At 37.6% G+C, this 72,089-nt stretch overlaps 2 protein-coding genes across 3 annotated transcripts; both read left to right on the forward strand.

The window, feature by feature from the left end:
• The first annotated feature begins 24,361 nt into the window (after nt 1–24,361).
• On the forward strand, nt 24,362–29,914 carry LOC110914275 (uroporphyrinogen-III synthase, chloroplastic). 2 transcript variants are annotated; one of them, XM_022159076.2, is made up of 10 exons: nt 24,362–24,653; nt 26,158–26,245; nt 26,430–26,496; nt 27,625–27,743; nt 27,841–27,936; nt 28,762–28,817; nt 28,953–29,038; nt 29,119–29,253; nt 29,443–29,525; nt 29,624–29,914. In XM_022159076.2, exons 1-9 carry the CDS (start codon nt 24,441–24,443, stop codon nt 29,498–29,500), a joined length of 918 nt encoding a protein of 305 aa, XP_022014768.1. In that variant the 5' UTR covers nt 24,362–24,440; the 3' UTR covers nt 29,501–29,525; nt 29,624–29,914. The 2 variants fall into 2 exon arrangements, with proteins under 2 accessions (XP_022014768.1, XP_022014773.1); XM_022159081.2 differs by having other exon boundaries at nt 24,364–24,653; nt 27,625–27,704.
• A 9,597-nt stretch (nt 29,915–39,511) lies between these two features.
• On the forward strand, nt 39,512–40,093 carry LOC110888757 (uncharacterized mitochondrial protein AtMg01250-like). Its single transcript, XM_022136266.1, has one exon. It carries the CDS (start codon nt 39,512–39,514, stop codon nt 40,091–40,093), a length of 582 nt encoding a protein of 193 aa, XP_021991958.1.
• Nucleotides 40,094–72,089: the final 31,996 nt, after the last annotated feature.

Consider the following 72,089-nt stretch of genomic DNA (forward strand, 5'->3'; position numbering starts at 1 on the left):
ATCAATTTTCTATTTCTTGCTTTTTAAAGACCCTGTACATGTTATTGAAAACCAATTGAAAGCGACTTTGAAAAATTATCCGATAATATCAATGTAACTCCAACACTTAAAAATAAATTAGAAAATAAGTACAACTAGTAATTTGCCCAAGCGTTGCGGCGGGAGTCGGGACGACGAGATAAGACTATAAGCAACAGGAAGCATACACAATTCATAGTTGTTTATCCTAACGCAGGAACATAAATTTTCATTTTAACATACAAAACATTTTATACACTGTAGCATCAGTGTCAATCCTACAGGAACATAAGTTACCATTTTAACATACATAAAAGTTTCATACGGTGTAACATCCGTGTTAACCCTAGTTATCTATCATCTTCATAACTAGATCTTCCTCTGTAAAGAAAAACATAATAAAGAATCGATAACATAGTATTTATACTGTATACATAACATATTTGATTCAGTTTGTCTAGTTTTCCACTCTACTTGCATATTAGCACAAAAGATCCCTTTTTGGCTGCAATCCTTATATAACCAACGTAACATAAAATGTAAAAGTCCATACACATAAATTGAGTAAAAACCAGTCTTTGTAATTCAATTTACATTCCAAGCATTCAAGTCGTATCCTACTACAACAAAGTAAATCATTTTTTCTTAACACTTGAAGATAAATTCCAAAACTCTTTGTAAGCAAAAATAAAAATCAAAGCTAAAATGGGTCAAACGTTAACAACATTTTCAATTGTAGTTTGTTGGGTTTATGTAGTCTGACCCATTATTCAATTTAAAATGCAACTTGTTATTATTATTTGATTTCAAGTCAATTAAACCAATAAACAGAACCAAAACTATGTAAAACTGAACCAAGTTGCACTTAAATTAACCTAATTAGAATCTCATCCGAAACACTCAACACGTACCATACTTGGAAAAGAAAGCATAAAAGATGAATGCAATTACAATTTAGACAAGCATTTATTCAAACACTTGGTGTGTATCTAGTTATAATAATCACAAAACCGAACTAATTGCGAAGAAACTGAGGCGTGTGTTTACCATTTTAACGAAAGACATCGAATAGCTGCCAAATGGGTATACCCGTCAGCTGTCATCAACTCTCCCATTAGAGTTAGGCAGGTGGAGAAGTCAGAAGACGACTGCTAGATCGATGACAATGAGGCAACGATGTGATGAAGCGTTGACGGGGAAGATAGAAATAGAAATGCCGATTAGCTTCCAATTTCCCACAACCTAAATTACCAAGAATGGGCCATGAAACACTCATAATAACCAATTAATTACGAATATGGGTTAAAATCTTACCGATTTGATAATCATGGAGTAATCATAAGTAGCAAAGACTTCTAATATGTTTAGAAACCCATGATCAGCATGCAAATTAGAGCTTTAGAAAACCATGATCATTACGCAAATTGGAGCATGCATCAGGAAATATTGCTTATTCTCTGATAGAGATAGAAAGAGACTTAAGAAGGAAAGTAAAAAAGGGGATATCTGGCAACCCATCCTACTGACATGTGGCAATAAGTAAAATTGTTGACATGATACTATGAGAGGGACTGAAACTACAAATAGTAAAATGATTGGGGGCTTCCGATGGAAAATCACCGACAATTAGTTTTAAGATATAAAACTAGTAATATGACCTGCGGGCGATACGCTGCGGGTCATTGCAACATCAAATAGATTATCCAAGCGTTATGTCATGTGTTAACCATATGAAAACATATGTTTCAACGTACTCGGTTTAACCCTGTGTAACCTATATAAGTATTGCGGTTGAATCAAAACGTAATGTAAATCGAATTTATGTCGTACAGTTATAATGTAACGCACCAAAGAAACATAAAGCGTGAATAGAAACCACAAAAGGAAAAAAGAAAACACATTCACATTAAGGGTAACCATAAGTGTTTTGTAAAGTGAAAGGACCAAAGTTGGGAGGTTTGTGACAAATGAGATCAAATGGAAAGTATGAGGGGCTGAAATTGCAAGTTTAAATTAATGTTTTATTAAAAAAAGGGATTCTCTCAAACTACTCTAAATCCTAAAATTGTTGATGGAATTCAGCCCCCAAAATACTTGCATGATCAAGGTTTTATAATGGTCTATTTATTTGAAACATGAGGTAAGTGATGGAATTTCATTTGTTGATGGATTTTGGTTAGAGACTCAATGCATGATGTATGAATGAAATTGGTCGGTGATTATGGATGAATCCAAGCATTCTATGCGAATCTTAGTAGGAATTGTGCTTACAATTGATTATTGAGTTAGAATTTATGTTAATTTCATGAAATTAGCAAGTTGAATGAGATTCTTGGAGGGTGGGATCATGGGGGTCAAATCTTGGGTAAGCGCATAATCATATTTTTCCAAATTGATAAATAGATTGAAAGGACTAGAAATTATGTTATGTTTAAAAGTGTTCATGAGTGATTCATATTTGGTTTTTGGAAAGAAACATGGTGATTGATACCATGAACTAGGAAGTTAAACATGAAGTGCATATACATTGTGCCTTAAATATGGTACGCATGCCAAGTGTTTGATGAAATATCTAGGTGGCAACAATAGGTGAAGTTGTTTGCATGTAATTGATGAACATGAATGGAATGTGATAATGTGATTTGAAATGTGGAATTATGTAAAATTTGAATACTATTAAAAATATGTGTATGAATTCCAAGATATGATGTTAACGCAAGTATAATTCATAATTCGATGATGGACGAAGAAGATAATATACAAGGTGTCTCAGTGCAACTTGTATTTATAAGCTTGAGTATGCCATGCCACTAACAGAGCTTTTATGGTAAACAAAATTGAGGATTTGACAAGATGGAATAAATGTCGGACACTAAGAAAGCGAAAAGACTTGGAATGTATGCTTATGGAATACGATGGGTCGTTTCAAGAAAGATATATAGGCATGTGTTGTATTTTAGCCCTTAGGAAGAAATGTTAGTTGGAAGGTAATAGTAAACTTAATTTTGAAAGGAAGAGGTTTCGGGGACGAAACCAACTTTAAGGGGGTAGACTTGTAACATCCCGTTTCGAGTGAAGTTGTAAAATAATATTTTATTATTTGTTTGGAATTATTAACGGAGGAAAATAACTTTGGGTAGCAATATATTTTAACGGATTGTATTTTAGGAATATAAGTCGAGAAATATGACGGGTTCGCTTCGGGGAAATACCGTTACCTCATCTTGTGGCTTACCCAAACTTAAAGGGGCCTTGTTGTAAAAAAAATAAAATAAACTTGAGAGTGTATATTGCAATTATCAAAAAGTTGAATGTATAAAAAGCCAACTTTAGGCTCATTTGTGAGAAAAAAATGGCTGGAGTTAGAGAGAGAACTGCATGGAACTAGATAGGGGTGAGCAAGTTTAGGTCCGGACCGAAAATAACCGAGAACCGAACCGAAAATATACCTAACCCGACCCGAACCCAAGTACCTAGGTATTTAGTTTGGTTCCAAATTTTCATATAAAATAGGGTCGGGTTGGGTCGGTTCTCGGTTCTTTTCATGGTGAAACCCGACTTGGACCTATGGACCGGAACCGACCCTATATTTAGGGTAGTGAATCGGTTCTGTATTTTATGTTTGATCGGTTCTCCGGTCGGGTCGGGTAATGGTCGGGTCGGGTTTTTCCTTTTGCTCACCCCTAGAACTAGAGAGAGAAAGGAAGTGGTGGTCCAATGGCGGTTTGCAGCGGCCGGTGTTGCGGGTTTCAACCCGAAACCATCTCTTGACAATAAGAATGCAATGGTAAGCTTTGTTTTCTCAAAAATATTAAGTTAAAGTTGTTTTTAGATGTCAAAAGTTAGATTCGTTTATGTAATTTTCATTTTATTTTGTGTGGTCTAAAAGAAGTTGTTGTTACCGGAAAACCAACCATTGGATCGAGCCCAAATTTTTACAATAGCTTTTTGACTCACTAATGTTAACATCCAACATTGGAAATGTGAAATGTGTTCTGGACGTAGGTGGTTTACATCTCAAATTGCAGCTGTTTGGATTTTTCAGAACAGAAAATGCAGTTGTAAAGGTTGAGTTGTTCCATAAGATCCAACCGTTGGATTGAGCCCAAATTTCGAAAGTAGATTTTGAAGACATGGATCTTCAATCATACTTAAGGAAATTCCGATCAGGTTTTGGTAAGTATGGTTTTGACATTGATCAGTTTGTAATAGTTCGTTTGTGCGAAAATCAAGAACTTGATTGTGATGCATGGATGGTTTATGGAGTTGTGTATGAAATCCGAGACCGTGGAAACATTTTTGATGCAAAAATAAATACAACTATATAAGTGGATCTCGTTGCATGTCGGCTACAAGAAAATCCGTGTACACGATCAATCATGTTTTCCTACGTGCAAAGGTGAGTGGTTTATATTTGTTTTGGTATGAGTTGTTACTTTTGATTTTATTAAGATTATAAACACCTAACATATGCTTATTTTATTTTACTTTTTTTGAAAGCCCATGATGAATGATAAAATTAAGATCATGTAGGTTAATTATTTTGGGATTTCTTTTGTGACTAAATTTTTCCTTGAATTTCTTGAGTATTACAAAATCCACATCTCTCAGTTGCACCCTATCGGTATGGTTAGGGTTCGCCACTTTGAATTTGTTTGCCGAACGATGAATATCGAGCCGACGGTTACCCGATTCCGTGTTTTCCACCAAATGCATTGTTCTCAAGGATTCTATTCCTTCGTGCAAAGAGCCTCGACGAAGAAGATTTTGCTGAATCCCCCCAAATCTTTTCATGATTGGAAGCAAAAGTTCTTCTTTATCAAGGTGGGAGTTATTCCGATGAGAATGTCTTTTTGGGGAAAAGAGGTTGTTCCTACTGAGACCATTCAAACCCCTGTTGACGAAAATTGGTACCAAGATCTGAAAGATGTTCCATCGATTGCTTTGCCGGAGAAGGCCCTTGTTGGTGCTAGCATGAGTTTGAATTGGAGGATGGACCGGGAATACAAACCAGTGTATACAGAGGATGGTAAAGGTAAGATTTGGGGGTTTGCCTTGTTTTACCCTTTCTTCCTTTCTGTTGCTGTGTTGGGGGGTTTTTTTTTTTTTTGAACTTGCTCCTCTTCCCCTGCAGTTGTTTCGTTGTATGTCGTTGCATTTGAGAAGGAAGGCGGGAAGATGGCTACTATTGCTATAAAGCCTGATGAAGAGCTTTGGTATTATCGTATTGTGAAGAACTGTGTTCTTCCGCGAGATGCTGATTTATCCGCGCAACCTACTGCTGGTTCTTGTAAGCTTTCGTCTTTTTAATTTTTGTCTGCTACTTTTGCGTGTTTGAATAAGTTGTGTTCTGCGCTTTGTTAGTAGGCGAATTGTCTAGCTTGGGCATAGGCCCTGAGAAGAAAAAGCGTGCGCCAACCGCTACTGCTGTGCCAAAGAAGAATGATGCTGAAAAAGCTCAGTCTTCTAAGGCAAAAAATATTGGGGGAGAGAAGAAAGGTATGCGCCGCCCCTCTGACTCCTGGTGTGATTATGTGGTGGTTTCTGATTCTTTGGAGGGTCTTGCGCCTGCAGTTATTATTAGAAGGCCGAAACCAGAACCAAAAGATACTGCTGATATCCCTCCGTCTAATCCTGAAGATCCCATTGACTTGGATTCAAGTCCAGAGCATTTAGTGAGGAAGAAAGCAGGGAAAAGGAAACAGACTGATGCTGAGGCTGAAGGTCAACCATCGAAGAAGATTCAGAGGAAGAAAATTACCAGGAAAGGCAATCTTGACGCCTTTATTTCAGAGTCTGCTCCTATAAGTGTCATCTTTTGCCTTCTTCTTTTTAAGCGCATTGAATATTTTGTGACTCGTAGACTTGCTTTTCAGAAAAGCCAACTTCTCCTGTTCTCACAGAACCGCTGCCTGTGGTTAATGAAGAACTCCCACCCTCTCCTCCGCGTGCTTCTGTTGCTGATCAATTAAAGAATATTGAGGTTCCCGATGGTGGCGTGGAGAAAGTTGTTAGGGTTGAGGATCTCGCAGCTGTTAAGCCTGTTGATGTTTCTGTGGAAGCAGAAAAGGTTATTAGCCCAGAGATTGTGGACAGCGCTGCCGTCCCACAAGCCCCTGAAGTTGCTGCTCAAGATTCTGAAAAAGAGAAAACTGCTGAAGAAATCCCTGTTACAGCGTCTTCTTTAAAAGCTTCTGGTTCTATGCCTGAGAATATCGAGAAGGTTTCTGTTGAAAACCAAGGCTCATTCTCTGATGCTGACAAGAATTCCCCAATCCGCCCAGATGAGACTCTGGGGGATTATTACTATAGGACCTATTCGGAAAAGGATGCTTCCGACATTCATGTCCCTGTTTGGAATCTGAAGAAGGGTGATACTTACTCAGATTGGCGCGTGTGTCGGGACTTGTTGCAGTGGGTATTTCCACTAGGGGAGATTAAGTTTCAAGAGAGCCGTCTCCATGAGCAGACTTACTATGCGTACCTTGAGGAAGCTGCCTCTCATGCATCTACTACACACTGCATAGTGCGTGAGTGGCACAGTATGCACAAGGATTGGGCTGCTTTTAAGGTATCCAAGAAGAAAGTTGCGGATGATGAGAACCATGTTGGACAGTTAAAGGCTAAGCTGGAAGCTGATCAGGCCAAGTTTGAAGCTGATCGGAAAACTGAAGAATGGTCCGTTGCGGGCTGGAAGAGGAAAGCGGAAGCGGAAGCTGCCCTCCTTTCCAAAGAACGCAAGAACTGGAAGAAGATTTGTGAAAAAGACAATGCTGAAAAGGTGAATCTCCGCAATGTTATTAATAATCTCAAGGCTGAGATTGAGAAATTGAAGAAGCAGGAGGCGGAGGTTGAAAAGTTGAAGAAGGAAAAAGCTGATGTGGAAGCTACGCTAGATAAGGCACGTTCTCATAGGGAGCGCAGTGAACAACGAGAGGTACATGCCTGCGTCACTCTTGCTCTTAAAGAAAAAGAGATAGAGGAACTTACCTCTTTGCTTTCTGACCAGGAACAACTTAAAAAAGATTTGGAGCTTGCGCTTTCCGAAAAAGCTGAAACCTCCCGCCGTTTAACTGAAACTGAAGAGAAATTAGAGAATTCTGAAACAGCGCGGGCCACAGTAGAGAGCGAGCTTGAACCTTTGAAAAGTGACATGGCATGGCTGAAGTAGCGCGGGATTGCCTGTGTAAGTTGTCTTTTTTTGTTGTTTTTCTTGTGAAAACGTTTTGCGCTTTTCCCTTGTTTTGCCTTTTTGTAGGTTGCTGAGTCAGTGTTGAATTCTGAAGAGCTAGATAAGACTGTTGCACGCTTGGTAGTTGCTGCGCGGAATGACGGGTATGCCCAAGGTTATACTGAATGTTCGCAGCATGTGAATAATGCTCTGCAGGTTGATTGGGATACTAGCAGATCCGCTACTTATGGCGTAAATACCAGCGCTGCGCTCGTATCCTTAAAATCAGAATTCAATAATTTGCAGCTTCCTGTCATGGATCTTATAAACGTCGCATTGCAGTCCAAAGATCACGTGGCGCAGCTAAAGGAAATCTTTCCAGATGAAAGCGAAGATCTAGCATAGATTTCTTTTTTGTAATTGTATTGAACAATTTCTGTAATCTTTAGGGGAGTGTATCCCCTTTCTGTTAACCGCTGCTGCGTAAGTAACGTACATTAAAACACTGCCGTGTTTGATAGTTTTTGAAGACGTGTTGGTGCACCTGGGATAGTATTATTTGTGCTTTTTTTAGTTTACAATATTTTGCATGTGCATAATTACTTTGATTAGGTAAGGCGAATAAAGGTGGTATGAAGCTCATGTGTGAACGTATGGTCTTGTGTGATGTAATCACTGGCCGTTCATGAGACTTGTATTGTATTTACCATAATGTTTTTGCGCTTACCAAAAGAAATTGCATGCATTTTGTAAGAAAAAACACAAGAATAATAGAACTTCGTTGTTTATTTCAAGATAGGCGCAGAGGCCGTTACAAAGTCTATTAAAAATAATTACACGGATCTTAACTTACACTCTATCTCCTGCTTAGATTTGGTAAACTGTAGAGTCTTCTTCGTTCCGCAGGGAGAGCATAGAGTTGCTTCTCAGTTTTTTGCTTTTTTACTCGGGCCTTCTTCGCCTCGAGTGATTTGTTTGATTTCTTTGCGCACATTCTATAGGAGGTGAGTAAGCTCACCACTCTTAAGCGCCTTTTCTATCTCGGTGCGTAAGGAGATGCAATTGTTAGTGGTATGCCCATTGTCCTTGTGGTATTCATAATACTGACTCGGGTCTTGTCCACGTTTGTTCTTCATGGGTGGCGGAGGTTTAAACTGGTAATCCTCCGTGTGTTAGGACCGGTTTGACTCCGAAACGATTGCGTATGAACTCGTACGACGTGCGGAATCCGTGTATGAGCAAAACCGAAACACACGAGACGTACTATTAACGTGATTCTTTGATATATCTGAAAAGATACAAGAACCGTGAATCACCTTTTGCCTTTCTCTCTCTACTTTCTCTCTCTAGCTTCTCTCTCTAACCTCTAAGCTCCAAGATGTAAAATGGCAAAAGTCTCTAACTAAAAGCCTAAGGCTTCTATTTATAGGCCAAAGGTGATAAGGAATCTTTCCTAGGACCGGTTTGACTCCGAAACGATTGCGTATGAACTCGTACGACGTGCGGAATCCGTGTATGAGCAAAACCGAAACACACGAGACGTACTATTAACGTGATTCTTTGATATATCTGAAAAGATACAAGAACCGTGAATCACCTTTTGCCTTTCTCTCTCTACTTTCTCTCTCTAGCTTCTCTCTCTAACCTCTAAGCTCCAAGATGTAAAATGGCAAAAGTCTCTAACTAAAAGCCTAAGGCTTCTATTTATAGGCCAAAGGTGATAAGGAATCTTTCCTTATTTACAATAATGCCACCTTGCCTTTAGTAACAAGATATTACATTGTAAACACTATAGTTCTTCTGTTTCAGCTACGAACTGAGATGACGGAGGCGATAGACATTAATGTACCAACAGACTCCCCCTTGGATATTGCCGTAGTCAATCTCAAATCTTCAGACTTGTAGCTTCTTTTCTTTTCTTTCTCTCTCTTTAGTTTGAATATAATCCCGATGGATCTTTCTTCAGCTTCAGCTCCCCCTTTCGGTGAACTCTTCAGGCTCCCCCTTTCGTCAAGCTTCCGTGCTTTGGGATCGACACCTGGCTTTCCAGATACAAGCTCTTTCAGGAACGATACCTGGCTCCTTACACGCTTCCGTTAGTATTGAGCTCGTCTTCAGACTCCCCCTCAGACTCGGCTGCCGGGATCATAGTCTGGAATAACATCTGCAACACTCATACGTCTATAAGTAACAGTGTTTTGAAATTGTCCAGAAATCGTAATCTGGTTCTTTAAACTTTCTAAATCAAGATTCTGGCTTTAAGATATAATAATATGAATATTTCCAGGATTATCTTGACTCTCTCCCCCTATCAAAATGCTTTATAGATTTGACAGCGTTAAAGAATTCAAATCGAAAAACTGACTCTTTTAAGATTTTAACAATATGAGCATCCAAATCCTTCACGGTTGATCATCCAAGTCCAAATTAATGACCTTGGAAATATTACAAACTGTTTTGAATTTTGATTTTAATTTTAAAAACTTCAAGTTTCAAATTAATGAACTTGATTTATTTCCAGAAACACGATTAGCATACTTAGATTTTGAAACACAACATTCAGACATCGGTTGTCGAAAATAAAACGGAAATCAAAATCTTTTTGTATTTTTCTGAAAATATAAAGCAGTAAAGAAATATGTACAAACATATTTACAGACAATATTTTTGTTTGAGTTCGTGTAAGAGGATCATATCAGTTTATGACGAATCACTAGCACCGTTAAGCTTTAATCATTTTAAGTTCTAAACGATTCACCTCGATTGACGATATAGTTGTCCTCTTAAATTTTCACACAATTTTCAATCTATTCAGGATACGTTTTAGATATTTTAGGAACTTAGCTCGATTTATGTGTCCCACCTCTTGAATATACTCCCGTATCCAGAATCTCAATATTCAGTCTTACAGGCAAGAGTACTACAATGATGTCTGTACATAAATTAGGGGTTTAATGCGAGAATTGAGGGATCTCAGGTCAGAACTTCCGTTCAGCAGAGAGATATCAATTTCGACTTTGCGGTGTGTCCCCTTTAGAGAATCTTTTAGCTACAACAGATGATTATCAATTTTATTGTCTAATCACTGAGGGCTAGAATGCTATGTTTCAAGCATTTACTGCAAAGCATTATCCAAGGACTAGGTCAGAACTACCGTTCAGCAGAAGTCCCGGAATAATACCCCAGACATCATAGAGTATTAACACCTAGTATATCAGAATACGAGACCTTTCAAACGAGATTTCAGGGGTTACCTATATATCCAAGTAGTGTTCCCCACAAATTTCGCAAGTTTGAAATTTTAGGTTTATATCCCGAATAAATCTACTAAATGTACGAAAACCTATCGTCACATCATCAGTGAGACCATTTATCACATTTGACATTACATTTCTTTAGCATGCTGTGATAGTCCACTGATGTACTATCATTTCCTCTTTTATCAACAAAAACTCAAATTTTTTAATTTTATCATGTTTTTGGCTTTTTCAAATTTTCTAATGTTTTTGGATTTTCTGACAATAATATCTCTTACTCCCCCTAAAATTCAAAACCATTTAAAAAAAAATTTGACAACCTGATACTGATAGCTTTGTCTCGCCATCCATTTTCTGCTTCTCATACACTGATTTACAGAAAACATATTCTACCCCCATGATTTACAACACATTGAACTTTTACAGTTTGAAAACCGTTTTTCAATCTTGTGAAATTAATCATGTTTGTTCAGCCGTGAGGGTTTCGGCGTATTCAATCAGAACTTCCCCTGATAACAAACTATTTTCCCATTAAGATTTCAAAACACTTAAGTTTGTTTTAATCAAAATGGTTTTTCCGGAAAATAAGTTTTGTTTAATTCACACACGGGGTTTATTCATCACCTTGTTCTTTCATCAAATAATTCGAAAGTTAAATCAAGTACAACTTAATGTCCTTGATAAAACATTTCTCAAGAAAGATGCCGATTCCTACTCCTCAATTACCAACCTGGGAGTTCCGGCAAATTCAAATAACATATTTTTGAATTTTTTTTTTATTTTTTTTTTTTTTTTTTTTTTTATTTTTTATTTTTTTTGACAAATTTAAAAACAAACATATTTTTGGTTTTTAAATTTTTAAATTTTTAGAGTTTTTGAAAATATTGTTTATTTATGTACAGAAATCAGATAAAACTCCCTGTTTCAACCAACACAGGGTCTAGCAACAGCCTCCTCCTCTTGTTGTGTCAGGCTGCTCTCTTCAGACTTCTTGAACACCTGCACATTCAATTTTTATCAAATACGACACTATAAATTTCTTTTCATTAAAGATGGATGCCGATTCATGCTTCGCGATAAAGGAAGCTCCGGCAAATCAAATTGTTCAATCAAACATTGTATCCACCCAAGCCTCATCAGCCTTGGGTGTAACCTTGACTCTAGCAATCTGAATTTTAAAGTTTTCAGCCTTAAGTGGTGGAAAATTTGCATCATAATCAATCGAAATTGACTCCTCAGCCTTTTTCACCTCATAAGTTGAACTTTCTGTTTCTGTTTTCGATTTCCAGATTTGTTTTTGTTTTTCATTTTTAACCAAATCAACATGTTTCTTAACACTCCATGTTTGACCTTTTGGAGTCCCACGTTTGTAAAAATGTGACTCTTTTTGAACATTTGGACTCTGAACAACATCTTTTGGTTTCCAAAATTGGTTTGGTTTTGTTGCATCAACAGTTGTTTTCCAACTTTGTGTTGTTCTAAGTTCGGGTGTCACTGGTTTCCAAGTTTGTTGTGAGTCAGCCTTTGACAATTTTGGCTTCCAGGTTTGTTTTGATTCAAATTTGGTTGTCTTATGATTCACAACTTCATATTTCTGTTTTTGAACATAAACAGACTTCTTTTTCGTCTCAACACCAACAGGTTTCAGATTTGGACATTTGCGAGCAAGATGTCCTGTTTGATCACATTTAAAGCATGTTCTCTTTGAAACATCTTTGACCTGTTGTTGTTGCTTTTTCTGGGCCTGAAACTCTTCATTTGACTGTTGTCTAAATTTGAGTTCTTTTTCTTCTTCTGAACTTGTTCCGTGAACGAAGTTCATTTTTGCCTGAAAATTCGGAATTTTATTTTTATTCCAATTTTGTTTCTTCTTATAACCCAACCCAGCCTTCATGTTTTTCTTCTTGTAACCAGGTTTGTTATAAAAAGTTTTGTGACCTTTACCTGCAAATTTTGAAATTTCAGATTTTTCAATCTCAACCATCTTGAAAACTTTGTCAATCTTTTCTGAAATCACATTCTGAATCGGGAATACAATATCTAAGAATAATTTGTCCGATCCAATCATGGTATAAACCAATCCTTTTGAATCATCATTTAAATTGTTCTCGGATTTTGTGTTCTTCAGATATCCATCATGAAGATTTCCTTCATCTTCATCCTGTGATTCAGTTTTACCTGTATGAACCGACTCTTCGTTCAAGACGCTTTCAACGACTTTACCTACCACCTCTGAATCATGAGAATCATCAGATTTGGAATAGGTTATATCAATGTTGTCTGGCAATTGGTCTACCATGTTGAAAGCTTTTTCGACCTTTTCCTCATCATAAAATGCAAACTTTTCCGGTGGAGGAACTTGATGAAACTCTGAGCCAATGCCTTTCTTGTTCTGCTCAGACTCACCATCACCCGGTTTTATATTGAAAATTCGTTCAAGCACATATGACGACACATGGTAACTTTTTAACTTGTTGTTTTCCTGTTCTAAATCAACAATCTGTTGCTTTAGCTTAGCAACATCCTCAATATAGGAATTAACAACATCTTGTTTTATAGCATACATTCTTTTTAACTCTTTTGTTGTTTCTGACATATAATTCATTCTTGATTGAGCATATTTCATTTCATCTTTCACCTTTTCATATGACTCTTTTATAACCTCATATGATAATTTCATTGAATCATATTCCTTTTTCATTTCATGACAAGCAATTTCTTTTTGTTCACATTCATTTGTCATTTTCAAAATGTTTTCTTTCAAAACTTTATTTTCTTTTTCCAATTTGTTACATCTTTCAGAAAGTTTTTCATCATTTTCTTTAAAAACCTTTTCTTTTTCTAACAATTCTTTGCATTTATTTTTGAAAATGTTTTCGATTTTTGTGAATTCAAGTTCTTTTGTTCTGAATTGCTCATCTTTTTCAGTACAAGCTCTGCACTGTTCCATGCATTTCTTGCACTGTTCAAATGGTTTTAAGAATTTAGAATCAGAATGTACCTCGGTGTTTGGCACTTCGGTGTTTTCAGCTTCCTCTGGCTGCTTCATCTCAGCATCATTCAGCTTTTGTTCAACACTGACTTCTTCACCAACATCACCAGCATCTGACTTGACGTCATTCATTTCTTCTTCTTCAATTTGCTGTTCTTCAACTTCTTTCACAGCTTCAACTTTCACAGCTTCTGTTTCGACTTCTTCAGCAACCTTCTTCAGATTAACTATCATCTCTTCAACACTCTTCTTCATCTTCTCCTCATCCCTTTTTCTCAAGCATGACAGCATAGCATATCGGATATCTTTCTCGTATTGTTTAACATATGCATCATCTTTCGTCACTCTTCTGTAATATTCAGCTCTCAACGGAACAGCAAGAAGAACATCATCAAAGATTATATCTTTCTTTGGAACAACTGGTTCTCCTTCTCTGTTGTAATAACACTCTCTCTTCTTGTCCCATCGTTTGTTGCTGACAGCATTCTCATATTCTTCCTGCATCTCATCCATTCTTCTGTAAACCACATCTCTTTCTTTATGTGTTTTCTCACTCAAGATCTCTTCTCGAGTTTTCTCTTTGTGCTCAATCTTTTCTTCATGGTTTTTAGCAGGTTCTTTTTCTTCTTTAATTTCAGCAACATTCGCAAACTTTCTTGGTGCTGTCGTAGCTTTCCCATGAGCTGTTTTGCGAACAATATCATTTCGATCTTCTTCTGGACAAATTTGAGACCAATCATATCCTTCATCAGGATATATGACAGGACAAGCTCTTGAAGTTGTTTTTGGTCTATCTTCAATCAACTTTGGCTCTTCTCTGCTTCGATGGTAGATCGCCTTTTGATAATAATCATCATTGAAAGGACGTTCATTTCGTTCAGCAACTTCTGCATTCTTACACTCTCTTTTGAAATGACCTTTTTGCTTGCATTTGAAGCAGGTCACTTTTGACTTGTCAAATCCAAGCTTTGTTGATGGACCACCAAGAGATTGTTTCCCAGTAATTTCCATGTATCTTTGAGCTCTCCTAATGCAGCTTGCTAAACACCAACGAATATCAATAAGCTCCATCTCCTCTGGATCAATCTGGTCGTAGTCTTCTTTCGTCAGTTCAGAATTACCAATTTTTCCAGCTACCAGACCTTCATATGATTCCAGGACAGATGCAAGAAAGCTCATTTGCTGCTTCGCTGCATTGATACTCATTGCAGGAGAATTCTTCAGTTTAAGAGCAATGTTGCACAATATTTCATCTGTGTCTTCTGAATTTGTTTGTGAAGATGAATGATATCCAGAATGATGACTTGTTGACGTTGTTTGAGACTCATTCATCTTTTCACCAATGAATGCTGTCTTTGGTGAACCAACGCCTTTCTCTGAAAGTACACTACTTTTGTAATACAAGCCAACATTCTGTTGACGTGAAGACTCTGTCATCTTGCTTTGTTTCTGCAGTTCTAGATCATGACTCTCAATCTTTTCAAATAATGTATCAAGAGAAATTGTATCATATGAATCATCATTTTTCAAAATAAACACAAACGTTTGCCACTGATCAACTCGTGGTAACGCTTCAATCACTTTATCGATGATTTCTTCTCTTGTTTTAGCAATTTCAAATCTTTCGAGTTCGATTTTTAGGTGACAGAATCTTTCTATCATTTGTCTCACCGATTCTCCTTTTAAACTATCAAAAAGATCAAATTCTTTTTTAATTAGCGCGATTTTGTTCTTTTTAATTTGTTTGCCACCCTCAGCTTTAATACGTAGAGCTTCCCAAACCGATTTGGATGTCCCGCTATGAGTTAATAATGCAAATATATCGTTTCTAATTGCTGATTGTATCAATGCGATCATCCTTTGTTCAGCGGCAAATTCTGCTCTGTCGTCTCTGGAGAATTTTTTGAACTGTAGATCTTCACCTTTATCATCTTTTGGCTTTTCGTATCCGTACTCAAGACAAAACCAACTTTCATGCGCATACGCTTTTGCCCAATTGATGAATCTTTCTTTCCACCAAGTGTAATCTTCAATGCTTTCAAGCGTTGGTGGTTTAGAATGCGTTCCGTAGAAATTATCATGCTTGATGTTCTCATTGATTGCCTTCGTAATTGTTTTTGGTGTAACAGTTGTAACTTCGGATGATTCAGATGTGAACGCGTTGAAAAACGTGTTATAAAATTCCTCAGCCATGGTTCGAACTTTTTGAATTACCTCGAATCACCTGAATGAATTACGTAAACAATCGATTAGACTTGATCGATTTGATATGATTTTACAAATAATATGATCCAAATCAATTTTAACACAATTTAATCAATTTGATTTTTGTCAACAGAATGAATGGGGATGGTTACTAGTCGATCGAGTAGTGAGGGATGCTAGCCGATCGAGTGGGGGGGATGCTAGCCGATCGGACAGAAATAGATGCTAGCCGATCGGACAGAAATGGATGCTAGCCGATCGAACAGAAATGGATGCTAGCCGATCGAACAGAAATGAATGCTAGCCGATCGAACAGAAATGAATGCTAGCCGATCGAACAGAAATGGATGCTAGCCGATCGAACAGAAATGGATGCTAGCCGATCGAACAGAAATGGATGCTAGCCGATCGAACAGAAATGAATGCTAGCCGATCGAACAGAAATGGATGCTAGCCGATCGAACAGGGTCAAAGTCAACACTTTTTAATGAATGTCAGAAGCTGCTGTTCGAACGACTTGCCCAGCCGATCGAACAGCTGTTCGATCGAGTTACCTACTCGATTCACACAACCTTCTGTTCGCACTTGCTAGCCGTTCGGCTAGGTCAACCAAGGTCAACGTATTAACTGCTGTTCGATCAAGAGTTTCTAGCCGATCGATTAGCACTTTGCTAGCCGATCGGTTGGCACAATAAGCTGCACGATATGCTGTTCGATCCAAGTAAAAACTAGCCAATCGAGTGATAATTTCTTGTTCGAACGGTTAGCACTTTGCTAGCCGTTCGACTATCCTAACCGAACGGTTGGTCTACTCGATTCAAATTCCTGTTCGATTAAGTAAAAGATGTGCTGTTCGATCCAAATCGCTGTTCGATCCAAATTGCTAGCCGATCGGTTAGCACATGCTAGCCGATCGGTTGGGAAATTCTGCTGTTCGATCGAACAGAATTTAACATCAACATAACGAACAGTTTCAGCTCAAACGAACACAAAATCACTGATTTCTCTCAAACGGCTTGGAATTTTGACCTGAAAATTTGTAGGATCATAGATCAGATATAGGCGCACAACATATCAAAATTTCATCCAATTTTAACCGTAAAAACACTGTTAATTTTACGATTTTCAGATAAAAACGTGAAGAACAAGAAAGTATGAAGAAATTTGACAAATCTGAGTAAATTCGACTCTGAATCTGAAGGATTTCTGTGCGAATTCGTGCGTTTGATCTGTGCAATCGAGCTCCTGCTCTGATACCACTTGTTAGGACCGGTTTGACTCCGAAACGATTGCGTATGAACTCGTACGACGTGCAGAATCCGTGTATGAGCAAAACCGAAACACACGAGACGTACTATTAACGTGATTCTTTGATATATCTGAAAAGATACAAGAACCGTGAATCACCTTTTGCCTTTCTCTCTCTACTTTCTCTCTCTAGCTTCTCTCTCTAACCTCTAAGCTCCAAGATGTAAAATGGCAAAAGTCTCTAACTAAAAGCCTAAGGCTTCTATTTATAGGCCAAAGGTGATAAGGAATCTTTCCTTATTTACAATAATGCCACCTTGCCTTTAGTAACAAGATATTACATTGTAAACACTATAGTTCTTCTGTTTCAGCTACGAACTGAGATGACGGAGGCGATAGACATTAATGTACCAACACCGTGCTTAAAACTTCTGCAGGAGTCTTGGTTAGGGGAGTCCATTGTCTCTCCCTATTCTCTTGTTTGGCTTCTTTCTGCGCATTGAGCTTGTTAATTGTGGCTCGAGCATCCTCGGACGAATAGTTCCCTGAGCTAGAATCGCGCCAACCTTTCTTAAATTTCCTTCCGCCAATTGAGCCTAAATCTGAGGGTCGGTTATGTGGTGGTGGCGGTCTATTGGTGGTGAGATTCTTTTCTGTTTGGGCGTAGACCTTTGCCACTGCCATTACTTTTTCCCAGCTCTTCGGGAGTCCTTCTGTCCCAAACAGGACTTTTATCATATCGTCGCACCTGACTGCGTATTTAAATTGGGCGCGAATCAGCTGCTCATGGACGTCCCCAATCTCAAGTACCTCCTTGTTATAACGAGTGATGAAGTCTTCCAGACTTTCATCATCGTGATGCCAAATGTTCATCAAATCCGATGTGTCACGGATTGATCGCCTTTGCTGGCTGAAATGAATCAGAAACTTGTCGCGCAAATCTTTCCACAACGTAATTCTCCCAATGGGCAAGTTGTCAAACCAGATTCTTGCAGCGCCTGTAAGGGTTTGTACAAAAAGGTGGTACCACATTGGTAGGGTCCAGCCTCCTACCAGTCCTGCGCTTGTGAAGACTCGCAGGTGATCGTCAGGGTCTGTCATTCCGTTGAACTTACCCACATTAGACGGGAGTTTTGCTTTCTCTAGCGGAGCTAGAGCAATTTCGCTTGTAAATTTTGAATTCTCCGCCGCTTCAGCAGGGCGATAGATCAAATCATAATTGTGCTCAGCCTCAGGATTGTAAACCGCGCGGGGTCTACACTTGTAATTCGGTTGTAACCGACTAAACACACTGGCACTTTCTCCCTCACGGTAAGTTGGATCATATTCACTGGTGTGGGTATTTCGCTGAGATCCCAACCTGGTGTGAATTGATGGTCTCCGATGAGGGTGTGACTCGTCTCGATACTCTCTTCTGTGATTTTCTGATTGAGTATACTCGTATCTCGAAGGAGATCTGGAGTAAACCTCCGTGTCTTCGATCTGGACCCGGGATGCCCCAGCATGTTGGGAAACATGAGGTACCGACGGTGTCCTAGAATGGGATACAGGCCTTCGCGATTGAGTTTGGGGGGCAGTTTATGCACACAGCTGTGTGTACACAGCATTCAACGCCCCCTGAGATCTGACATACAAGGAGATTGGGGTTTCTCCTGGGGGCAAAATTGAGCTTATAGGGATCTCTGGCTGTACCCCTGGGGTGATAGGTTCGTTTGGATGATTGTTAGCAAACTGTGCTTCATTGTCATCCGAGGCTTCCTCTACAATACCCTCAACTTGGGTATTGTTAACAAAGTTTGGCCGAGGGCCGTTTTGACGATGAGTTGAAGTTTCATCCATTTCTGAATGGAATCAAATGAATCGAGAACGAGAAAAAACAGTTGAGACCAAAAAATTGGTGGGCGCCAATGAAGAAACACTAGATAAATGACCGGAATCAAATTATCTAGGGGGTTAGGTTCTGCATAAAAGGTTGGTTCTCTCTCGTTTAATTCGAAGGGACAGATCTTCTTCTCCGGTGAACATTGCAAAACAGAACACCGTTAGCCTCGTCAAGGGTAGAAGGGAGGTTCTCTCCTTGACCCGACTCCGGCGTGAGAATAAGTATGTGTTTATGAAGAAGAAGAAGAAGAAGTATTGATGAAGTGAGTGTAACTTGAAGTTCATACCTGAATTACTCTCATATTTATAGCCGGGAGTTTGGGCGGGAAAACTCGTTGTTGAAATATTAACGGAAGATGCTAACCCCGTAAGCGGTTATTTTTGCTTCCCTTAATCTTCGGGATCTGATGTGGGAGCACACGGATCGCTGTTTAGATCAATGGCTAGGGGATTGCCACGTGGAAAGTGGGCAAGTGGAGGTTTCTCTCCAATTCCATGTCATCATCGTAATTTCAGGGAGGCCTGGGATGATGACACGTGTCCTAGACGGTTATAACCGTCTGGTGGTGCATGATTGAGTCTTCTAGAAGGTTATTACCATAATCTAGTGTGACTCCTTATCGTGTGTACCAGTTGAGTAAATAAAATCCAAGTCTAGGTATTATTAAACGGAAATGCTTGTCAGGATTTTTTATCCCTTTTTTATGGAGGATTGGAGCAAGGACTTATGATTTCCCTTTTAGCGTGCAGGTGTTGCCTACTATCTTTCTCTTAAGCTCTCTTTGTGGGACCAGTGCGCGGCCGCGCAAGGTCAAAAGAACGCTAAAAGATAAGGTTGTGGTATAGTCCCAAGTATTTGTTACGAGGTTTTTGGGACCTTACCCCTTCAATAATGGAGGTTTGATATTTCATGTAGTAATTCATTGGCCATATGGGTTAAATATTCAAGGAAAGTTGAAATGTTAAGATGTTGTGTTCGGAATCCATTTGGTTAAATTAGAATATGATCACTCAACATAAACTCAATCTTGTAAGACGTATGGAATAAGACTTATGTGCTAGAATGAAAGTTTAGCATATATTACTATATGTGTGTGTTTAATCATCGTGTTGAGGTACAAGCATGAGTAGTGAGTCGTTTGCGATTTAAAGGCTCACGGTTGTGTTTTCTAACTCTTGGATAGGCTAAGATGGATTAGCAAGTTCAGGTATGCGTGATGGGAATTTATTCATGAAGATTTGAACACAGTAACAAACTAGTCATGCATTCAATTTTGTTTAGCCATGATAGTAAGTACTCTAACACATAATCTTAGTACATGTATGGATATTTGATAAATTATGGTTGTGTCGGAGTAACAAATGTATGTATAGAGCACTAAAAACCCTCACTTAGCTTTGCTAATTCAGATTACGATGATCAATGTCCATAGGTTCACAAGTCTAGTTAACATTGAGATTGAAGATTGGGTTTGAAGATTTGGTTGTATGAGTCAAGCAGGGATGGATGATTCATTAAATAGGTTATAAACACCATCTACAAAGAAAGAATTGTAACGCCTAGATATTCTTTAAAAGATTTCAGTTTGGAAATATGTTATTTGCGTGTATTAGTAAACAAAAAGATTTTGGGGATCGCTTTTCCGCTGCTAATTAAATGGTTAAATCTTGTTTTCAAATTAGGGTGTTACACATAATCATAATAATATATTTATAAGAGATGTTATTAATTCAAATACATTTTTGTGGTTGTATTTTTGTAACTTAAAATATTAATATGAATGAAAAAAGTAAAATAAAATAAAATAAAATGTTCTAGTTAAAACATTAAAACAGTCGTGTTTATGTTAATTAGCGAAACTCATATTATGTTCCGGTTTAACGTGACACATTTATCTATTAAGATGTATCCATTAGCCTGCAAACACGATTCATTTAACTCCCCTTTTATACGAAAATTTTATAGTTCAAGAGAAATATAAAAAAAATTCATTTTAAGACAATTGCTATCATGTCAGTTCGTGAAAACTCATGTCAATGTTCAAGATCATTGAAATGCTTATCTATTTAGATGTATATGTCAAACCACAAACATTACTCGTCTAACTCCCTTATACCTCTACTAATAAGGGTGTGTATCCGTTAATAATTAGGATGTGTGGTATTCCATTACTACAACCATGTATAGAAAAAACCTAAGGTAGTGTTTGTATGCAATGTGATTGCACGGTATGGGGGCTTGGGAGAGGTGTGGAAACCCCTCCACACCGGGCACAATAGCCTGTGGGGTGGCATGGGGGAGACGGGGAAATTCTTACTGACGTGGAGGCAAATGTGTGGGTGAGTTGGCGCGATTTGATTGGTGGTTTGTGGTCAGAGGTTTGTTGATTGGTTAGTTTTTTTAAACGCCCCCTTTCATGCCTCTTGCACTCCGTGCATTTTTTGGCTTTCCCCATTTTCTGACACGCCATCCCTTTAAGCCCCTCCACTTCGAGTAGTCTAATGGGATTGGAATTAGAAATTTGGAAGGATTTTAAATCTCACTACTTAGAGCATGCTTGACGCTGGCCAAAGTCCAAAATTCAAACCTACCACATCACCCGCCACATCATTCCAAACCTCAATAATTCCAAACCCTACTTTTCCTCCAACACTAAATCATTCCAAACCTCCACACCACACCCCATTTTTACACTAAAAAATGCATGTGTGTATGTGGTCCCCACTTAAATACAACCAAACTCGCCCGCTACACCAAACCGGGCCACCAAAGTCAAACACCTCCAATGCAATGCAATGTTGTCCGGGAGTGGGTAGTCCAAATTTTGGACAACAATTCTAACATAGTGATGGAGTTGCTCTTAGTACTTGGGGTATAGTTTAACCTTCCTCAACTCCACCTAGATGCCAAATCATCCACTTTTCCCCCATTACACTCCATCTCACCCCAAGGTTTTGGGTTTAATCAATTAATCCTATAAACTCCATCTAACCCTATTTTTAGTGGTTTTTGATAAAAAAAAAAAAAGAAAAAGAAAATCAATCCAATCTCTTAATATTCCATTAACATGTTAACAGGTAAACTCTTTAATGCCTCTTAACTCAAGGAGGGAGTGGTGTACAACAGCGGTTAACATGGCATGTCACCTTTAATGCCTAAAACAGCCAGGTACATTAAGGCCTTAAAGGATTTAAAGGAATTTAGATTCAATTCCAATTCCTTCTTTTATTGTAATGAACAACATTAGGAAAGAAAAAGGAATTTAGATTCAATTTCAATTTCTTTATTTTATTGAAATTAACAGCAAAAGGAATGAAATTTACATTGTAATTCCACTTAAATTCTACTGGATTACGTAAAATGAACGCTACCAAGGTTCATTATGCGATGTGGTTGAACCCAATAATGCAAACAATATCTTAATCTCTTTCGAGACTCGAATGTTTTAGCTCCCAAAAATCATTTCACAATCGAATTTGTTAGTTAGTAATAATCAATTTGGAATTCTTTTAAGAGTAAACTGCTAAAATCATCCCTGAGGTTTGACTCAAATTGCTAGATCAGTCCAAAATCAACTTTTTTTGCTAAAACAGTCCCTGAGCCTAGTTTCTGTTGCTATTTCAGTCCAATAAATTAACACCGTTAGAACCTCCGTTAATGAATGGGTAAAACTGCTAAATTCGTCCCTGAGGTTTGATTCAAGTTGCTAGATCAGTCCAAAATCAAGTTTTTTGAATTTGTTAATTATAAACTTATTTAGGTATATAATTTTTCTAGACTTGCATTAACTTTTTGAATTTGTTAATTATAAACTTATGTAGATTATAAACTTATTTAGGTATATAATTTTTCTAGACTTGCATTAATTTTTTGAATTTGTTAATTATAAACTTATGTAGATTATAAACTTATTTAGGTATATAAATCATTAATATCACAAGATTATAAACTTATTTAAGGTGGGTCCAGTTATATTTATGTTCGTTGAATAAATCATTAATATCACAAGAGAAAAAAATGGTAAATGACAGGTTCTTAATGCATCAATACTTGTACCAAATGCATTATATATTTTCTTAAATGTCTTAAAATTTAAGATAAATTACAAGTCTACCCTAAATATATAATTTAAATTTGTGTTTAGTTATAAAAATATAAACAGAATGTAGCTCTTTTGGAGAGCGCAATTTTATTTGACATGTCTTAAACACTGGTTTGACCCGAACCCGTTTTGACTCTAACCAAAATAATCCTTTTTATGAGACTTGTTCTGGCACGACATGTTGTCCGACCTCACCTGAATGATAAATATTATTGAATAAGAAACCACTTAATTAAGTAGAAAAAATAAATAAAAGAACTTTATAATACAAATATTAAATTAAAATAATTGATAAATATTAAACATTAAATATTACGATTTAAATAAAAACAAACAAAAATTATGTTAATTTCTTAATATTTAAATTTACATATAATATTTGTATTTTTCATAACTAAATATTGTTTAAATTGACTGTTGTCTTATTTAAATCCTTAAATAAATACTAAATATTTACATGGTAACAACAACAACAACAACAACAACATCAAAATAAAATCAGTATTTAAGGCTGGGCCGGTTAAATTACGCTCTTCAAAAAAGCTACATTTATATTTTTAAAACTAATTTTATTTAAATTAAATTAAGTATTATCTTATTTAAATACTTAAGTATATAATTAGTAAACATTTAATGATAATAATAATAATAATAATAATAATAATAATCAAAATAACTAACAAATAATTTTTCAAAATAACTAACAAAAGGATTTTTTTTTTCTCTTGTGATATTAATGATTTATATACCTAAATAAGTTTATAATCTAAATAAGTTTATAATTAACAAATTCAAAAAATTAATGCAAGTCTAGAAAAATTATATACCTAAATAAGTTTATAATCTAAATAAGTTTATAATTAACAAATTCAAAAAATTAACGCAAGTCTAGAAAAATTATATACCTAAATAAGTTTATAATTAACAAATTCAAAAAACTTGATTTTGGACTTATCTAGCAACTTGAATCAAACCTCAGGGGCGAATTTAGCAGTTTTACCCATTCATTAACGGAGGTTCTAACGGTGTTAATTTATTGGACTGAAATAGCAACAGAAACTAGGCTCAGAGACTGTTTTAGCAAAAATAGTTGATTTTGGACTGATTTAGCAATTTGAGTCAAACCACAGGGACGATTTTAGCAGTTTACTCTTCTTTTAACATAAGGGGTGGTAGTTAACTAACCAAAAAGTACAAGGGGGAATAAACGTTTCTTTAGAAAGAGGGTGCAAACCGTCACTAGTGCTCTAGTGGTGGCTCTAGATATTTAAGTTCCATCTACAGTGGATTCGGGTAAGTTTTCTCATTCAGGTCTTAAGTTTGAGTTTAGGTGATAGAGGTTTCTCATTGAGAGATTAAATTGGGGACCTATTGTGCAAAAAGGCTCTCTAGCGCGGAACCAATTAATACAACGTATCCTAGACCTCCTAAACATTCGCCAATAATTCACAGCTAAAAAGTAAAAAGGGTGCAAAATGCAAATAGTGAAAAGTGGAGAGTACCAGAAAGAACACCATTGCTGATATATCAACAGGTGGCTCTGAAGTCAACCAACAACAACTGCCATGAATTCACCTCTACTTTCTCTCTCTACCACCACCACCACTCTCTCTCCGCCTCCGCCTCTGCACCGCCCTCACCACCGGCGAATTCACTTCCACTCATTCAACGTCAAAGCTTCCTGTTCTTCTTCTTCTTCTCCGACGACGTCGTTCTCGAATCATCGAGTTGTTGTTACAAGAGAGCGTGGTAAAAATGGCAAGCTCGTCAAAGCTCTCGTAATTATCCTCTTCTTAACTGTTTCTGTATCTGTTCTTCATGTTGTTGTTGGTTTGTATTCGTTTAATTTCGTGCATTGATATAGCTTCTCAATTTTAGGTTTTACTGAGTAACCGTTTGATGAAAGAATGCCTGAAAGAATGTGGTAAAATTGCTTATATTTGTGTAATTTGTGCACTGGTGTAACTTTCTCTGAGCTTTATGTTTTAGTTATACACAGTTCATTGTTGTTTGCCATTTGATTGATGTTTAATCTACTTTATGGCGTCTGTTGAGTAGGTGTTTGATGAAATGCCTGAAAGAGTGTGGTGATATTGCTTATATTTGTTTAATTTCGCGCATTAGTATAGATTCTCTGAATTTTAGGTTTTAGTTATAACTTATAGATAGTTCACGAATTTTTTATTTTTATTTATTTATTTTTTTGTGCTATTGCATTAGTGACTAAACGAATTTGTGGACTCTGTTGAGTAGGTGTTTGATGAAATGCCTGAAAGAATGTGATAATATTGCTTGTATTTGTTTAATTTGGTGCATTGGTGTAACTTCTCTGAATTTTAGGTTTTAGTTATAGACGGTTCATGTTTTATGTTTTTAGCCGTTGTATTAATGATTAATCTGCTTTATGGCCTATGTTGAGTAGGTGTTTGATGAAATGCCTGAAAGAATGCGGTAATTTTCTTATATTTATTTAATTTAGTGCAATGGCATAACTTATTTGAATTTTAGGTTTTAGTTATAGACAGTTCTTTTTTTTTTTTTTTTTTTTTTGCTACTGCATTAATGATTAATCTACTTTATGGACTCTATTGAGTAGGTGTTCTATGAAATGCCTGAAAGAATGTGGTAATATTGCTTATATTTGTTTAATTAGGTGCATAAGTGTAGCTTTTTTTAACTTTAGGTTTTAGTTACAGACGGTTCATTTTTTTTTGTTTTTAGCCGTTATAATCTACTTTATGGACTCTGTTGAGTAGCTGTTTGATGAAATGCCTGAAAGAATGTGATAATGTACCTTATATGAGCGTATAAAATGGCAACAATTTAGGCTTTGGGATATCCCAATTTAAGTGCGTTTGCTCACTAGACATTGCCATCGTCAAATTGAAATGATTTGTTTACCAGTTGTAGTGTCATTATGAACCATTGATGGTGTTGATTATGACATACATAATTCCTTCTATTTTGTTGACTAGTCACTGCAATTTTTAGGATTGAGCCAACACTTAGAACATTTAAGGTCAATGGTTGCAGTTTCTATGGAAATAGGGGTATGATTAAATTATGTTTGGTTCACTTGGTTTACGACACATAAGAGCTCATAGGTATAGAAGTTCAACATCACAATTCATGACATGTGTATTTAAAATGAAAACAATTTATCAACTATTACTACATTATCACCAATTATTTACCAAGTGGAAATTGTTACAAGGTAAAATTCATAGAATTTTTACGGTTCTTATTTCCTAACGAGTTTATATGTAATTTCTGTTTGAGCAGGCAGCACATGGGATCAACTGTTTGGAGCTTCCCCTTATTCAGCATACACATCTACCTGATCTTGAAAGACTTTCTGCTCTATTGAGTGGTAACTTCCTCTTTTTATGATCCAACTTGAAGCTGCAAAACATTTTTTCCTTGAAATTCATAATCCTTTTGTTCCTTCAAGGCTGTGGTTATGAATCAGTGTAATGAATCATAATACCATCTAAGACTGCCACAGTATAGGTGAATTAATTTGTAACAGTATTCTTGTAATTATATGGTGACAGCCACTGCTTTTGATTGGATCATCATAACTTCACCTGAAGCGGCTTTGGTATTTCTTGATGCCTGGAAGTAAGTACAGAACCTTGCTCCAGATAATATTAAGAGTAAAATGCCATTTTCGTCCCTGAGGTTTGGCCAATTTTGCGATTTTCGTCCAAAGGTTTGTTTTTCAGCATCTGGATCCAAAAGGTTTGAAACTTGCCAGTTTCATCCGGCTCGTTAATTCCATCCATATTTCTCCGTTAACCAGGGGTATTTTTCGTCTTTTTTATTTAGTAACCTTTTGGAGAAAAGTGGATGGAGTTAACGAGCTTGATGAAAATGGCAAGATTTCAAACCTTTTGGATCCAGATGCGGAAAAAAAAACCTTTGGATGAAAGTCACAAAATTGGCCGAACCTCAAGGACGAAAATGGCATTTTACAATAATATTAAGATACAATTCTTTCCACGATAACTTCTCAAACAATGTTTTAAGATGTAAATTACTATATGAACAACATCTATACTACTTAGTTATATAATAACCCATCATTTATTTTATTTCTCAAGAAAAAGTCAAATGAAGTCAACCTTAAGTCTGACCTAGGAGATGTAATCAAGCCTGTCAGATAATAATCCATCTTTTTTTGGGATTAATTTCATATATACCTTTACAAACTTGAAAACTTTCATATATACCCAACCAAAACTAAAAATATCATATATGCCCTTACAAAGTAGTTAAAATATCAAATATACCCAATTTATTAAAAACAATCTAATAATCATTTTACCCTTAATTTTTTAACTTCAAGTTTTCATATATGCTCATCTTTTAACTTCATATTTTTATATAACATATTTTTAGCTTAAATTTATTTTTACCCATATTTTTTAAATTTTTACCCATAAACAATAGTATACTCCATATATTATATTTAAGCTAGAAGTGAGTAAATATAATATTTGAAGTTAAAGGTCATATATGAGATTTCAAAGTTTTAGAAAAATAAGGGGTAAAATTGCATTTATTAAATTGTTTTTAACGAATTGGATATATATGATATTTCAACTACTTTGTAAGGGTATATATGATATTTATAATTTTGCATGGGTATACATGATATTCTGCAAGTTGTAGGGGTATATATGAAATTGCCCCTTTTTTAGTCCTAACTTATTATATTTATATTCACTTTTTATCAATATTCCATAGAGCAGCTGGGTCCCCAAGTGTGAAGGTAGCTGTGGTTGGAGCTGGTACAGCAAGCATATTCGATGAAGCTGCAGTTTCATGTAAGAAGTTCATCGATATTGCTTTTGTTCCATCAAAAGGTATATATCTCTACGTGTCTTCCTATTTGTTAAAATTGTGAGGGTTTTATATAATTAACTTTGTAATAAACATTTTTTACTTTGTGACCTTTTGCAGCAACTGGCAAAGTTCTTGCTTCTGAGCTGCCAAAGCATGGTAATGAAAGATGTACTGTTTTATATCCTGCTTCTGCGAAAGCTAGTCATGATATAGGTATGAACTCTACCTCGGTTCATATAAGATTATTTGTTCATACTTCATAATAATAATATATTTGTCTTTTTACTGAGTAGTTTGTACATATGTTGAGTTTTGACCAGATTTTGAATCAACATTCTGAACTCTTGTTTTACGATTTGTAAACATAACCACTTGATTTTACAATAGTAGCTAATAAGTTCCTCTGCTATTATTTAGTCCATGAGATTTTTGTATGATTTTACATATTTTTACTCCTGTATTAGGGTGCAGTTATCACCATAGTTTACGTAAAGCATAGTTAATGTTGTAAAACAAGGTCTAGAAGGCCGAGTAATCGCTACAAGGTAGGTTGCCATGGCGATTTTCTTCAACTCCGCCTAATTGTTTAAATGCGGTCAACCTCGGCCATAATCGGATCTAGTTGGTCAACTCGAGCCAAGTTTGACTTAAGAAAAATAAAACATAATTCCTATGTCTATCATATTAAAGAATAAATGTAATTTTTCAAGGAATGAATATAAAATTTTGAAATACTTTATTATTTGTACATGTAGATTTTTATTTATATTAATATTCACGTATTTTGTTATAAATATTATTAGTAAATGAATAATAATCGACATATATATAATTTTCCGTAACTATTTTTATTATAATTTAACATGTCTGATTACTCCCCGAATACTCTCCGCCTAGCGACTTTTGCAACCATTACATATTTTTTATGTTTCAGAGGAAGGCGTTTCTAAGCGATTTTTTACTTATTTTTGTACGTAAATCATGGTTTTACTCCTGTACTGGATACATGAAACGTAAATCATGGTTTTTATGTTTCAGAGGAAGGCCTTTCTAAGCGGGGATTTCAGGTCCTACGATTGAACACTTATACAACGGTAAACATTTATGTTTTTGTGTTTTTTTTTTTATTTTGTACACATAATTTGTTTAAATTAATGATCCGTAGTATTCAGTTTACCTAAAAGTAGAGTTATTAAATATCCGGTAACCTTGAATATAACGTCTTCTAGGAAACTGTTCAACACGTGGACCATATGATTTTCGAGCAAGCACTCTCGGCTTCTGTCATTGCAGTTGCATCGCCTTCTGCAATAAGGTATGGTATGGTTTCATTATGATAATATGTGTTGTATTTAGCTCGTTTTTAATTCTATGATTAATTTTGTTGTGCAACAGAGCATGGGTGAATCTTGTATCGGGGTCAGACCGGTGGTGTGGTTCGGTGGCATGCATTGGTGAGACAACTGCTTCAGCAGCGATAAGAATGGGTTTGAGAAATGTATACTATCCATCTAGCCCCAGTCTCCAAGGGTAATCATTTTTCTCTTGAATTAATCTTGTTTCCATATTTCACTTGTGCTAGTGTAGTTTTATCATATTTCAATTTTTACATGTATTTTGGCCGTATGTAAAGGTGGCCGAAAGAGCGGGTTGGATACCAGTTCAAAACAGAGAACTCTTTAAGTACTTGTCGAATTATTATACTGTTTCATTTTACAGATGGGTTGACAGCATTATAGATGCTTTAGGCGTCCATAAGCAAGTCCAAAAAGTGTAAAAGCCTTCTCCTTCCCTTTTTTCAGGTATGTATATGCACAAAAAAAAAAAAAAAAAAAAAAAAACACTTTTTTTTTCTTTCATGAAAACGAGGATTAATCGTTTCTGTATTTTACTATGCAAGATTTATGCGGGTTGGTGCACAAAAATAAAATGTCCAGGAACAGGAAACTCGTGTAGAAATCTGCAATTCTCGACGAGATGGAAGCTACAGAAGAAGACAGATTTCGGTTGCTGTTTACGAGGTCCCGAGACCGTAAAGGATGTCAAAGAAGACATGCTTCCTCATTTTGTATATTCGTTTACTGGTGTAGAATAGCATTGTTCCAAAACTTATTAGAATCGTAGCTGCAAATGCTGATTAAGAAACTGGTTAAATCCAATGGAAGAAAAGGCTAAAAGGACGTTGGCATGATTGTACATAGCCCAAATATGGGCTAAAGGCCCATATGTTACAGCGGTGCAAAGGGAAGGAACCGAACCCATCCAACCCGGACCCTCCGGAACAAAAAACCCTTTAGTTAAACCTTATATGCCTACGTGGTTTCGGGTCCTAATGGGTCGGTTAAATGATCTGATGGGCCAAAGCCGTTGTGTAATAGCCTTTGTAGGGCCAGTGGAACAAGCAACAAGGTCGTGTTTTGGGCCTGTAAGGCAATGTGTAGTGCTTAAGCCCCATAAGGGGGTTATGTGATAAGTGGCAAAATGTGTAAATGTGTAAGAGAGAGAGGATTATATAACTTGAGTATGTAGTGGAAGGGGGGTTATATAACCCCTTTAATTATACATACATATGTATGTAAATATATGTGTGAGACCAACATAACATCACACCATTATAATTTTCACGAGGCAGCCTAGTTCAGGTGATATAACGCCCCTTGGGAAGGTGTGGGGAGGCGCCATAGGACGCTATGGAGAGTATAGGCGTCATATAACATTCCACTACGGAAGGTCAAGTGCAATAATTTATGATTTCAGCCTATAAATATATTTGTAATTGTAGTGTTCAAAATCAATTGTTCTTTGATCAGCATCAATTAGCATTCATATCATAAATCATATTTGCATAAATAGTGGCTATGCAAAGGATCAGAACTGAACCTACCCGGACCCTTCAGAACCGAAAACCCTTTTATGAAATTGGAAAACCACGAACCAAACCCCTTAAATACAATAGGTTCGGGTCTTTGAGGTTTCTTGTCTTGCTCACTCATAATTACACGAATTGAATACATGTAATATTAAATTATAGTGATGAAGATTTTGAAATTATAAAATAATATTTTGAGATAAAATATGATTGATCTTTTTTAATTAAAAATGAAATATGAATGGGTGAAATATAAGAAGCAGAAAAAAGAATGTTCACAAAATTGTAAGATATGATGCAACTAATTAGTTATTTAGCGTAGAAGATTTCAACTTTTAAAAGACCCACCAAAAACTCAATAAAACTTATTTTTATTTTTGTATGTTATGTCTTTAAACTTGCCTAAACGCACATACTTTTGAAATTATATTTAAATGTATTAAACTAATTTTTAGAACTCCTATATCTGGTAACCACTTATACATATACTAATAGAATTTGAACCCTTCACCTTCATCCTACATATAGAGGTAGGGATAGCAATTGAACCTGAATCTGATGGGTAAACTCGAAACCTAACACATTTGGAACGAGTTTGGGGTCGGTTAATCGGGTTTGAGAATAACTTTTATTTTTTTCGTGGGTTTGAGACGGGTTTAGGATTTGGTGATGCACCCGTTTACCCGACCCAATTACCCGATAAAGTGTACCGTTCCCGATTGTATACCCAATATAATTTCTTTAATATTATTAAACGTGCATATATATGATACATCCATTTTTTATACGTATATGTATTTTATTCCGTATACATTGTAGTTACTTGATATATTTTTATAGTGATAATACTAAATGCAACCGATTAGTAATGTTACCCGATAGATACCCGATGGGTTTGGTTCAAGTATACCCAACGGGTAAGCTTTTTAAATTAACGGGTTTACCAGAAACCTGCGGGTATACCCGATACCCGATGGGTATTTACCCGCTAGAAACCCGACAGGTTTTGGGACAAGTTTGTGATAAGCTTATCTAACCAGGTTTAGGATTGGGTTACCTAAACCCGTCCCAAATCTGATCCGTTACCATCCCTATATAGAGGGGAAACACCTTATTACCACCACGATTTCCCTAAGAAAAAAAAAGGTGATAATAAATTCTCAAATTGGTCAAAGTATGACAAATATGACCATATAAGTTTTTATTTAGTTTCTATCAATTTAAGAGTTAACAAGTCATTGTCTTGTATATATTTTTTACAAAAACGTGCATTTTATGCATGATTAAGAACTTCAATAAAAAAAAAATCAGATGATTTTTTAACGTATCTTTTTCAAGCTTGGGTGATTTTATTACCAATAACTATTCAATTATTCATCATGACATGGTTGGTATTAACCCATCATAAAAGCCAATAATATTCTGTAAAAAGAAGCTTCTTAGCGTACAGCCGAGGATACCCATTGGTCGTATTGTTTTTCCTTTAACCCGGTACATGTTTTGTCTCATTTGTGACCTTAATTAGTGACCCAACCTAAAGTGTTGTCACTATCAAAGATAACTCACCATCGACGCTTCACAAATTATGGTGTCAAGATAACAATCCACTGGACCCAATTCTATAAATGTAGATATGTGTGGATTATCAAGATAACAATACACACACTCCCTTTCCTTATTTGGATTCAGTTTTTGACAATTTTTGTCTTGTAAAGTCGTATTGAATACGTATTCATACGTGTATATATATACACAACCAACCTTGGCCGCAATTTGTGGTTCTAGATATGGTACTTTTAATCGATTTGTATGGAAACCGGTTAATTCGGGTTGGATTTTATCGGCAACGGTTCAAACACGTATGATATTAAAAATAAGCTAGATAGAAAATAACTGCTCGAGATTGATTTACTTAAAGTTTGAATCGAGCCGAGCTTAAAAGAGCTCGAGCCTAAAAGTAAGCTCGGTCAATAAACGAGCTTGGGCCACAAACATAAGCTTGTTAAATAAACGAGTCTGAGCTTGAGTTTCGCTTGTTGAGCTCTACTGCTCTAGTTGGCTCGCGAGCCTAAACGAGCCAAACTCCAACTTTACAAACTACCCTAGGTGAAACATGCAAAAGTCGGCTCAATTGTATCCAAATGCTTAAAATATCCTAATTTGGTTTGTTACAAGATATTACATTGCTAACTTAGTAACAAAAATTGGCCTTAACACGAGCTCTATGTAGATTCCAAAATTTGGCCTTAACACAAGCTCTATATACATTCATTCTTCTTCACCACTTTAGGTACCGAAAACTGAACTGAACCGAACTGAATCAAAATGATAATTTAATTATGGGTTTGAATTATGTTTAGGTGCATGGGTGTGCGGGGAGGACCATCGCACAAGTCCTGTGATTTCGAGGGTCATGTGTTTTAAAAAAAAAATATCCGATATATATATGTTAATTTTTTTAAATAGTATACCCATACCAATTCCAATATGTTAATTTTTTTAAATAGTATACCCGTACCAATTCCAATATAGGCTCATTTACAAATCAATTTTTATGGTTTAGAAGTTAGCCCATTGGCCTTAGGTTTAGTGAGCCCATTTTTTATGGTTTAAATAATAATTGCACTGTTTATCGTTAACACATAAGGGCACAATTTTTCGAGCTCGAACAAGGTACATGAATTTTCAGAGACGCCGTCTTTAGGTGTTACATGAATGATTAGTGTTGCATTGGGACTCTTGTCAGTGGAGATTCTGAACAAGTATTTGACCGGTGGGCAGTGGGTAATATAAAAGAAGGGGCAAGTTTGGTGTTTGTAGCATGTGGTTGCTTTTACACTTTTATCATGGTCCCAACAAGGACACCACCAGGCTCCACCACCCGTTTTCCGATAATGGGCTCTAGAATCCAATGAGGGTGGCATTGGCCCTTTTTCTTGAAAAAGATGAACACTTTTGCCTTTTACTCAAAAATCAGGAACTCCATATGTGTTAAAAGTTTGAGATACGGATCTTTGTTTTGTATGCTTGTCATTGAAATGTTTGTGTACTATGGAGGTTACATGACAAGACCGTTATACGGTTATCGACAACTCGAATTGTGTTTTGATGTTGGATTATGTTTTTCTGTTATCGTAGTTGATTCGATTCTCTAGCGTTATAGAGACGATGAACGGTTAAATCGGGTAATCTTTGATGAGGAATTGCTTCAAATTACTATTGCTAACCAAGCTCAATGTTATGGTTTTAATTCACTTAACTAGTATTGATATAGGGACATGGACATGGACATGTTCGATGCAAAACTACTTTAAACAGAGTCGCGTGAGAATCGTATAAAAATATGTGTATTGAGTTGGCTAGATATAACGACGGAGAGAAATAGAGTGAATTTTATGGTTACTTATCCTTCTTATGTACCATATTTAAATGAACATGTATAGTGTTTATGCATAATCATAATTCTCTATTTAAAATTCCTTTATATTGAATTATCTTGTATAACAATAAATATAATAATTCAATCAGTTAACTGAGTAATACAGTAGCCATTCCAGCTTTGAATGGGTGGAACAAGCTCTTGCCTTTTGAAGAAAAGACCAGGGTGTAGTTTAGGAGTAGAAACAATGTAACATTTGCCATTAAAAAAAACTACGTCATACACTAAACCAGTTATGATTTATATGCTACAAATAGTTTGATCATTAGTTAAAAATCTATATCATCATTTGGAAAGAGTTATGTACAAAATCGTATGCCTTGTATCATACTAGTTTGATGGTTGGCTAAAGAAGGCTTTGCATTGAAAGTTAAATAACGACACGACAATGACAATAATGACGACGACAGCCAACACTTACGACAACAACAACTACGACTAAAAAAATTGATTATTACTATCAACACATTATAATAAAATAACTTAAAGTAATAATTTTACCGTATGTGTACGTATTGACACTCAATATAGCAACCAAAAGATAAAATTCAAAAAGAATAAATTTGTGATATGCCTAAAAGAATATTGACACATGTTTACATCTATTGAAAGTTCAAAACCATAAACTAAAAACTTTTATCAATGTAGATACAATAAACACGTCGCAAAGTCATATTCGGAATTTTATAAAGTTATATTATTAGAATAACAAAAATGCTAAAACCCGTTCGTTGGTATTAAAAAAAAACAAATGGGAAGTAGCTTTAATACGATGTACACTTTTGGTAGATTTAGGCACCTCAAAATGACATACACAAAACTTTATAAAATATCGTATATTAAAAGTTATAAAAAACAAAATTTGTTCAACATTACTTATAACAATAATAATAATAATAATAATATTAATAATAATAATAAGATAACAAAGGTATTTAAAAACGTATAAAAACAATTCAAATATTAATATTGTACTATTCATAGATAGGTAATAGGGGTGTGTATGGGTTGGTTTGATTTGGTTTTTACTATTAACCATAACCACTTGTTTTGGTTATAGGATTTCTAAAACCATAACCAAACTTTAGTTACGGTTAATCGGTTATGGTTATTTCGGTTATTAAACAAAAACTTCAGCTAAAACTAACTTTCGGCTAAAGTTCCAAACTTTTAAGTCAATGGGTGTACAAGATGAAAAAAGAAACCAACCATGTTAGACTTAGCTTTGGTTTTTTTTTTTTTTTTTTTTTTTTTTTTTGTTTTTAACAACCAAAACTATATTTTTTTGTTAAACTATCAACGTGAGATCTTTTTAATAAGACATTTCTCTCTCTCTCTCTCTAAAAAAAAGATAAAACCTTACGAGCCTTTGATTAGAAGTACAATTCTATATCAAAATAAATGACACCTACCTTAAGATCATTTTATTACAAGCATACTTCTATACATGATTAAAGTTAAATGAAAATCTATTACACAGACTTAACATTATAAGTTCACTTCGGTTATATCAATTCCCACAATGAGGTTTTTCCCATATTTATTGGGTTTCCTCCTAAATTGGTATATCCTATTGAAGATGGATATGATTGGATGGTTCCGCTGATGGCACGATGATACTCTAATGGTCCGTCAGTGATCCAATTTGTCCGCCAATAAAAAAGAGAAACAAATGCTAACTGATAAGTGTTCTTACAAAAACATGATATTTTTTCGTTTGTTGTTAAATGATTTGTTTCATCATCATTTTATTAATTTAAGTTAGTAATGGTTAATGTAGTTTGTCATCACAATCTCGAACTCATAACTTTTGAAATTTAAGTTAGTTACATAAATGGTTTATGTAGTTTGTCATCACAATCTCGAACTCATCACTTTTAAAATTTGGACCTCAAATTTGTGACTTGGTCCAAAACACTCGAACCCTCAATGAATTTTGGATCATTCAATATAAAGGGAGCAGGCGGGGCGGGAAAATCAGCAGGTGTTAGGGGTATCTTGGTAAAGTATAATTTGTCTTTCTTAGCTATACAAGAGACGCAATCTAGGGAGCTTCCTCTAAATAAAATTAGGAAATTTTGGGAAAGTACCGGTTTCGAATATTCTAAGGTGGATGCGGATGGCAGATCCGGAGGCTTCTTGTCAATGTGGAACCCGAGTATTTTTAAGAAAGAATTAGAATTGAAGAATCAGAATTACATTTTAGTAATTTAAGAAAGAATTAGAAGTGAAGAATCAGAATTACGTTTTAGTAAAGGGTCGGGTTACCAGAGAGGATGTAGAACTAGTGGTTGTGAATGTATACGGTTCAACGCTTAAAGCCAACAGAAGAAGAATGTGGGATGAATTACTGGAAGCAAAGAACTCGATTACCGGAATGTGGATGATGTTGGGCGACTTTAATGAGGTAAGATTTCCTGAGGAAAGATTTAATTCTCAATTCGTTTCGAGTGGAGCTATGAGTTTTAATAGCTTTATCAGCAGAGGATGCTTGCAGGAATATAACGTGGGGGGGTTTGAAATTTACATTTTATCCGGAGACGGCACCAATCTCAGCAAGATAGATCGGGTCTTAGTCTGTGATGATTTTATAAGCAAATGGTCGAACGCGTCTCTTGTTGCGCTTAATAGAGAGTTTTCCGATCACAATCCGCTAATACTAACCACTGTTAATAATAGCTTCGGTCCATCACCGTTTAGACTTTTTAATCGTTGGTTTACTCTTGATGGCTTTGACGAGGTTATCAAAAGAGGGTTGAAAAATTGTGATTCAAGGTTTAAGGATGAAGTGATTGCAGTTAAGCTTAGGGCCGTCAAAGAAGAACTAAAGATATGGAGAAAAAATAAAAGGGAGGTGGAGGAAAGAGACTTACTAGAAGCACAAAATAAGCTAAAACAGTTAGACGATCAAGCGGAAAGGAGGCTTAACGGATTCGGAAATTAGTACTTGGCAAGACTGTAAGAGAAAGGTTAAAGATTGGCATGACAAAGTGGCAGCGGACATGCAACAAAAAGCGAGGACTAGATGGGTGGGTCTGGGAGATGAGAATACAAGATATTTTCATACAATCATGAATAATCACATTGATAGGAATAAAATAAGCGGATTATGGATAGATGGGGTATGGGTGACAAACCCGGTTGAAATCAAAACCCAGTTTCTGTTGGCTTTTCAAGCCAAGTTCAAGGAACCGGTCACGTCCAGACCAAGAATCGGAGCAGGGGGTTTAAGAAGTTAAGCATGGCACAGGCGGAAGGACTGGTATGTGGGTTATTAGGACTGGTATGTGGGTTTAACAAGGGAAGCTCACACACTTCAAATCGCACAACTGGAACATAGCACTTAATATTGGGCCGTAGACAATTGGGTGTATGTGGGTTATTAGGCTGGTCGCACAAGCGTTTGGGCCGCACACCAATCGCACAACCCAAACCCAAACTCAAACGCACAAATCAGCAAATCGCACACTGTTGTAATCGCACACCCTATGGTCCAATCTCACATTATCGAGTTGGGTTGGGTAAGCTATCGGGCCGCACTATATCCGGCCCAAAAAGAGGTAGTCACACATCGGCCCACATATGAATTGCACAAGTATAGTGAACCGCACAAGTATAGTGAACCGCACAAGTATAGTGAACCGCACAAGTATAAGGAATCGCATACTAAGTTCTGAGTCACACAAGTCCTTTAGACTTGGTACAATTGGGCCAAACACACACATATGCATACACCTTATAATTGGGCCGAATCGCATATTAGGGCCCGTTATGAAATCGCACACACTTGGACGTCTAATGTTCTGAACTATTATGTGGATTAGAGGTTTATGGATCTGCATGTCTACTAGTGTGTGAACCGAACTTCTTGATAAGTGCAAATGGATGACCTACATTACATGGTAGTTGTTGAATACATGAATGTTTGTACTAAACCTAACTATTATGTGATTTGTGAAACATGAACTTGCATATGACGTAATACATGCTATATAATGATATGGATTGTTGAATGATTTCCTGTTACGGCTTGCATAACGATGTATGTTTTGCTTGTATGCAACTTGTGAAACGTGTATGGCGAATACGTGATTTATGTGTACATGAAACTGACTGTCTTTGGTAACCATGGTAAGGCATGGTTGACCAACTTGGAACGGGTAATATAACATAACATACCGAGCAACCTAAGGTGAGTTCACTTCTCTTGAGCATGCGTCCCGGTGGGTGGGACAATCTATTGGGTATTCCTGAGAGGAATAAGTCTTTTCTGGGTAAAAACTGGGATGCTGGATAATACACTCATTTCCTATCACCGTAAGTCTCATATTCTACCGAATAGTTACCTGAGAGGTAACGGGGTATTAGTTGATAGCGTTATTAGACTTGGCAACCTCACACCGTACCTGAGAGGACGGGCGTGAACTAATGACCTTAATCATGACCAATGCTTTGATAGGGGGCATTGGGGACGGGCAAAACAATCTGACGCCATCTTGTACGGTATCGAGTTATTATCAACATTGTTTTCGGAATTGTTATTAAACTGGACTAACCACTTGGCAACTAAACGTTTTTTTTCAAAAACTGTGAACTCGCCAGCGTTCTGCTGATACACTTGTTTGCATACTCGCAGGTTATAGATATGTGTGGATGTGGAACTTGCTGTCTAGGAAGTTGGAGTGGTCATGGGTCGAGACACATGGAAACACGAGACAACTCTAATAACTTTCATATACTTGGTTTACGAAATACATAACTAATGACTTACGCTTTCGCTGAAAACGTTGAGTTATACTTTATGTAATATAACGCTTTATTTTAGTGAATGAAGGTTTTCATTTAAAACCTTGTATAAGTTCAATATGATTGGTGGCTAGATCCTGGTACGTCACACGCCTCGCGGGGGTTTCCGCTTGGGGTATTTTTTGGGGTGTGACAGTTTAAGAAGTTAAGCACAGCATGGGCGGAAGGACTGGTAGCTCCATTCTCAGTCGATGAAGTATGAAAAGCGGTTTGGGATTGTGAAATAGATAAATCCCCAGGTCCGGACGGTATCACATGTAAGTTGATCAAGGCATACTAGGAGGAGTTGAAAGGACTAATTATGGAAGTCATGAATCAATTTTTCACACATGGGTCGATAAATCATTCATGCAGCGCCTCATTCATCGCACTTATTCCAAAGGTATTAGATCCAATTACCCTCTCTGATTTTAGACCAATATCATTAGTTGGTGTGGTGAAGAAAATTATTTCTAAAGTTCTAGCAATTAGAATGCGAGGTGTCATCAAAAGTGTGGTGTCTAATGTACAGTCAGCCTTTATGTTGGATAGAAATATTATTGATGGCCCTTTAATAATAAACGAAGTGGTGGGTTGGGCAAAGAGAACTGGGAAGAGTATGTTTATATTTAAAGCAGATATAGAAAGCTTATGACACACTTAATTGGAAATTCTTAATTTCCGTACTCACAAATATGGGGTTCCCAGCGAAGTTGAGGAATTGGGTTATGGGAATACTTTTCGCGGGTAGGGGATCAATATTGGTAAACGGTTCACCAACGGGAGAATTTCAATACAAAAGAGGTTTAAGGCAAGGTGACCCTCTATCACCTTATCTTTTCATAACAGCTATGGAAGCATTACACGTGATGACGGAAAGAGCAAAACAGAATTATATTTTCTCCGGTATCAAATTACCTAAGGGCAGTCCATATTTAACTCATATGTTATACACAGATGACTCAATTTTCGTAGGAGATTGGGAAGTGAATAGTGTAATGAATCTCAAGCGGATTCTTCGCATTTTCTATTTAATATCGGGATTAAAAGTAAATCCGCGTAAAAGCCAGCTTTATGGGGTGGGAATGAACGATGAGGAAGTGAAAAATATGGCATTAATTTTCAATTGTAGGGTTGGAAAATTCCCGTTCGTATACTTGGGATTAAAGGTGGGTGCAAATATGAATAGATTGGCAAATTGGAAAGAGGTTATCGATATGTTCAACAAAAGACTAAGTAATTGGAAGGCAAAAACCTATCCTTCGCTGGAAGGGTAGTTCTTATTAAATCAGTTCTCAGCAGTTTACCGAACTATTTCCTATCTCTATATAAATGTCCGACGGGTGTAATAAAAGTACTGGAAGGTATTCGAAGAAAATTTATATGGGGCGGGTGTAATGAAAAAAACAACATAAGATGGGTTAAATGGGAAAAAGTGGTAGCATCGAAGGATTTTGGGGGCCACGGCATCGGGAACATAAAAGATATGAACTTGGCACTCCTCCTGAAGTGGTGGTGGAGATTAAAAATGGAGCCTGAAAGCTTATGGATGAAGGTAATAAAATCGATACATACAAATCAGAGGAAAGTAGAAGCGATCCCGTTTAAGAAATCTGTGACGGGAGTATGGAAGAATATTGGCGACATAGAAAAGGACTTCATGAAAAGTAGCATCAGTATTAATACTAGATTGAGAAGTAAAGTCGGAATAGGTGACAAAACATTATATTGGGTGGATACTTGGTTAGGAAACGAGCCGTTAAGAGTACAATTTCCAAACTTATACCAACTAGCAACTAAGAAAAGAGCATCGGTACTGGAAAATTATAGAATATTAAATGGAGGGAGGTTGTGGGAATGGGCCTGGTTATCGGCTCCGTCAAGCGTTGAAGATAAACAACGAATGGATTGTTTAATGGAGCGGTTACAACATCAAGTCTTGCCTCAAAACAGCGACGTATGGGTGTGGAAAAATTTCGAGCAACAAGAATTCAGTGTAAGGAATGTAAAGCTTTCACTTGGTCAAATTTAGATCTAAATTTACCTCCGAATACGTTCACTGTAACATCCGTCAAAAACGAATATCCAAAATCCGACCCGTTTTGAAATCTGAATCCTAGTCCTTTGAACCTCAGAAAATTTTCGTGAAATAAATAATTGTTGAAAGTCCCTATCCTTAATATAATTCGTTATTAAATATGGTTAGTTATTTATTTGTTAAATTAATCAAATTAATTAAATATAGAAAAAAGTTTTATTCTTTTACTTTTATAAAAATAATCAGGTTAGTTTGTTAAATTTTAAAAGTTGTGATAATAAAAGTTAGAAAACCAAGTTAAACTAACTAACTAAACTTAAGGGACTATTCTGGTATTTTTTTTTTTTTGCAAAGACAAAGTGCAGGGACCAGTTGTGTATTAAGATGAAACTTGTTAAAACTAAGAACAATTAAAAACATGAACCGCAGGAATCGAACCCGGGTTCCAACCCTCACAGACGCGCATACAACCACTCCACCATAACTCAGCTTAGTTGTTATATCATGATCCTTCGAGAGCAGTTATATCATTTAGGGTTTCATTCTCTAAGAAATGAAATGACTGGAATTTCTTTTTCAACAGATCATGACGTGTCTTTCTAGTAGCTGCATTTCCTTCTCCTCTCGCTACCAAAAGATTCTGAATGCTTTGATTTTGATTCGATACCAACGCCCATTGACTTGCACTTATGGATGGTTGAGGAACCATATTTCTTGCCCACGCGGCTGCGGAAGTTTGATCTTGACCTGGTTGTGGGTCCGTACTCCAATCCCACGGACTTGTGCAACTCATGATTGGTGTATAGAAGTGAAAAGTTCTTTTTTGATGAAACCGTGATATTTGGAAGCGCGGCTCAACTAAATTTCACGAACACCCAACCCCTCTTTTCAAATCACTTAGAATTCTTTGCCCCTATAATAAACTGGTCAACTAATGAATCCTAGATTGTCGCTGAATTCTTTTTTAAAAACAGAAACTGTTAACATCGACCAACCTTGTTTCCTTTTCTCATCACCCTGATTTTTCGGTGATCAAATTATGTTTCCGCGTTTCCATACACAAGTCAATCACGAACAAAGACGAAATCATGTCCCCATTCATCGATAATTATCATTCTTACCATTTCGATTCGGAAAGTGAACAAATTCGATCCTTTGAAATGTGTATATATAGCATCATCCATCTTGACATTCGACACACATCTCGACACCCTTTCACATACTGACAACACTCTTTCGATTAACATTACACCCTCGCTGGAGCCGGAGAAACTTATACCGCCGCCGGAGAAGCCCGCAAACCATCTAAGCTCAACCGCAAGTTTACCGGACCCGGAATCTATGTCGGAACCCGTTACCACATCGTTCCGAGACGTTGCCGGAACCCACAGGATCGTGTCGGTGATCGGAGGCTGCCGGAGTTCAGTCGGAGTGAACCAAGCTCGTCGGAGTGAACCAAGCTCGCCGGAGTTTTTACAACGGAGTCGACACGTCCACTGTGTGCGGTATATCTAGTTCCTTCGTTTAATTATTTGATGAACTTTTATAACAATCAAGCTAATCTGAAACAAAAAGAGAATACATATACATAACAGTTTTCAAATCATTCTTTCTTTTCTGTCCATTTCGAAGCAAAGGTGAACACATAGGATGTTCACCGAAGTCGGGTATCGCGCTTGTTTCGTTCTGGAGGAATGCTAACTGTTAAATCTTTTTTTCAAGCTCAAACTTTTTTGTTATAACATTGGGATTGGAATTTTATTTTGCTTTTGTTCTTGCCTGTTGAATGGCTATCAAATGAGGAAGACGAACTGATCAGTTATTTCAAATATTGTGACATAGCTCAATTGTTTGTGACCAATAGAAGGTCACGAGTTCGATCCCTGAACCTACCCGGTTTTGGGGCGAAATTTTTGAACTTCATTTATTATTGATTTATTTTCTGATTTAATAAATCAGTAAATCCAAATAATTATTTCTTTCTTTTTAACTGGTCAGTGAATATATAAGATGAAGCATGTAACATTATATGCTTACTAATTAATCTATTCTTTTCATAACTTAATAAGATTAATTTATAATTCGTTTTATAACATGTTAATAAGGATAAGTTATATATTCTAATAATCAAATTGTAAACCATGAATATTAAGATCGTATTAACCTATAAATATTAATGAGATCGTTATTTTAACCTAGGATAACCACTCTCGTTCGTTCTCTTGGAATTCCCCATCTTTACTCGTGCGTTATTACAAGAAATCGCAACGCAAACAATGTTGACTGTTCAAGAATCAAGAAACAAGCTAGGATGGCATTAGAAACCCATTTTAGCATTTTAGTTAATGTTGAATTTATGTTTGTTTATTTGAGACAATGTACTTTACTTTAGAATTTAATAAAATGATTTAATTTATATTGTCACATTTAGTGTTATGTTGTTTTGAGCAATTTGTTCGTCTCATCCCGATGTTTCCGCCATCGGTTGGGGTGTGACATTCACTTGGAACAACTGGGTTACAAGCAAAAGCACGACATTTGTTTGGAGAGCTATAAAAGAAAAGGTTCCTACAGCAGTGGCACTTACAGGAAGAGGAATGAACCTACCGGATGTATTATGTAAAACATGCGGAGCGACGGAAGAGACATCACAACATATACTCATAGAATGCAATTTCGCCAAACGAGTTTGGGAGGCGATAACAGATTGGTTAAAAATTCCAATGGTAAACACGGATAGGACTACGGCGGAGTGGTTGTCGGAAATATCGGAAATACAAAGAAGTCGGAAGATCAGGAAAGTCATACATGCAATAGTAATTGAAGCTATGTGGATATTATGGAAAACAAGGAACGAGAAGGTATTCTCAGGAAGACAAGGAGGGCTACAAACGGTGATAGAAGACGTAAAGGAGGCCTCTTTCCAGGGATTGAAACAAAGATCAAAATATGGGGCGATATCAAGGTTGGATTGGTGGGATTTTAATCTAAGTCTGTAATACGGTTTGTTTGTTTGTTTTATGTTTCTTTTTTCCAGTTTTTTGTTTCTGTGATGCCCAGCTCCTGGCTGGGTTTGTTTTGTAGACAACTGTGTTTTGGTTGTTGATAATGAGATTCCGTTGGCTATTCAATATATATATATATATATATATATATATATATATATATATATATATATATATATATATATATATATATATATATATATATGTGTGTGTGTGTGTGTGTGTGTGTAATTAGTTTCAGTAGCGGCTAGAGTTATTGTTCATGATCAATAACAATGTTTGATCGAAAACACAAGAACATAAAGAAATTGAAAACCAGATGTTCAGTTGTTAACTTTTCGAATGCGTACCTAAGGGTCAATCGTACATTGATTTTATATATGATTCATAAGCTAAACTTCGCCAACTTTCACTATTATTAGGAAAAAATGTTCGCTATTTCAAACAATGTTACAAACAAATAAAGAGCGCATATTCTCCACATATTATTTGAATCTTCATGAAAGTAAGTGTGTTCTTCATTGGTAGCAACTTCATGTTAGTAGGAAGTTGACTTATCACCAAGTTGATCTTCATCGATAGCAAGTCACTCCATCGGCAATCACTTGGCCACTATCAGCACTTCAATCCCTATCGATAGAATGTTCCTATTAGTAGGAACTTATTCATCATCAAAGTTGAATCTTTGTAAGTAAATCTTTGTAAGTAGTAACAACTCCATCATCATGAAGATGTTCTTCATTAGTTTCAACTAACCATTAATAGTAAGTCTTAAAGAGAAACTTCCATCATTATCAAGATCATCAAAAATCAAGAACAAGGTTTTTAAAGTAAGTTTTATACCTTCAAGTTTTTGAATGATTTTTAGTAAAGGTTGATGATATGGAGCTTGATTATTGCTTGAAACACTTTGTAATCACTTTTAAACCTTCAAATGGACTTGTAACCACCTTGGAATGCCTTCAAATCTTCATGAAAAAAGATTGAAATTTTGAAATGAATGTGTGAAAGAGGGTGTTCGGCCAAAGCTTGTTAGAGAGAGAGAGAGAGTTGGTTGCTATGAGAAGGTTTTCTTGGATTTACAAAGATTTTAGAAGATTTTATGGAAGGATTAATGATCATTCACAATCTCTAAAGCCTACACATGGAGGAGAGCGAGAGGACACACCTCCCTAGCCCCCACCTCTTGCCCATACATACACCACATGCATATACATACATAATATATATATATATATGTATATAAGCTAAAAACTGGTATTTTACTTGATACCGGGTATTTTATCTAGCGTTTTAATCTCGTTCTATGACGTTTTAAATTATTTTTAACGCTCTATAAAAATAATCTCACCAAATTATTACTCAAATAATTATCAGTTGCCTCGACTAGCTGCGTTGACAGTATTTTGTCAGATACGCGCAGTATCGCGCGGTACGCGCTTTAACTCAAAAAATAGAGTTTGTTAGCGTTTTAATTTATTTTTCCTTCCGGACATGATAAAATTACCATTCTAATCATAACAGATTATTTTTAGGATTTCAACATTGATCATGCGGTCACCGACGTTCGTTTCGCATTTTGTTCGTTACGCGATAAGCGTTTATCTTATTGTTGCCAACATATTTTTTTATCAAAGTTTGGATTTACCAACACATCAAATATCACATATAAACATCAATATCAGTAAAATACAACCTTTTTATTTATTCATGACACGTGTTACATTTATACGGTACAGCCTAAATAGCCGGGTGTCACATGATTGGCCAAAACAATGCCCCCCCATAGTGTGATTAAAAAAATGCCAAAACAAAATTTCCAGCCAAACACGCCCATGGGGGTGGATCCCCGGCGTGTTTGGGCGTTTTCTGGCACAAAAAACGCCCCCTTGGGCATGACTACGGGTGGTCTTATTACTATCAACACAGTATAATCAAATAACTTAAAGTAATAATTTTACGGCATGTGTACGTATTGACACTCAGTATAGCAACCAAAAGATAAAATTCAAAAAAATAAATTTGTGATATGTCTAAAAGAATATTGATACATGTTTTACATCTATCGAAAGTTCAAAAGCATAAACTAAAAACTTTTATCGTAATGTAGATAAAATAAACATGTTGCAAAGTCATATTCGGAATTTATAAAGCATTACATTATATTATTAGAATAGCAAAATGCTAAAACCCGTTCGTTTATATTAAATAAAAACAAATGTGATGTAGCTTTAATAAGATGTACACTTCAGGTAGATTAAAATAGGCACCTCAAATGACATACAAAAAACATTATAAAATATCGTTGATGTGCACAAAATGCAACATATAAATTACATCAATTGTGGCACAAAACCAACCCTTTTTTAGTACTAATGTTGGAAAAAGTGTGTTTTTGTCTTCCTTTTGTATTTTCAGGATTAAATGAGCTCAAATGAACAAAAGAAGCAAAAAGGCAGCTAAATCTAACATAAATACAAGAAAAGGAACAAACGTGGCATGCCCGACCCCCCGACAGCATCCTCCTAAGCAAAACAAGAGAACAGAAGGCTGAACATGCCCCGTGCTTAGTGAGCACGGGGGCGTGCCCAAGTGTCAGCAGAAAAGACAAAGTTGTAGAAGCTTCTATCGCCCACCACGGGGCCGTGCTCAGCGGACACGTGGCCGTGGTCAACTATAAGATTCGCAGAATCCAGGCAAATCTTGATAGTACAGATACGCTTCTGCACACGGGGTCGTGCTCAGCGGACACGGCGACATGATCAACTAATGCAGACAAACTGCAATTAATAAAGAAAGAGAGAAGGATGGACACGGGGCCGTGCCCGAGCTTCTGTTCAGCCTATAAATAGGAGTGCTTGGATCACTTGCAACTCATCCCTTGGCACATCACCTCTCTCACACTTCACCCACCACCCACCACCATCACAACACCATCATGCACCACCATCATCCATTGTCCATCATAGAGTGTGTGAGTCGTCTCGGGATCCAAGATTGATCGTAAGAGTTCTTGACAATCAAAGGCCATGTTTGCCTAAGTCTCTTACATCACTTGGTGAAGACAAGTGTTTAGTGTAATACTTTTTATTTTTAATCTTTTCGCACTTTTTATTTGGTTATGTATTAATGACTTTAATAACTAGTTTCTTATGTTGAAGGTGATTCTTCCTTATCGTTTGTCCGTGGTGTCTTGGCATTATTTTACTGTCTATATAAAATAAAAGATTTTCACCATTCATATCTCCACGGTCTATATGGAGATATGTTGGCTACCTGGTCGGGGGTTAAGGGAACGGTTTGGTAAGAGTCTTGCCATTGTTCAGTGTATAGATCCTGCAAAGGACCTGGGTCAAATTTAGTAGGACCTCCTTCAATACCCACCAGTATTGGATGGCGGGGGTCCAAACTCTTTGATCCCCTCATAAGTAAACTACTATTAAAACTTTAACCCGGCTACTTAGGACTGTATCCCTGCTGACTCAGACTACTTAGCCGAGGGTAACGTCACCTTCAAAAGAGGGGCCTACCACATTATGCATTAATAACTTAATTAAGTATTTTTCAATAATCCGACCCTTTAGGATTGTATCCTTGCTGACTCAAACTACTGGGTTGAGGGTAACGTCACCTTCAAAAGAGGGGCCTACTACAATAACTAAGATAATCTCTTAAAATGTGCAAAAGTGCGGAAATAATCAAAGGTTACACTACACACGAGTCGGATCCAAGTGATTCATCTTGTCTATCTGTTTTTATTTTTATTTTATTTTTCAGCATTTTAGTTAGTTTTATTTTTCTAGTTTAAAAAAACCTTTTTTCTAACTTTTTGATTTGATTAGACGTTGAGGATAAACCGGTACTAAAAGCTCTTGTGTCCTTGGACGACCTCGGTATCTTAACAACACTATACTACGTCCACGATTGGTGCACTTGCTCATATGTGTGTTTAGTGTTAGTGAATATCGTGTTTTATAAATTTAAAACTTGGCTAAAAAAGTGTAAAAAAGGGCTTAAAATATACACCTAAAACAATCACTGTATCTCCGACCACGGGCCGTGTTCATCTGAGCACGAGGCCGTGGTGAACCCTCTGACCAACATTCCTTTCTGTTTTTATTGCAGGACTTGGAACTCAGGCGCCACATTTGCATTCTCCACGTAGTGTTTGAGCTCCAGTTCCAGTAGAGACATAAAAGAACCCCTAGATGAACCCGAACGCTTTCTACGAAAGAGAATCAAAGCTAAAAACCAAGAGAAAGTTTCGGGGGACCTACTTCCAATGGCGGACCAACGTACCCTCATGGATTACCTACGACCCACCGTAGGTAATCTAGGCGCCGCCATCAATGCACCGAATGTCGAAGCCAACAACTTCGAACTTCGGCCACATTTGATACAAATGCTTCAAAACTCCGCAACCTTCCATGGGCTTGCGGACGAGGATCCCCATCTACATATTACTAATTTCTTAGAAATATGTGATACCTTTCGGATCAATGGAGCATCCAACGACGCCATCCGCCTTCGAATGTTTCCATTTTCACTAATAGACCGAGCTAAGGCTTGGCTCAACGCCCTCCCAGTTGGCTCGGTAAACACCTGGGATGAACTAGCCCAAAAGTTTCTATATAAGTATTTCCCTCCTGCTAAAACGGCTAAATTAATGACTGAAATTAATACATATTCACAAGAGGATGGGGAATCGTTATACGAAACTTGGGAAAGGTTCAAGGAGCTACTAAGAAAGTGTCCTCATCACGGTCATGCGGTGTGGCAACAAGTATCCACGTTCTACAATGGGTTGTTACCACACACAAGACAAACACTTGACTCTAGCTCTGGGGGACTTTTAGGTAATCGTCGCCCAAATGAAATATATAATCAAATTGATGAAATTGCTCAAACCAATTTTCAGTGGCACACTCCCCGAGGCAATAAATCTATTGCCACGGGCGCCCATAAGGTTGATGAAAGCACTTCTTTACAAGCCCAAATCGAGGCCCTTTCTTCAAAAATAAAAAAAACTAGAAATGACAAAAACCGCCTCGGTCATGGCTTGTGAAGGGTGTGGTGCGCCACACGAAAATTGGAGTTGTATGAAAGAGTTAGATGATCAAACAGAGTCGGTAAACTACATTGATAATAGACCTAGGCCGTCGGGTCCTCCAACAGGTACCTACAACCAAGGATGGCGTAACCACCCTAACCTTGGTTGGAGAGAACCCGACAATAGTGGTAACCAACAAAATTTAAACCAACGAACAAACTTTCAACAACCAAGAAACGAGTCACAAAATTTCTCTCAACAACAAGGTGGATGAGAGTGGCTTGAAGATACTGTATCTCGCCTCATCTCCGACACCGAAAAGAAGAACTCGGATTGATTTCAACAATTGGAATCGAATTTTAGAAATCAACAAGCTAGTATACAAAACATTGAAAAACAATTGAATCAAATAGCTCAGAATTTCTCCGAGAGACCACAAGGCGCGTTACCAAGTAATACCGAAAACAACCCGAAAGCACAAGTCCATCTCATAACATTGAGAAACTGTACCGTGGGTTCCGAAGAGGCTCCACCACCGCCAACTGAAAGAAGCATAACTCCTCCCCAACAAGAGAAGGCTACTCCGCTAATTCAAGAGCCTGCTAAGGCTCCTCCGGTTCCATACCCCGGTCGGTTAATTCGTCAAAAGACCGATGAGCAATTCGCAAAGTTCGAAAATTTATTAAAACAATTGCATGTTAATATTCCATTTATCGAAGTCCTAACTCAAATGCCTAAATATTCAAAATTTATGAGGGACTTCCTCACCCATAAAAGGAAAATTGAATCATTGCAATTAGTTAACTTAGGCGAATAATGCTCCGCCTTACTACTCAACAAACTCCCGCAAAAGAAGATTGATCCTGGAAGCCTCACGATTCCTTGCTCAATTGGGGAATCCCCCATTCGCAATGCACTAGCCGATCTTGTGGCTAGCATAAACCTCATGCCCGCTTCGATGTTCAAACGTCTCGGCCTAGGAAAAACAAGCCCTACAAAGATGAGCATACAACTTGCCGACCGATCCGTCAAATATCCACAAGGTGTTGCTGAAAATCTATTGGTCAAAGTCGAAAATTTCGTCTTCCCGGCCGACTTTGTCATACTAGACATGGAAGAAGACCCTGAAGTCCCTCTCATCCTAGGGAGGCCATTTCTAACATTGAAGTTTGGGGAAGAGGAAGTGAAGTTTCGGGTTGGAAAAAGAGTAGAAGACGAAGATCCGGTCAACTACATGAAGGTCATCGACTCAAGCTTGGATGATGCTGTCCGACGGTGTAGCATGAGATGCAAAACATCCCGCTTGGGAAACATATGACTAGGCTTTGGGTCTAGCCAAGGACCCTTAAAAACGTGGCGCACCACAGAGGCATTCCGCGGAACTATCCTTAGTTTAGTTTAAATTAATTTTAATGTTTTCTAGCTTAGTTTTAATTTTCAGGAATAAAACACACTCGGGATGGTGAAGGATAACAAGGGAAACTAGCACCAGCGCCCCATGCACGAAAACAGGGCCATCCGACAAATTTTTCTTCGTTACAGCAAGTTCAGCACGGGCCGTGCCTGCCCAACACGGCCCCGTGCTGCATAATCTGCAGAAAATGCCCAGTTCAGGTAACTGGACATGGGGCGTGCTCACTGAACACGCCCCCGTGTCCAGGCTTCTGTTTCTTTTTACAAACTTTTGTTACTGGCACTTGAACACGGGGCTGATGTGCGTGAAGTGTGTTATATTTTAGGTATGTATTTTAAGCCCTTTTACACTTTTTAGCCAGGTTTTAAATTTATAAAACACGATATTTACTAACACTAAACACACATATGGGCAAGTGCACCCATCGTGGACGTAGTATAGTGTTGGTAAGATACCGAGGTCGTCCAAGGACGCAAGAGCTTTTAGTACCGGTTTATCCTCAACGTGTAATCAAACCAAAATGTTAGAAAAAGATTTTTAAACTAAGAAAATAAAACTGACTAAAATGCTGGAAATAAAAATAAAAATAAAACAGATAGACAAGATGAATCACTTGGATCCGACTCGTGTGTTAGTGTAACCTTTGATTATTTTCGCACTTTTGCACTTATTAAAGAGATTATCTTAGTTATTGTAGTAGGCCCCTCTTTTGAAGGAGACGTTACCCTCAACCCAGTAGTTTGAATCAGCAAGGATACAATCCTAAAGGGTCGGATTATTGAAAGATAATTAATTAAGTTATTAATGCATAATGTGGTAGGCCCCTCTTTTGAAGGCGACGTTACCCTCAGCTAAGTAGTCTGAGTCAGCAGGGATACAATCCTAAGTAGTTGGGTTAAAGTTTTAATAGTAGTTTAACTTATGAGGGGATCAAAGAGTTTGGACCCCCGCCATCCAACACCTTTGGGTATTGAATGAGGTCCTACTAAATTTGACCCAGGTCCCTTGCAGGATCTCTAAACGCTGAACAATGGCAAGACTCTTACCAAACCGTTCCCTTAACCCCCGACCAGGTAGCCAACATACCTCCATATAGACCGTGGAGATATGAATGGTGAAAATCTTTTATTTTATATAGACAGTAAAATAATGCCAAGACACCATGGACAAACGATAAGGAAGAATCACCTTCAACATAAGAAACTAGTAATTAAAGTCATTAATACAAAACCAATTAAAAAGTGCAAAAGATTAAAAATAAAAAGTAGTGGAAGGTTCAAATGAGAAGAAATTCTTTGTAAGAAGAAAGAACAAGAAATTTCAACCAATAGCAATGCTTCATTAGACTTCATTTAATATTTGTACTTAATGTAACTATAAGGGTATATTAGTAAATTTGCATACATCATTAATTGGTAGTTTCATCTTTAATAACTAACTATATTAAATTTGTAACTTATTTTTAAGATATATATTTCTCACAAAAAATAAAAATAAAAATTCATTTATAGTGTAGGATAAATACGAGGCGTGTAGGATAAATTACGAGTTGTGTAGGATAAATTTCAATATGTATATGATAAATTTCAAAATGTGTAGGATAACTTTTGATGTGTGTAGGCAAAAATATTTAGTGTGGAGGATTATAGTCTTAATGAATAATTAATTAGTCAAACATAATAATAAATGAGATGAGAAAAAAACTATTTAATGTTTTACAATTATACCCTTTTATTCTTTTTCTTCTCAAATGAACCTTCCCCATAAAAAGTATTATACTAAACACTTGTCTTCACCAAGTGATGTAAGAGACTTAGGCAAACATGGCCTTTGATTGTCAAGAACTCTTACGATCAATCTTGGATCCCGAGATGACTCACACACTCTATGATGGACAATGGATGGTGGTGGTGGATGATGGTGTTATGGTGGTGGTGGGTGGTGGGTGAAGTGTGAGAGAGGTGGTGTGCCAAGGGATGAGTTGAAATGTCTCCAAGCACTCCTATTTATAGGCTGAACAGAAGCTCGGGCACGGCCCCGTGTCCATCCTTGTCTCTCTCCTCATTAATTGTAATCCGCAATTACAATAAATGCGCCTGCAGGAGTCTGACCACGCCTCCGTGTCCACTGGGCACGGCCCCGTGGTGGGAATAGAAGCTTCTAAAGGTTTGTCTTTTCTGCTGCTTCTTGGGCACGGCCTCGTGCTCGCTGAGCACGGGGCGTGTTCAGTCTTCTGTTTTCTTGGTTTTGCTTGGGAAGATGCTGTTGAGGGGTCGGACATTCCACTTTAGCTCCTTTTCTTGTATTTATGTTAGATTTTGCTGTCTTTTTTTGATTCTTTTGTTAATTTGAGCTCATTTAATCCTGAAAATACAAAAGGAAGACAAAAACACACTTTTTCCAACATTAGTACTAAAAAAGGGTTAGTTTTATGCCACATTTGATATAATTTATATGTTGCATTTTGCGCATATCAAATACCCCCACACTTAAATCTTTTCTTGTCCTCAAGCAAAACTCTTTATAATGTGGCTTTATTCACTCCCAAATGGAATGGGTAGAAGAGAAGGTTTTTTGGGCTTGTCATAGAGTGTCGGGATTTCCAAGATTCTTTATTGAGGTTTTATTTTTATTTATTTACAATCCTATTCGGCATGATTTATTAAGAACATTCCTTAAGATAAATTACTTATTTGGGCATAACGTACCTTTTTAAAATCTTATTTATATACAAGTTCACATACCTCACGGGAGATCACTCAACACTCGGCCGAAGGTGTATTTTTAGTGAATCACTGGAGAGCGGCATGGAACTTACTTCTATCATAAGCTTGCCAAGCAATCAATCCTCCTCCTTTTTAACTATATACCTTTGTAAATATCAAGAGGACTTTATGGGTTTTTTGGCTTGGGCTAAAGGTGGGTAGTTGGGTTAGTGGTTAGTAAAAAGGGCGAAAGGCGTAGCAAACGTCGGTTTGAAAGACTTTTTATTTTTCATATTTTTATTTTATTTCGATGGATTGTTCAAAAAAAGATATTTGATAAACTTTGTTTGTTTGTTTGGCTTCATCGAAATATATATATATATATATATATATATATATATATATATATATATATATATATATATATATATATATATATATATATATATATATATATATATATATATATATATATATATATATATATATATTTTGAAAGTCATAAGAGAATCGAACGTTGTTACTAAAAAAAATAAATAAAAAGGTTTAGGTGGGTAAAAAGGGTTGTTTTGGGTTACGAAATGAAAAGGTTTAGGCTCAAAGGGGTTAACTAGAGGGATTTTGGGTAGGTGGTAAAAAAAAAGAAAAAATAATGGAATAGAATGAAAAAGGGTTAGTCCTAATGCCTCCATCATTTACTTACTCGGGTTTAAGTTGGTAAGGACCGGGAATGTATTGTTGTGGCAAGTTCTAGAGTCGTATGAACCAAGCGGCTATTCACACAAGAAACGAAAAATGAGCATTTAGTGTAAAGATATATATATTTGTATGCTCGTTAAAGGCTCAAAACTCACTTTTGTGGGAAAAGGGTTTTTTATGTGATCAAGTATATAATCAAATTTTAACTAAGTTTGTCATGCCTTTTCATAATTTTCTTATGTTCGTTCTTTTTATCACGACGCTATCGGTTGTAAATTTGTAAAAATATAACCTTGTTAAGTCTTGAATTCCCAACTTAAACTTAGACAAGTAAAAAAAAATGAAAATTTTTGGAAAAAATTTGGGGTGATTAGCGGTTCCAATAGAGTTTTGTGTAAGGCTTGTTATTAGGACTTTCAAAATTCAAGGTTTTAGCATCCCCCCCCACACTTAAATTACACATTGTCCTCAATGTGTCCCAAAAATAAGTTTTTAGGTTGATTGAATGTGTAAAATGGTGTTTAAAGCAAAATTTTATGTTACTGGCAGTCTGGACACGGCCCCGTGTTCAGGTGCCAGTAACGAAAACTTACAGAAGTTGGACATGGGGGCGTGTTTGCTGGGCACGACCCCGTGTTTGGTAAAAATCTGCAGAAAACTAAACAAACAGCAGGTCTGGGAGGTGGGCACGGGGGCGTGTCGGCTCGACACGACCCCGTGTGGACAGTCTGCAAGGCTGAAAAACAGGTTTCTTTCTCCGGTTTTCCTGTCCTGGCTTTAGTAGTACTAACGTTTAGTACTCTAAGCCTTGTTTGTACCTGTTCTAGCAATAAATACCACACCAAACAATACCAAACATCCTAAATTACCAAGTCAAACATCAAACCATTAAGTTAAAAGTAAAAACAAAAGCAGAAAATAAAAATAAGTTAGGGAAAGTAAATTGTTCAACACTTCAGCACGCAGGCCGGAAATTGTCTGATAAAAAGGGGAATTAACCTGTGGGCTCACCAACCGTCCACTCCTACTCCTTCTTCACCCTCCTAGTCCAGTGTATTCATCACTGTCATCACATCCTCCCCCATGACCCGCCATATACTCCCGGATGTTCCCGATGTCGTCTCGGATATCGGTGATGTTTCTTTCAATGGCCCCGACCCGGTGGTATGTGTTGTTGGCAAGGTTGTAGGTGTTCCTGGTGCACATAAGGTTTTCCTGCAAAAGATCATGTAAACTTTGAAAGTTAGGAAAACCACCCCCTTGTGAGGAGGATTGGCCCGGATTACCATGGGGTTGGTACTGGTACTAGTACTGGGGAGGTGGAGCGTGAAGGACTAGCACCTCTTGTGGGTTCCATGCATGGCCTTGCATCCTCTGAAAGCTTACCGACCCATCTTCCGCCGCATAGATTAGGTTCATAGCACGATAAATGTGCACATCAACCCGTCCCGACCATGGGCTCCTCTGGAAGGACCTAGGGATGTTCGTGAAGTACTTGAAGAGGCAGTACACCCATCCCCCGTAGAAGATAGGGGTTGGTGCATGAGCAAGCCGGTTCAGATGCATGTTCTGGAGTAGGAGGAATGGAACATTGAGGGCTCTTCGGGAAGAGTTTCCAACAGTCTCTGGGCACTCAATTGAATTTCAGTACGGCTTACCATCCTCAAACGGATGGGCAGAGTGAGCGTACTATTCAAACGTTGGAAGACATGCTGCGTGCATGTGTAATTGATCTAGGAGGTAGTTGGGACAGGCATCTACCATTGGTCGAGTTCTCCTACAATAATAGCTACCATACTAGCATTCAGGCTGCACCTTTTGAGGCACTATATGGTAGGAAGTACAGAACGCCCATTTGTTGGGCAGAAGTAGGGGATACTCAATTATCAGGTCCTGACATAGTCTTCGAGACATCGGACAAGATTGTCTAGATTCGCGACCGCCAAAACGCTGCTCGAGATAGGCAGAAAAGCTATGCGGATAAAAGGCGAAAACCTCTCAAGTTTGAGGTTGGCGATAAAGTTTTGCTCAAGGTATCGCCCTGGAAAGAGGTGATGCGATTCGGTAAGAAAGGTAAGTTAAGCCCAAGGTATATAGGACCATTCGAGATCATCGAATGTGTAGGATCAGTGGCTTATAAGTTAAAATTACCTGAAGAGCTCGACGGTATTCATAACGTATTCCACGTCTGCAATCTGAAAAAGTGTCTAGCTGACGAGTCGCTAGTCATACCACACACAGATGTGCATATAGACGAGAGCTTAAAATTTGTGGAAAAACCTGTGTCGATTGAGGATCGACAGGTAAAGAAGCTTCGAAGAAAGCTTGTGCCTATCGTCAAGGTGAAATGGGATGCCCGTAGAGGTCCTGAATATACGTGGGAGTTAGAGTCCACGATGAAAGAGAAATACCCTCAATTGTTTCCATAAATCTCGAGGTCGATATTTCTTTTAAGGGGGTGAGGATGTAACACCTTGAAAATTTATGTCCAATAATGTATAAACACGTGTCATAAGCTCCGAACGTGAGAAAGAATACTTTAGAGGGACTAAAGTTGACAATCGGGGAAACTATGTGAATATAAGGGTCCAAAGTGTCAACAATGGATAAATATATTCAAAAATAGCCCCACACCATGTTTATACCTTCAAACAAATAAATAATGGATCATGCGAAGCTAAATATGAAAGAAAGTGAGGAAGTACAAACTACAGGGGCTAAATGTGTCAACATGTGCAAAGTATACCTCTGAGTGGCCTTTTGGCAGACCCAAAGCTTTGTAACGATAAAATATACTCACTAGAATATGTGGTTAAAATTTCATAAAGTTTCGTTATCGTATGAGAAAGTTATGATCAAATTCGTCTACGAGGGGTTAAAAGCGTCAACATTGAATTCTAAGGCCTTATGAGTGGTTACAAGGTTAGTCAAGGACTTAACCAAGTTAGTAAAAGTCCCAATGCCCTTAAAAATCAAGTTAGAGGGCTGAAATAGCAATTTAGAAGCTTAAAACCACGTTACAAAGGACCAGGGACCAAAAATGCAAAGAATGAAACTTGTTTGGCTGGTTCTGACAGGTCAGGCGACCCGCGTAAGCCCCCCTTACAGGCTTATGCGGGCCGCGTCAGGGTGCCAGCGACAGAATTCTTGGACAGATGCCAGTTCAGGTCTGTTACCCGACTTTAGGGCCTGTAAAATGATACCAGGGGCTGTGCAAATTGGTTTTCATGCATTAGGGACAGGTGTGATGATCTTACAACATATGTAGAGTTGTTTGGCACCATCTTATGCAATTAAAACCCATATATAAGAGCTTCCAAGTTGTGAACAAATTGTTCATTCATTTGCAAAGTTCACAAGTTCACTCTCTGGAGCTCTCTGGACAGCAAGCACCCTTCCTTGTGATTCCTACGCATAATTAGGACTCTTGTAAGTGTCCTTAACCCTTCCAAATTCGTTTTAGCTTAGTTAATTAGCTAAAAGTCAAACCGTCGTAATTAAGGTTTGACTTCGTGATTAATTGAAATGTTCTCAGTCAAATCACGAATTAAAAGTACCTTTAAGTAGGTAATTATGTGGGTAACAAACCCTTAAAAGGGTATTTCCAGATTCCCACTCTAACTATGTTAATTGTCGAGTCAAAGCTTATTATAAAAAGTCAACAGAAAGGTTATTTGCGAATTAATGCATAATTAGCAATGTAGGATACATGCAACCTGTTTGATCATTAAAATAACTTGGTAATTAATGTAAGAACGTGTTCCAACGTGTTCAACTCGACAATTTTCAGTTTAGGCCCGGTTCGGAGCCGAAAGTCGCATAGTTTGACTATTGCTTTGACTATCAATTCTGACCCGTTTAAGCCAAGATTTGGATTGCCTTAGAGCTTCTTTTGGACCTATTTGCATGTTAGTATATCTCTCTGAGATTATACCACTTGGTTCATTAGATATCCTATTCACATGCATGTTTCCGTTAATCGCTTATATGTTGACCATTATGCCCAAATGACCTTAAAAAGTGATTTTTGAAAATGTAAAAGGGTAGACACCTTAGCTACTGATTTATAAACTTGCACCTAAAATTTGAGATCAGTTTGAGGTGTAGAATAGGAGTTATGCTCATTAGCGTAAATTAAAGCATCTTTAGTAATTAAATGGCGTAAATTGCATATAGCCTACCTAAACCCAAATTTTTATACAAAACCTTATACCTACTGTAATAAAATAATATTTTGGGATTTTTGGAGATTTTTATTTATTTTTAGGCTGAGCATAACTTAGTGTTCTAAGATTAATTCGGTTTATGCCGGTTTTGCCCTTTTAAGCCATAAAATGTGTTTACAAATCCTTTTGACCCCAAACCTTTTTCTACTGATTTGTTATGTTAAATAAATTATTTTGAGCCTGTTGGAATATTAAAAATATCAGCTTTTTACAGAAAACCCGGAAATGGCTCCAAATCGCCTTTTTAAGCGTTTTTAGCTCATAAGTATGCACTAGAACCTTGTTAAGCATAAGGGGTTGAACTTACTGATGTAATTAGTAAAACTTTATATTTTGAACAGTAGGGAAATAAATTAATTCAGATTTCCAGTTTTGACTCTTTAGGCCTATGTGAAATTACCAAAATGCCCCTACGGAGCATAGAATGGTTATATGTTATAAATTTTACATATAATTGATATCCTACTAATATAACATGATAAAATGAATATACTTACTGATTTATTCAGACCTGTAACTCAGATTAATATTTAAACTCTTTTACACCATTAAAATGACCAAAATGCCCTTATGAGGCATAGTTTTGGTTTAAAACCATTTGGGGCATAATGGAAGGTATCATTCTGATATCACAACATATTTTAGGCATATTAACTTCAGAAACTTGTATTTAACTCTTATGGTTACTCGTTACGCACTTTACGCATTCGGATCGGATTATGTGACTAGTTTGCCATTTTAGCCGAAACGGGTCAAACCATATCATTTTGGTCTCAAAATCCGGATTGTGATTATGTTACCCGTATTAAACAAGCATGCAAGCTTGTTGGGTCAAAACCACATTCTAAAACGGTCTTCGCCTTATCGTGCGTTTAAAACCGTAATCTTTAAATAATACTAACCGGTCTAAGCTTAAGACCCGTTAGGATTCTAATAGGTTATTAAAACCTAAATTTCCAGATCTAGGAGCCCAGTAAAAGCTACGTGCACTCGATGTATTTGATTTATACTTTGCTCAGGTAAATACGTTTAACTTATTTTCCCTATACGGGCTTGGGGTACGATATATAAAATACCGCTTGGTCGGGGAATTGACCTTAACCGGTCGGTGGTTAAGTATTGTCAAATTAACCCGTTTAAAAATGCTGTTTTGTTTGTTTAACGCCTTTGGGGGCTTAATGACCATGTCCCGGATATCCTTGGCATCATTCAAAGAATGGCCACGACCTTAGCACACGGGTGTAGGCGTACACCCGTAGTGCATTTCAATAAAGTATAATCGTCGGTCGAGAGAAGTCTCGCGGCAGAATTATATTAGGTGGTGTGTCTATTAATCTTTAACCCAGCACGACCCGGGCAACTGAACGCATAACAGACATGTAATTCTTTTACAAGATTATTAAGCAAATAATTATCCCAAGTTATAAAAAGTTTTGTGCCTCGGCCTTTTAAATCAATTTTCAAACATTTTCAAAATGAGTCAGTTAAATTGTATTTACCAGTGTAAACTGACGTATTTTCCAAAAAGGCTAAGTGCAGGTACTACGCGTAATAGGCTGGTCACTCCTTAGCATCCATAGAAGTCTCGCAAGCTTAGGATGCATGAAGTCTGTTGAAATGAAGTTTCCTTTTTTGTTTGAATCCGCCTGTGGATCTATTTCGACTATTTTGTGATACATGGATATTACAATATTAATAAGTTGAAATAAATCTTTCTTTGCTTCCGCTGTGCATTTATATATTATATGTTTGACTATGACGATATCAACTACGTCACGGAACCCCCACCGGGCCCACCGGTGACACGTGGAAGTTAGGGGTGTGACAGGTTGGTATCAGAGCCAACACTGAGTGAATTAAACACTAGCCTTCTGTGTTTAATCTCAGATAAATAAATGTACATTCCTCGAGTTCCGAGTCTAGACAAAGAACATAGGACAAACTCTGTTTTGTTTTATTTCATTTTGTCTTTATTTTATTTTATATATATATATGTTGTTGTATCATTTTGTTGACAGGTTTAATTATGCCACCACGAATGAGACGCGGACGGGGAAAGGCTCCTTTCACGAGCCATGATCATGAAGCCGGGCCCTCACACCGGCGAACACCTTCCATCATGATGAGTACGAGCCCACAAGAGCCGTGGAGGCTCTATGTTAAGCCCGGGAGGCGATCGGTCTCCCTCAGCTCCTCACCTTCATACTTGCATTCCTTTGGGCCCCAGTCAGAGAATGAGCCCAATAATCAACCACCCTCTTTCATACCATTGCAAAGGTCCAATTCTCACCATTCCTTTGATGACCCAACCCCAGTCTTCCAAAGCCGGTTCAACCCGGCCAACATCTTTCCAGAACCCATGGGATTCAACCCACTAGGACCTGAGGATCATTTCTCAGGAGACCATGCTGACGATATGGATGAAGACACGGACCCTGTGGAACCAGCATCTGGAACACCAAACCACCCCATCGAGATCTCAGATGGGTCTTCATTTCACGGATCGCCTTATCGCGGTCCGGACAGCAACGAGGAGAGATTACGGAACATTGACTGGTATTTTACCCCCTCTCACCACTCGTCCTCGTATCAGCAGCAGCAGCAGCAACAACAAGATCCTTCTCAGGATTCTCGTTTCGTGGCAGTCACTCCGCCACCACCACTACCAGTGGAGCAACAACCGCCTCCGGAGCCACCGAGGCGGAGAAGGTCAAACGCACGGATGTCCGTGCAAGGGGAGTCCGCATCAGCACTCCCCAACCATCGAGTGGCAGTCACTATCCGCCACTCCAGGAAGAAGAAGAAGAACCGCACATGGGGGGTCCATCAAACCCCATTCCAGAGGTCAACTTAGTGCTTATGGCACCTCCGTTGGGTTTTGACAACCCAATACCTGCTTACGCCGGCTCAGCGGCGTCCAACCCTTTTGAGCAGCCGGCTCATGCCCAGTTCGACTATGCCAACGTAGACCCATATTAGGAAGCGTGGGACTACAATGCCCGTCATCCAGAGGGACCCTATGGTGGTCTTTGGACCATTGGTTACCCGACTTATGGGTACCAGCGTCCACCACCTCCTCAACCTCTGTACCAGCCGCCGCAGCCGCAGCTTATCCCGCCGGAGCGCCAGCAGGAGGTTCTCGACCGGTTGAACCGAGTCGAGCAAGAGGTCCGTGAAGACCGCGAAAGCAACCAAGGCTTCTTCAAGGGTCTGTCAGACTTGCTCAAGGGGAAGTCCAAGAGAAGGGGTCATTAAAGACCTTGTTATTTATTTGTTTAATTGTAATCAGTCCCTGCGTGGACTTGTTGTTTCTGTATTCAGCCCCTGCGCGGGCTTGTCTTTCAGTATTCTGCCCCTGCGTGGGCATGTCTTTTAGTTAACCCCTGCGTGGGTTTGTTGTTTATTTTTCGCCCCTGCGTGGGGATGTTATTTTGTAGAAGTCCCGTTTAGGGCAAATGTTGTATTGTTTAAATCTTTATTAATGGAATGGTTGAATTTAAATTTTCGTAATTGTTTATTATTTATATGCATAAACTTAAAATAAAAAGTAAAATGAAAATAACATTCCTAATAAAGAAGATCTACCATTTTTATTAAATGGCAAAATCTAAAAAGGGACAAGACCTAGCCATATGTCATTTTAAGACAAGGCCAAGATGGTATCTCCATAATTAGATTTAGATCCATAATTAACGTCTCAACTTAGGATTGATCTGCGTTAAATTAAAAGAGAATCTTAGGGGTAAAACCTAGCCACGTGTCGTCGCAGACATGTCCAAGATGGTAGAACCTGTCTAAAAGATTCCAAAACTTTGTTAACATCTGTAAGTATGTTAACATATCAGGAAAATTGTGATGCAGTATAAATCACACAGGCCATCTTTAAATTGGGTTAATTTAAAATTCCCTGTATTTATATAACCATCCTTGGGGATGAAGTGCCTACGGGTAATAAATTAGTGTCCTCTGGGACTAAGAGACAGTAGAAGTCTGCAACTCACTGTCTAGAATAGGGTAATGAACTGTGATTCAAACCCTAGTACCTTGATCCTGTAAGAATCCAGGTTATAGATTAACACTGTCTTCGTGACTAAGTTATATGTTAATTCTTAATTATAATATAGGATTTTAATAAAGGTCCTGCATAAATAATTAAATAACAAATTAACCAGTAATGGTTATTCAAAACCATGGTTAATAGAATATAAAATACTGTATTAGCTTCTAAATAAAACCTTGTCTACTATCCTTTTATGTAGCAATTGAAGCTACATGGCTAGGTCGGACGAGGTGAACAGTCGTCCGGTGGAGAATCACGAGAATGCAAAGATACAGTTAACTGGCGCAGAGCTGAAAGCGCTTGTTGATGATGCGGTTACAAACTTTAGAGCGACAGTACAGTGAGTACAGTGGGACCCATAGTAGGACCCTGTCTACACCGCATAATAAGTCTAAGACTCACTCGGAGTCTCACGACAAGCCACCATCTGTTCAACCCAAGTCTAAGAGGGATGAGTCTAAAAAGGATGATGACAGACATTCTTCAAATGAAAATAGTGATCATTCCAAGAAGATTGTGTTTGACGATGCCCCACGTGCCAAGGGTTGCACGTATAAATACTTCGTGTCTTGTAAACCTCGGGATTTTACTGGGGAGAAGGGGGCAGTGGACTGTATGACTTGGCTGGATGAGATGGACACTGCTGTGGACATCAGTGGATGTGCTGAAAGGGATATTGTGAAGTTTGTATCCCAGTCGTTTAAGGGAGAAGCCTTGGCCTAGTGGAAGTCATTAATACAGGCTACTGGAAAGGTTCCGTTGTATAACATGTCATGGGATCAGTTTGTTGCTCTCATCAAGGAGAACTGCTGTCCCCAACACGAGGTGGAAAGGATAGAATCTGATTTTCTGTCATTGGTCATGAAGAACCTGGATTGCCAGGCTTATCTCACGAGTTTCAATACTCTGTCAAGATTAGTTCCTTACCCGGTGACGCCTGAACCGAAGAGGATAGCCCGTTTCATTGGGGGTCTGGCCCCAGAAATCAAAGCGAGTGTCAAAGCCTCTTGACCCACTACATTTCGATCAGTAGCTGACATATCTCTGTCCCTCACCCTGGACGCAGTTAGACAGAGGTCATTAAGAGCTGCTGATGCCGAGAAGAGAAAACGCGAAGATGATGGTTCGCGGGGCTCAGACTAGAAGCGCAAGGGGAATAACAACCACAAGAAATTGTCGGAATCTAAGAAAGGTGATCATCAGTCAAGTGATAAACCCCGGTGTAAGGTTTGTAAGAAGCACCACTTTGGAAAATGTAGGTATGAGTCCAGATCCCAATCCCAGCCAAAAGCGTGTGGAATTTGCAAGTCCCCAGATCACAAGGCATTAGACTGTAAGAAGCTCAAGGATGCCACATGCTTTAATTGTAATGAGAAGGGACATCTTAGGCCCAACTGCCCAAACCTTGCAAAGAAGGCTGAGGAGGGAAAGAAGACTAATGCAAGGGTCTTCCGCATGGATGCGAAGGAAGCTATTCAGGATGACAATGTCATAACAGGTACTTTTCTCATTAATGATGTCTACGCAAGAGTGTTATTTGATTCTGGGGCAGATAGATCGTTTGTAGATAATAAGTTCTGTGAATTATTGAAATTACCTGTTAAAACCCTAAGTATGAAATATGAAGTGGAATTAGCTGATGGAACAATAGAAACAGTTTCGACTGTATTAGATGGATGTGTCCTATCCATTAGGAACCACTCTTTTCCTTTATCCTTGTTACCCTTTAAGCTAGCAGGCTTTGATATAGTAATAGGTATGGATTGGTTATCGCATAACCAAGCCCAGATAATGTGCAACAAGAAGCAGGTAGTGATCAAGACTCCATCTGGTGAGCCACTCACCATTCAGGGAGACACTCAGCATGGATTACCCGAGCAGGTGTCTATGCTCAAAGCATCTAAATGCTTATAGAAGGGTTGTGTCATTTATATGGCACAAGTGACTGTTAATGAACAAAAGCCTAGGATTGAAGACATTCCGATCATTTCTGAATATCCCGAAGTTTTCCCAGAAGAACTACCTGGTTTGCCACCAGATAGACAAGTGGAATTTAGGATTGACATCATCCCCAGAGCTGCACCTGTTGCTAGAGCACCTTATAGGCTAGCACCAACAGAGATGAAAGAATTAAGGACACAGCTAGATGACTTGCTAGCTAAAGGTTTTATTAGACCTAATTCGTCTCCATGGGGAGAACCAATTCTGTTCGTCAAAAAGAAAGATGGCTCGATGCGTTTATGCATCGACTACCGTGAGCTTAATAAGGTTACTATCAAGAACAGATATCCTTTACCCAGGATCGACGATCTGTTTGACCAGTTGCAGGGAGCGAGTTACTTTTCCAAGATAGATCTAAGGTCAGGCTATCATCAATTGAAGGTCAAGGAGGAGGATGTACATAAGACTGCGTTTAGGACTCGTTATGGTCATTACGAATTCCTAGTGATGCCTTTTGGGCTCACTAACGCACCTGCGGCATTCATGGATCTCATGAATCGCGTATGCAAACCTTATCTGGATAAATTTGTCATTGTCTTCATCGATGACATCCTCATTTACTCGAAGAGCCAAGCTGACCACGAGAAGCATCTTCGATGCATTCTTAAGCTGCTTCATCAAGAGAAGCTCTATGCCAAGTTTTCAAAGTGTGAATTTTGGCTTCGCGAAGTCAAGTTCCTTGGACATGTTGTGAGTGAACGCGGAATTCAAGTGGATCCCGCAAAGATAGAAGCTATTATGAACTGGCAAGAGCCAAAGACGCCTTCAGAGATTCGTAGTTTCCTAGGTTTGGCTGGATACTATAGGCGATTTATTGAAATTTCTCAAGGATTGCTGCGCCCTTAACTTCGTTAACACGTAAGAATATTAAGTTTAATTGGGGGCCTAAGCAGCAAGAATCTTTTGATATCTTGAAGCAGAAGTTAAGTAACGCCCCAGTGCTGACTCTACCTGAAGGTATTGAAGAATTTGTGGTGTATTGTGATGCATCACACACCGGAATGGGTTGTGTGTTAATGCAAAAGGGCAAGGTCATTGCCTATGCTTCACGTCAACTGAAGGTGCACGAGAAGAATTACACCACCCATGACTTGGAATTGGGTGCCGTTGTATTTGCACTTAAGCTTTGGAGGCATTATCTGTATGGGACTAAGTATGTGATCTACTCTGATCACAAGAGCCTTCAGCACTTGTTCAATCAGAAGGACTTGAATATGAGGCAGCGATGATGGATGGAAACTCTGAACGATTATGACTGTGAAATAAGATACCATCCGGGAAAGGCAAACGTAGTTGCTGATGCCTTAAGTAGAAAGGAGAAAGTGAAAGGTTGTTAGCTGCACAAAAGGAAGCTGTGTTGGAAGCTAACTATCCTGAGGAAAAATTAGGAGTGACTGAAAACAGTTGTCCTACGATAAGGACAGAATGTTGAGATTGAATGGACGAATATGGGTTCCTGTATATGGAGGACTTCGGGATGTTATCCTCAAGGAAGCCCACAGTTCCAAGTATTCCGTTCATCCTGGAGCTGATAAAATGTACCAGGATTTGACGGCAAATTATTGGTGGATAGGCTTGAAAAAGTCTATAGCTGCTTATGTAGCTAAATGCTTGACGTGTGCTAAAGTCAAAGCTGAACATCAGAAGCCGTCAGGTTTGCTACAACAGCCTAAGATTCCCACTTGGAAATGGGAAATGGTGACGATGGATTTCATCACCAAATTGCCTAAGACGCCGAAGGGAAATGATACTATATGGGTCATCGTTGATAGACTGACTAAGTCAGCGCACTTCCTACCCATTAAAGAGACTTACAGTTCTGACATGTTAGCCCAACTGTACGTTGATAAGATTGTATCTCTGCATGGAGTACCAGTGGCTATTATCTCGGATAGAGATACAAGATACACGTCTCATTTCTGGAAGAGTTTCCAATAGTCTCTGGGCACTCAATTGAATTTCAGTACGGCTTACCATCCTCAAACGGATGGGCAGAGTGAGCGTACTATTCAAACGTTGGAAGACATGCTGCGTGCATGTGTAATTGATCTAGGAAGTAGGATCAGTGGCTTATAAGTTAAAATTATCTGAAGAGCTCGACGGTATTCATAATGTATTCCACGTCTGCAATCTGAAGAAGTGTCTAGCTGACGAGTCGCTAGTCATACCACACACAGATGTGCATATAGACGAGAGCTTAAAATTTGTGGAAAAACCTGTGTCAATTGAGGATCGACAGGTAAAGAAGCTTCGAAGAAAGCTTGTGCCTATCGTCAAGGTGAAATGGGATGCCCGTAGAGGTCCTGAATATACGTGGGAGTTAGAGTCCACGATGAAAAAGAAATACCCTCAATTGTTTCCATAAATCTCGAGGTCGATATTTCTTTTAAGGGGGTGAGGATGTAACACCTTGAAAATTTATGTCCAATAATGTATAAACACGTGTCATAAGCTCCGAACGTGAGAAAGAATACTTTAGAGGGACTAAAGTTGACAATCGGGGAAACTATGTGAATATAAGGGTCCAAAGTGTCAACAATGGATAAATATATTCAAAAATAGCCCCACACCATGTTTGTACCTTCAAACAAATAAATCATGGATCATGCGAAGCTAAATATGAAAGAAAGTGAGGAAGTACAAACTACAGGGGCTAAATGTGTCAACATGTGCAAAGTATACCTCTGAGTGACCTTTTGGCAGACCCGAAGCTTTGTAACGATAAAATATACTCACTAGAATATGTGGTTAAAATTTCATAAAGTTTCGTTATCGTATGAGAAAGTTATGATCAAATTCGTGTACGAGGGGTTAAAAACGTCAACATTGAATTCTAAGGCCTTATGAGTGGTTACAAGGTTAGTCAAGGACTTAACCAAGTTAGTAAAAGTCCCAAGGCCCTTAAAAATCAAGTTAGAGGGCTGAAATAGCAATTTAGAAGCTTAAAACCACATTACAAAGGACCAGGGACCAAAAATGCAAAGAATGAAACTTGTTTGGCTGGTTCTGACAGGTCAGGCGACCCGCGTAAGCCCCCCTTACAGGCTTATGCGGGTCGCGTCAGGGTGCCAGCGACAGAATTCTTGAACAGATGCCAGTTTAGGTCTGTTAACCGACTTTAGGGCCTGTAAAATGATACCAGGGGCTGTGCAAATTGGTTTTCATGCATTAGGGACAGGTGTGATGATCTTACGACATATGTAGAGTTGTTTGGCACCATCTTATGCAATTAAAACCCATATATAAGAGCTTCCAAGTTGTGAACAAATTGTTCATTCATTTGCAAAGTTCACAAGTTCACTCTCTGGAGCTCTCTGGACAGCAAGCACCCTTCCTTGTGATTCCTAAGCATAATTAGGACTCTTGTAAGTGTCCTTAACCCTTCCAAATTCGTTTTAGCTTAGTTAATTAGCTAAAAGTCAAACCGTCGTAATTAAGGTTTGACTTCGTGATTAATTAAAATGTGCTCAGTCAAATCACAAATTAAAAGTACCTTTAAGTAGGTAATTATGTAGGTAACAAACCCTTAAAAGGGTATTTCCAGATTCCCACTCTAACTATGTTAATTGTCGAGTCAAAGCTTATTATAAAAAGTCAACAGAAAGGTTATTTGCGAATTAATGCATAATTAGCAATGTAGGATACATGCAACCTGTTTGATCAATAAAATAACTTGGTAATTAATGTAAGAACATGTTCCAACATGTTCAACTCGACAATTTTCAGTTTAGGCTCGGTTCGGAGCCGAAAGTCGCATAGTTTGACTATTGCTTTGACTATCAGTTCTGACCCGTTTAAGCCAAGATTAGGATTGCCTTAGAGCTTCTTTTGGACCTATTTGCATGTTAGTATAACTCTCTGAGATTATGCAACTTGGTTCATTAGATATCCTATTCACATGCATGTTTCCGTTAATCACTTATATGTTGACCATTATGCCCAAATGACCTTAAAAAGTGATTTTTGAAAATGTAAAAGGGTAGACACCTTAGCTACTGATTTATAAACTTGCACCTAAAATTTGAGATCAGTTTGAGGTGTAGAATAGGAGTTATGCTCATTAGCGTAAATTAAAGCTTCTTTAGTAATTAAATGGCATAAATTGCATATAGCCTATCTAAACCCAAATTTTTATACAAAACCTTATACCTACTATAATAAAATAATATTTTGGGATTTTTGGAGATTTTTATTTATTTTTAGGCTGAGCATCACTTAGTGTTCTAAGATTAATTCGGTTTATGCCGGTTTTGCCCTTTTAAGCCATAAAATGAGTTTTACAAATCCTTTTGACCCCAAACCTTTTTCTACTGATTTGTTATGTTAAATAAATTATTTTGAGCCTGCTGGAATATTAAAAATATCAGCTTTTTACAGAAAGCCCGGAAATGGCTCCAAATCGCCTTTTTAAGCGTTTTTAGCTCATAAGTATGCACTAAAACCTTGTTAAGCATAAGGGGTTGAACTTACTGATGTAATTAGTAAAACTTTATATTTTGAACAGTAGGGAAATAAATTAATTCAGATTTCCAGTTTTGACTCTTTAGGCCTATGTGAAATTACCAAAATGCCCCTACGGAGCATAGAATGGTTATATGTTATAAATTTCACATATAATTGATATCCTATTGATATAACATGATAAAATGAGTATACTTACTGATTTATTCAGACCTGTAACTCAGATTAATATTTAAACTCTTTTACACCCTTAAAATGACCAAAATGCCCTTATGAGGCATAGTTTTGGTTTAAAACCATTTGGGGCATAATGGAAGGTATCATTCTGATATCACAACATATTTTAGGCATATTAACTTCAGAAACTTGTATTTGACTCTTATGGTTACTCGTTACGCACTTTACGCGTTCGGATCGGCTTATGTGACTAGTTTGCCATTTTAGCCGAAACGGGTCAAACCATATCATTTTGGTCTCAAAATCCAGAATGTGATTATGTTACCCGTATTAAACAAGCATGCAAGCTTGTTGGGTCAAAACCACATTCTAAAACGGTCTTCGCCTTATCGTGCGTTTAAAACCGTAATCTTTAAATAATACTAACCGGTCTAAGCTTAAGACCCGTTAGGATTCTAATAGGTTATTAAAACCTAAATTTCCAGATCTAGGAGCCCAGTAAAAGCTACGTGCACTCGCTGTGTTTGATTTATACTTTGCTCAGGTAAATACGTTTAACTTATTTTCCCAATACGGGCTTGGGGTACGGTATATAGAATACCGCTTGGTCGGGGAATTGACCTTAACCGGTCGGTGGTTAAGTATTGTCAAATTAACCCGTTTAAAAATGCTGTTTTGTTTGTTTAACGCCTTTGGGGGCTTAATAACCATGTCCCGGATATCCTTGGCATCATTCAAAGAATGGCCACAACCTTAGCACACGGGTGTAGGCGTACACCCGTAGTGCATTTCAATAAAGTATAATCGTCGGTCGAGAGAAGTCTCGCGGCGGAATTATATTAAGTGGTGTGTCTATTAATCTTTAACCCAGCACGACCCGGGCAACTGAACGCATAACAGACATGTAATTCTTTTACAAGATTATTAAGCAAATAATTTTCTAAGTTATAAAAAGTTTTGTGCCTCGGGCATTTAAATCAATTTTCAAACATTTTCAAAATGAGTCAGTTAAATTGTATTTACCAGTGTAAACTGACGTATTTTCCAAAAAGGCTAAGTGGAGGTACTACGCGTAATAGGCTGGTCACTCCTTAGCATCCATAGAAGTCTCGCAAGCTTAGGATGCATGAAGTCTGTTGAAATGAAGTTTCCCTTTTTGTTTGAATCCGCCTGTGGATCTATTTCGACTATTTTGTGATACATGGATATTACAATATTAATAAGTTGAAATAAATCTTTCTTTGCTTCCGCTGTGCATTTATATATTGTATGTTTGACTATGACGATATCAACTACGTCACGGAACCCCCACCGGGCCCACCGGTGACACGTGGAAATTAGGGGTGTGACAAAAACAAACCGTTTACCCCTTCGATTTTATCTTTTTTGATTCAAAAACACGGGTTTGGGGTTTTTATGAGAAATCGGGCAAATCTATCAACAATACAAGTGTATTTACTTCCTATTACACTAATCTAAACTAATGCTAACAGATTATAACAAAAATTTGAGGTTTTATCCGGATGAACTTTAAGAACCCTAGATTTTTTCCCAAATTTTTGATGTTTTAACTACATGCAAGTAACTAATCTAACTACTAATGATGATAGAATAATACCTTGATGTTGTTAGAATGAGAGGAGACGTCAAAAATCTGCGGAAAATCGCCTGGACCGGAGCGTTTTTCGGGGAAACGGGGTGTGTGGAATGAAACTGTTTGTGAAAAAAGGGGTTTTTATCCCGACAATTGCGCGGACACGGCCCCGTGTCCAGCGGACACGGCCCCGTGCCGAGCAAAGTTTTAAATTTTTTTTAAGTGCACGTGTGAGTGCCCTGTTTTCCCAGAAACTTGGTTCGAAGACTTACCGTTTTCGATGTTTACCCGCTTGTTCGTAACTTACCAGATATGATGCTGATGTCTTTAGTCGTCAACCGTTTGGAGCGAGATTTCTTCCTCTTCATCCTCAATGGATACTTGATCGAGTTTCAGCCGTTGGCCATTGACTTTGAATGGGATTCCTTTTTGAGATTTAATTTCTACTGCACCGTGAGGAAAAATATGGGTGACGGAAAAAGGTCCTGACCACCTAGATTTAAGTTTACCCGGAAATAATCGCAGTCGTGAATTAAACAATAGAACCTGATCTCCTACTCGAAATTCATTAGGCTTAATGTATTTGTCGTGTAAGTTTTTCATTCTTTCCTTATAAATTTCCGAGTTAGAGTATGCGTAGTTCCTTAGTTCGTCTAATTCATTTATTTGACAAAATCGATTTTTACCTGCAATATCCAAATCTAAGTTTACATTTTTTATTGCCCAGTAGGCTTTGTGAACTATTTCTACCGGCAAATGACAACTTTTTCCATAGACGAGCTTATATGGGGTTGTGCCTATAGTGGTTTTATAAGCAGTACGAAATGCCCATAAAGCATCATCTAATTTATCGGCCCATTCCTTTTTATTTAATCCTACGGTTTTTTCAAGTATTCGTTTTAAACCTCTATTAGTCACTTCGGCTTGTCCGTTTGTTTGAGGGTGATATGCTGTTGATACCCGATGATAGACCTCATATCTTGTTAAGATTTTTTCGAGTTGATGGTAACAAAAATGGGTACTTCTATCACTTATTAATGCTTTAGGCGTTCCAAAACGAGAGAATATTTTTTTCAGAAATTTTACCACAGCTCTTCCATCATTTGTTGGAAGTGCTTCGGCCTCGGCCCATTTAGACAAATAATCAACTGCCACAAGTATATATTTGTTTCCTTTTGACGGTGGGAAAGGTCCCATGAAATCGAGTCCCCACACATCAAAAATTTCACAAACGAGAATGCCATTTTGTGGCATTTCATTTTTGGAAGAAATATTACCTGTTCTTTTGCAAGCATCACATGTCTTGACAAGATTTTTCGCATCTTTGTAAATGGTCGGCCAATAAAATCCTGAATCAAATACCTTCCGTGCTGTACTGGCGGCACCATGATGTCCTCCGTATGGACCTTCATGACAATGGCGGAGAATTCTTCTTGCTTCGTTCCCATGTACGCACCTTCGGATGAGTTGGTCAGCACACATTTTGAAAAGATAAGGGTCTTCCCAAAAGTAATGCTTTACATCAGCAAATAACTTCTTCCTTTGGTGATGTGGCCATCCTTTGGTGACTATACCGCTAGCTAAGTAATTAGCATAGTCGGCATACCATGGTTCTTGTCTGTATTCCACCATCTCCAGGGACTCTATTGGAAATTTTTCGTTGATTTGTTCGTCCCTGGTTGCCTCCAAAGCTGGGTCTTCTAGGCGCGAAAGATGATATGCTACTGTGTTTTCTGCTCCTCTTTTGTCTTTGATTTCAATATCAAATTCTTGGAGGAGTAGAATCCACCTGATCAAACGGGGTTTGGCATCTTGTTTCTTGAAGAGGTATCGCATAGCTGCA

This window comes from Helianthus annuus, chromosome 2 (assembly GCF_002127325.2).
Source record: "Helianthus annuus cultivar XRQ/B chromosome 2, HanXRQr2.0-SUNRISE, whole genome shotgun sequence".
NCBI lineage: Eukaryota > Viridiplantae > Streptophyta > Magnoliopsida > Asterales > Asteraceae > Helianthus > Helianthus annuus.

Excerpts from the sequence above, each read along its gene's own strand:
- LOC110914275 (XM_022159076.2), top strand. The coding sequence starts at position 24,441 with ATGAATTCACCTCTACTTTCTCTCTCTACCACCACCACCACTCTCTCT. Across the intron at positions 24,654-26,157 it reads GCAAGCTCGTCAAAGCTCTC|GCAGCACATGGGATCAACTG; the intron begins GTAATTATCCTC and ends CTGTTTGAGCAG. Across the intron at positions 26,497-27,624 it reads GTATTTCTTGATGCCTGGAA|AGCAGCTGGGTCCCCAAGTG; the intron begins GTAAGTACAGAA and ends AATATTCCATAG.
- LOC110888757 (XM_022136266.1), top strand. The coding sequence starts at position 39,512 with ATGGGGTTCCCAGCGAAGTTGAGGAATTGGGTTATGGGAATACTTTTC.